We start from the raw sequence: 72089 nt of genomic DNA, 5'->3' as shown, positions 1-72089 counted from the left end.
ATACATGCCCCCCTTAGCTCCTAAGGCTTGTTCCTTATCCTGAATCGGTGGCACCCAGTTACGGTTTTGTTTCTTTTGGTTTTCTCCCCCCTTGGTTTGGTGTTTCTCTCAGTCACTAGTTGTAGTCCCTCTCCGCTGCTCTGTTTGTCCTAGTGTATTGTCTGATGTTTTCTCCTGTTTTGCTCCCAATCTCTGGTAGGCATGGGACTCCTGTATGTCGTGCTGGGTGCTTTAGCTGATGTGGCGGTGGGTAGGTTTCGCTTGAGTCTCAGTTTGTCTTTCCTTGTGGGTTCTCCTGTTTGTGGTGGTTTTTCCGGAGGGGGATTCTCCTGTGGCTTTCCCGCTGCGATCTAGTGGGGTGCGGTTGGCGCACGGCGCACGGCACATGGCAGGGGGTGATTTTCTTTCTGCTTTGCGGGTGGTGTATACCTAGGGGGCCCGCGAGTGGGTGGTGTATACCTAGGGGCTGCTTAGGGGTTAAAAAAGTCCTCTTGGATATGTGTTGATAAATAATACTTAACTTTTAATGTGTATAAATAAAAAGTGAGAACAAACATTTAAAACCACACCTCATGAGGTGACACTATTTTACTATTGGTCCCTACTATACACTAATTAGTCTACGCGCCACTGTTAGTCCCAATTTAAGGTATATGCCACTATATCAGTCCACTAAAGGCACGTCACTATGATAAACTCCAATTAAAGGTTTGGAGTGGACGTATAGTGGTGATAGCTTGTAGGTCTACCAAAGTAAATTTATTTTATGGCCAGCCTACCATTGGAGCCTGTGATGATTGACATCAACCACTGTTCAAGATAGAGAAAACCAACCACCCACCGCGCTGTGCACCGCGGGTGTGGGTTGGACGGTGGTGCTTAGGTAGGAATTAGTTATTTATGTGCATTTCACTCTTTAGGTCATGATGAGGTGCAAATTTAAAATAAAATGCTGTCACCCCGACATGTTTCGCCCCTCACAGGGCTTTATCAAGGAGACAACTGACAGCAATGAGTGTCTCAGTGCTTCTGAGCAATTTATACCATTTTTGGGAGGGTCTAGTGTAGACCTCACCAATCAGAAACCGTATATATCTCTGCCAATAGAAATTACACACAGCGCTTATTTCCAGCCAATCACCATACTATCTACTCTATTGTTAACTTACTAGCCAATGTATCACTTACACATCACACGCCACCGCACTTGTAGCCAATCAAGATATGTGAACGTCATCTCTATACACAACGAACATTTGCCCAATCGCAGCATTCCACAACCGACGAGCCTCCTCGCACCCTGATCCGGCTCCGCGATTGGTTTCGTTTTCATGCATCTGTGATTCTCACTGGGACTAAGATGCCTCCTACCAATCACGCTAGGGCTCCGCCGGTCTCCGCCCACAGTATCCTTCCAGCCAATCACGCCGGCATACTGCCGTTGTTTACTCACGTGATCCTGGCCATGTGGTACCTGGTCAGATGAGCTGCGCCTGTATCTAGAGTTTGTTTATCCGTTGGTATGGAAACATCACAGTGCAGGTATTGCCTACATACTGTGATAGGGCAAGACAGTGTGCTTACAAAAAGCTTATAAGCAAACAGGTAAGTAGATGTTCTATTTACATACAATCAATATGCGATGGGTGCGTGATCACAAAACCAACTATGGCCACCCATCCATTATATAGGTGCATATATCAAGTGTTAATATACTGAGGTGCATATATTAAATACTAAGGTGACCACAAGTCTAATTAGGGTCATCCATCTAATCATATAAGTACATATACTATAAGGTGTATCTATTACGTGCTAGGGTGCACACATATATATACATATATAAGTGTGAGTTAAATAATATTATTTATTAATAAAATGTAAAAATATTATGTTGGTAAGTTCATGATACAGTACCATATGGAATGTTGCAAAAAGGTACAGAATGTTATAGGATGCCACACGATTAATTCATAGTGGATCAGTGGGGAATATTAAGAACTGGTAGATCCGTGGGAAATATTAGAAACTGGTAAGTAAATTATGTTAGTAAGTATATGGTGATTCATAATTAAATGTCTGGTCCACTCTTTTGATCAGCATATGACCATTATATATGTGTCCGCTGTGGGTGGCCTTGCTGTCGGCGACCGTTTTTTTCCTATCGTTTTTGGGTCGCTTGGTGGCGGCTGCGGGTCGGGTTTTTGGTTGTCGTTTTGCGAAATTTTTTCTGATCCAAGATTTTGCGCTAGCTTTTTTCAGGGCTATGTGGATGGGGCACTTTCTCCTCGTCTCCTTCCATGGGACTTGGGTGTCCGTGTTTTTGGGTGCCTATTTTGTGCGTTTCATGGAAAAAGTTTTAAAAAAAAAAGGCACGTCGGTCCGAGACTGTTTAGGCGATCCGGGAGATGCAGCTCGTGCTCCATGAGGGTCCGTGAATGACTGTTTTGTGAGTTCGGGATTTGCTCTCTTTTTGTATCGGGGCCGGCGGAGGTGGCTGGGTTTCCGGAGAGGGTAGCGCTGCACGAGGGCCGCGGGCGATCTGCATGTTGTGTTGCTATTTTTGCCCAGTTTGATGTTTCCCATGTGTGTTTTTGTTTTGAGAGCGGCTTTCCGCAAGGTGGTGCGAGCGCTGCAGCACTCTTCGGTGTTTGGGCGAGTCTGAGAGATAAGTTCACACGGTTATTTAAAAAAATAAAAAATAAAAAAATGGTCCTGGTGGCAGGTACCTCGGATTTCCTGGAGAGGAAATGTGTTGAGCGGATTTCCTGGAGAGGAAATGTGTTGAGCGGATTTCCTGGAGAGGAAATGTGTTAGGTGTGCCGGGGGGCTGAGGTGGCCCCAGGTGTTGGCTATCCAGTATCTCTTGGGTGGGGGTCGGAGCCCAGTGTAGGGCTAACTGGTCTCCTCCGTGGCGGTAAGAAGACGGTGAAAGCGGGGTCAACCCGGGGTAGACCTCCACACAGTACGGTGTGGCAGCACCTCTCGGGTTGGTAAGAAGGCAATCGGTGTCTTTGTTACAGTTAAATTGTTATTTATATAAGTGATTTTATAAATAAAGCTGTGGCCGATTCCCATCCACGGAAAAGTTGAATTGTTGTTGTCAGTTATTATTTAAGTATGTATTGTAGTAAGGAGGAGGGGTAGTTATAGCTTGCTAGGAGCTAATTGGGTCTCAACAGTCTGGAGGGGCAAGCTGTGCATAACTAGCTTGCCCCCTGACTGGTGAGCAGTTAAGGGGTTAAGAAATATACAGGCAAGGTTTATTAGCCCCCTCCCCCGCCTGTAAAACTTGCCAGTGGCTACAGTGGTATGTGCCATGGGTGGAGGGGAAGGAGTGCACCAATCAGGGGTTTAATAGTTTCCCGGGCTTTCAGGGGCCCTCCCCTGGGTATTTATAGCTGTGGTGCCTCCCTTCCCCCTCAATCTGCCCAGGACCCGGAGTTTTGCCCTCCCTCCCTTTTTTTTTTTTTTTTTGTATCTCTGTTTATTGTAAGTCACAGCTTGGCGGTAAGAAGACGGTGAAAGCGGGGTCATCCCTAGGTAGACCTCCACACAGGACGGTGTGGCAGCACCTCTCGGGTTGGTAAGAAGCCAATCGGTGTCTTTGTTACAGTGAAATTGTTATTTATATAAGTAATTTTATAAATAAAGCTGTGGCCGATTCCCACCCACGGAAAAGTTGAATTGTTGTTGTGTCAGTTATTATTTAAGTATGTATTGTAGTAAGGGGGAGGGGTAGTTATAGCCTGCTAGGAGCTAATTGGGTCTCAACAGTCTGTCTGGTTAGGAGAAACAAATATAACACACCCACAGGGAGTGGCGCCATTTTAATAAAAATTTTCAAAAACCTTAGATAACAGTCATGCAGAATATATTAGAAAGCTTTTTTGATTTTCAGCCAATCAGAGAGCAGCACTACTGAAATAGAACACCCAGGAGGTAACAGCGTGTCACACATGTGATGTCATAACCATTGTCCACCAAAGAGCAGCACTGAGCAGAAATAACACAGCTCCTGCTCATTCTTCATCAGTGAGGGGCCGGTGCTGGACACTGTGTAGGGACGAGGGAATGCAAAGTCATACACATGACTGTGACTGGTAAGTGTTACATTGTTTTGTCCAAAAGGTCTTTATTGCAGTTCCATGTGCATTTCTATGATAAACATGTAAATAATTGATCTTTTTTTTCTTATCTTAGATGCACTATTTCCAGGACATGGAGTAGCATTTCCGGACCTACAGCAAGACGTTGGATGAAGGCATAGCCCCAGAAATAACACTGCTCATGTTCATCAGTGAGGGGCCGGTGCTGGACACTGTGTAGGGACACGGGAATGCAAAGTCATGCACATGACTGTGACTGGTAAGTGTTACATTGTTTTGTCCAAAAGGTCTTTATTGCAGTTCCATGTGCATTTCTACGATAAACATGTAAATAATTTATCTTTTTTTGTCCCCTATCTTAGATGCACTATTTCCAGGACATGGAGTAGCATTTCGGGACCTACAGCAAGACGTTGGATGAAGGCACAGGCCTAGGAATCATGCACATAGACAGAAACATTTGCCCAAATTATAGAGGTAACCTCCTTTAGTATGCCCAGAGGAAGGGCAATACAGTAGCCATGGATTCCCTACAGGTTTCCTCCCCTCTGGAGGTTTTTCCTGTCCTGAGTATTAGTTACTGTACGCTCTTTGTGAGTGATGGGAGGTTACAAAAAATCCCTTACACAAACATTTTAATAAATTATAAATAAATTTCCCCTTTTTTTAAACTGTTCTTTGACTTGTTCGACTCATTTATTTATTTCTGTGTGTGAAAATAGAGTTAGCAAAACATGGATGACCAAAGCTGCTCTCCTGCACGATCTGCATAATGCGGTGCAGAGAGAGGCAACTGGTGCTGGGTGGTGCAGTTTATGAGGCAGACGTAGAACACCCAGCAAGTTCCATGCACAAGCCTTTTTCTGATGAATGGGACTCATGCAGGGAACTTGCTAGGGGTCATACGGTTGCAAAGGATCAACTTTTGGGTACATGAACTGTCCCTTAAAGGGGTACTCCGCCTCTAGATATCTTATCCCCTATGTAAAGGATAGGGGATAAGATGTCTGATCAAGGGGATCCTGCTGCTGGGACCCCAGCAATCTCCATGCAGCAACCAAAATTCTAAATAGTATGTTTAGATCACTGGTTCCTGTGGTGGAATTCGTGACATCATGCCACACCTTCTTGTGACATCACACCACCTCCCATAGACATAAATGGAAAGGGCGTGGCGTGAGGTCACGACCCGCACCACGAGAACCCAGAGTTCTAAATATATTATTTGGAACGCCGGGTTCTGCATGAAGATCGCGGGGGTCCCAGTGATCAGTCATCTTTTGTCCTATGCTTAAGGTAAGGGATGAGATATCTAGGGGCGGAGTACCACTTTAAGGAATTAGAGAGTGTAGGCATGCCTTACAAGCAGGTAGAAAAAGAACAGCTGGGAGAAATGACAGGATACGAAGCAATGTTTGGCTGGGACCGATTTTGGGTGTGTTCTGGCCAGTTAAAGGAGAACTATGGCAAAAATTAACTTATCCCCTATCCATGGGTTATGGGATAAGTAGCTGATCGTGGGGGGTCCCCCTGCAATACCTGGGATGAGACCCGTCGCTCAGTGAGAAGCGCGCGCTGCAGACGTCAAATCTCATGACTAGGGGATATTATAACTGCTAAGGCCTACCTTTTCCCATACCACCACCAACCACTTCCCTCCATGACCCCTTACCTTAAAACATGACAAGACCAGGTGTTGGTGTAAACAGGCCACAGCAGCCCCTTTAACCCCTTAACGACGCAGGACGTATATTTACGTCCTGCGCCGGCTCCCGCGATATGAAGCGGGATCGCGTCGCGATCCCACATCATATCGCTTCGGTCCCGGCGGGTCCTCATCAACGGCCGGGACCCGCGGCTAATACCACACATTGCCGATCGCGGCGATGTGCGGTATTAACCCTTTAGAAGCGGCGTTCAAAGCTGACCGTCGCTTCTAAAGTGAAAGTGACCCGGATGCTCAGTCGGGCTGTTCGGGACCGCCGCGGTGAAATCGCGGCGTCTCGAACAGCTTACCAGACACCGGGAGGGCCCTTACCTGCCTCCTCTGTGTCCGATCGGCGAATGACTGCTCCGTGCCAGAGATCCAGGCAGGAGCAGTCAAGCGCCGATAACACTGATCACAGGGGTGTTAATACACGCCTGTGATCTGTGTAAAAGATCAGTGTGTGCAGTGTTATAGGTCCCTATGGGACCTATAACACTGCATAAATTTAAAAAAAATTTTTTAAAGTGTTAATAAAGGTCATTTAACCTCTTCCCTAATAAAAGTTTGAATCACCCCCTTTTTCCCATAAAAAAAATAAAACAGTGTAAAAAAAAAGAAAAATAAACATATGTGGTATCGCCACGTGCGTAAATGTCCGAACTATAAAAATATATAATTAATTAAACCGCACGGTTAATGGCGTACGCGCAAAAAAATTCCAAAGTCCAAAAAAGCGTATTTTGGTCACTTTTTATACCATTAAAAAATTTATAAAAAGTGATCAAAAAGTCTGATCAAAACAAAAATCAGATTGATAAAAACTTCAGATCACGGCGCAAAAAATGAGTCCTCATACCGCCCTGTACGTGGAAAAATAAAAAAGTTATAGGGGTCAGAAAATGACATTTTTAAACGTATAAAATTTCCTGCATGTAGTTATGATTTTTTCCAGAAGTGCGACAAAATCAAACCTATATAAGTAGGGTATCATTTTAACCGTATGGACCTACAGAATAATAAGGGGTAATTTTTACCGAAATATGCACTGCGTAGAAACGGAAGCCCCCAAAAGTTACAAAATGGCGTTTTTTCTTCGATTTTGTCGCACAATGATTTTTTTTTCCGTTTCGTCGTGCATTTTTGGGTAAAATGACTAATGTCACTGCAAAGTAGAATTGGTGACACAAAAAAAAGCCATCATATGGATTTTTAGGTGAAAAATTGAAAGGGTTATGATTTTTAAAAGGTAAGGAGGAAAAAACGAAAGTGCAAAAATGGAAAAACCCTGAGTCCTTAAGGGGTTAATAATTATCAACCAATTATAACATTGTGAACAACAATTGTATGAACGTCATACATAAACAATAAAACATTTAACCATATAAATGTCCCTATCACAGGAGGAGGACCTGAAGCAACTATTACCCAACTTCTTCTGGAGAGAGTGTGGAGGTGGGCTGGGAGCGGTTCCCAGCCCGATGGAGAAGTCATCAGGGGGACATGGGTCCCAGGACTGTTTGGGGGGCCTCACAAACGGTGACCCTGTGCAGGCGACTTGCGGCTAGGGGCAAGTGAGGCCCCCCAAACCGTCCTGGGACCCATGTCCCCCTGATGACGTCTCCATCGGGCTGGGAACCGCTCCCAGACCACCTCCACACTCTCTCCCATCTCCATCATGCCATACACAGGTGCCTCCAGGTCCTACTCCTGCCCCCGCTGCCATGACAAATTCAAGGCCGGGCGGGCACGTGTCCACTTCTTCTTCCCGACTGACCAAACCTCCTCTTCCTGTCCTATTCACCCTTTCTTAACTCCTCCCCTTCCTCTCTATCTTCTTCCTCCCTACACTTTAACCCCTGACACACTGTATAATCCCCCTGTCATGTGCCCCTCCAGTCCTATGCTATCCCTTCCAGGGCTTCCTTGACTAGGGGGTATTATAACTGCTAAGGCCTACCTTTTCCCATACAACCACCAACCCCTTCCCTCCATGACCCCTTACCTTAAAACATGACAAGACCAGGTGTTGGTGTAAACAGGCCACAGCAGCCCCTTTAATAAATATCAACCAATTATAACATTGTGAACAACAATTGTATGAACGTCATACAAAAACAATAAAACATTTAACCATATAAATGTCCCTATCACAGGAGGAGGACCTGAAGGCACTATTACCCAACTTCTTCTGGGGTCTCACTTGCCCCTAGCCGCAAGTCGCCTGCACAGGGTCACCGTTTGTGAGGCCCCCCAAACCGTCCTGGGACCCATGTCCCCCTGATGAATTCTCCATCGGACTGGGAACTGCTCCCAGCCCACCTCCACACTCTCTCCCATCTCCATCATGCCAAACACAGGTGCCTCCAGGTCCCACTCCTGCCCCCGCCACAACGGCGACAAGTGACCCCCCTCACTTGTCCCCGTTCCTCAACAAAACAAGGGCTCGGGCCACCGCCTCCTTAATCTCCAAAAGACACAAGTCCATGCCAAACACATTGAGAATGACACCATCCTGATCCATGAACTCAGGAGCACCCCCTTCCAGATCCCGGTGACGTACCACCAGGCCCCCATTACGCGCCACAAACTTGCTGACAACCTTATCAATCTTAATGTGAATACGGGTAGAAAAACAGACATGGTGCACATCTACAATCTTGTATAATGATCTGATTGCTTCTCAGCATAATATCAAAAACTAACAGGTTGTAAGTATACATTTTTGATCAAAAAGTACAAGCCCACTCGCCACGTCAAGGCCACCTATCCAGAGTGGGTCCCTAACGTCCCTAGCATAAAATGGCGCAGCACCGGGCGGCGACCACCACCGCCGCGACACCAATGCCCACGGGGGGAACGACCCACTGGCAGAGCGGCCCCAATGCCACTCAAACCAGTCTATGGGCCGCGCCCGCCCGCAGACACAGCGCCACGGCAGCAACGGACACCACACAGCACCACACCAGTGTGAACAAGGTGTAATAGCTTACTTACCATGCTCTCCCAGTCAGACTGGGAGGCTGCTAGGAAAGAAATGGCTCAGGTGTAGCTAACTACTACTTATATAGGTTTGGGCTGAGGGGGTGGGGAAGAGTGCAGCACATGTAAAAAAAAAGGAGGGGATAGAAATCACAGTGTGAATTCGGGTAGAAAAACAGACATGGTGCGCCATGTCTGTTTTCTACCTGAATTCACACTGTGATTTCTATCTTCCCCCTTTTTTTTGTTTGAACATGTGCTGCACTCTTCCTCACCTCCTCAGCCCAACCCTATATAGGTAGTAATTAGCTACATAAGGGCTATTTCATTCCTAGCAGCCTCCCAGTCTGACTGGGAGAGCATGGTAAGTGAGCCATTACACCTTGTTCACACTGGTGCTGGGCGGCGTCCGTTGCTGCCGTGGCGCTGTGTCTGCGGGCGGGTGCAGCCCATAGACTGGTTTGAGTGGCATTGGGGCCACTCTGCCGGTGGGTCGTTCCCCCCCGTGGGCACTGGTGTCGCGGCGGTGGTGGTCGCCGCCCAGTGCTACGCCATTTTATGCTAGGGACGTTAGGGACCCACTCTGAATAGGTGGCCTTGACGTGGCGAGTGGGCTTGTACTTTTTGATCAAAAATGTATACTAACAACCTGTTAGTTTTTGATATTATGCTGGGAAGCAATCAGATCTTTATACAAGATTGTAGATGTGCGCCATGTCTGTTTTCTAAATGAATTCACACTTATTAATCTTAATCCTGGCTCTGTTTAAGGCAACAACCGAGCGGGACTGCCGCCACTTGCGCCTCGCCACCATTTCCGACCAGACGACTACCAGGCCGGGGAAGGAGGACCACAACCTCAAAAGGTCTAATTTAACATCTCGAATCAAGTCCCGGGACCTCCGAGCCCCCAAATCATTACCCCCAAGATGAATCACTATTACATCGGGAGCCCTATCCAGCTGGACAAAAAATTGTACCCTCCCCAACAACTCGGCCCACCGCATCCCACTCTTTCCCAACCAATAAACCTGCCCTTCAGTGCCAGCTAACCCCAATTGGCGACCAGCCGGTCGCACACCAGCCCGCACCCCACCCCGCACCACATAAGAGTGCCTGATGATCCATATCAATCCCGGGCCGGCATCTGAAACGACAAAAATAAATACAATACAAGCAACAGCACAAAAACACATGCATCACACCAAATGAGGACGAACATACAATTGAAACCTTTCCGACTCCCACCTCCCAATCCGTCTAATAACCTCTGGACCCAGGCCCCACCGAGACGCCTCGGTGGCCGCTCCAATACGGAAGGAGTGAGAGCTGTATCCCTCCACTGCACACCCAACCGCCGCCAAACATTTCTGAAAAACCCCAATAAACTGAAAACGCGACAAAAAACTGCCGTCCGCATGTATCAAAAGAGGGCCCGCAACCCCCTCCCGCACCTCCAAAAATGCCGTATAAAAAAAAAAAACGCACACGTAGGCGAGCCCCTCAAGGCCGCCAAATGAATAGGCACCCCTCGACCAACCTGATCCGTCATTGAACGCCGCAAAAAAACACTGCAACACCCCATCGACAAGATAAAAGTCCGAAAAAAGTAGACCCCCAACACGCTTACAACTAGGAGCCACCAGCTCCGAGATCCGAAATGCACCGAAAAAGGCCAGCGCAAAAGCCAAACGAAACAAACGACATTCGTAGTCCAAAAAACAAATCCCCGCCAAAGCCGCCCCCCAACCGCCCCAAAAGCGGAAAAGTCACCGGGCGCCACACATCCCTGGCCACCGCCCCCCTCCGGAACCCCCGCAGCGCTTGTCTCGCCAAAAACTACTTAGTCACATAAGGCAGACCCCTAACCCAAAACCAAAAAGTCAGCGCCGACATCCGCCGATCAACACCCGATGGAGACACGCCCTCGCAAAACGCCCTACCAAAGTAAAACAACAGAGCCGCCTCCCAGTCAGAGGAGACACCCGCTATGGACAACTGCCCACCCAATTTTTCCAAATCCGTCCACCAGCGCCGGTATGACACCCAAGTTGCCTGGTTTACCGATCGACAGACTAAAGCAAGCGCCACTTCTAAACCAGTCACCACAGCCATTCCGGGCACGGAACGCCGGCCTCCTCTGCATCCGGCACCAGTTCCCGAAAGCGATCCCACTGTAGGCGAGAGAGAGAGTCAGCCACAGAATTATCCACCCCAGGCACATGCAATGCCACCACGTGGGAACTGAGTTCCAAGACCCTCAACACCAAGTGCCGCAGCAGCGTAACCACCGGCGGCGAATTCGCCGGCTGGTTGTTTATGGCCAAGACCACTCCCATGTTGTCGCAATGAAAGCACACTTTCCGATTGCGAAACAACTCGCCCCAAACCACCACCGCCACCACAATCAGAAACAGTTCCAAGAAAGTGAGATTCCTAGTCAAACCCAACTCCCGCCAAACCACCGGCCATTGACCCACACACCACTGACCCTGAAGGTAAGCCCCAAACCCACAGCTCCCCGCCGCATCAGTATATAAGTCCAAATCCACACTAGACACCGACCTCCCCATTACTACCGACCGACCGTTGTACCGACCCAAAAAATTGTGCCATACCCCCAAGTCAGCCCGCAAACCCGCTGACAACCTCACATAGTGGTTAGCTTTAGTGACACCAGCCGTAGCCGCCGCCAAGCGCCGGCAAAAAACCCTCCCCATGGGCATGATCCGGCAAGCAAAATTGAGACGGCCCAACAATGACTGGACCTCCCGCAGTTGTAACTTGCGCACCCGACACGCCCGCGCCACCAATTCCCTCAACTCAACCAACTTGTCCTCCGGCAACCGACACTCCATAGCCACAGTGTCAATAACTATGCCCAAGAACTTCACCGAAGTTGCAGGGCCCTCTGTTTTTTCCGGAGCCAACGGGACCCCAAACCAGCCCGCCAGCCGCTCCATTTCCTGCAACAAAATGGCACACACACGAGATCCAGCCGGACCCAGGAAAAGAAAGTCGTCCAGGTAGTAAAACACTGAGTCCAAACGGGACTCACTCCGCACTACCCACTCCAAAAAAACTAAACTGCTCAAAATACGCTCAGGAGATGGAGCAGCCCATGGGCAGACACAAGTCAACAAAAAACTGACCCCCCAAACAACACCCCAACAACTCAAAACTATCCGGGTGTACCGGCAACAGGCGGAAAGCCACCTCAATATCCGTTTTTGCCAATAAGGCCCCCTCGCCATACCTCCGGACCCTGTCTATTTGGGTAACTGGCGAGGAAAGGCTCCATCCTTGCCACCTGCACCGGGGTCGCCACACTTCGAGTCATCCTCTCCCTGCTTGCCCTTCCCCCTACGGAAGCAACGGGACAATCTGTGGCCACCCCCCCACAGCCGGAACACTCGTGCTTAAAACGGCACTCGGCTCCAAACTTGCAATTCCCTTCATTGAATTACCAACACACACCTTTACCTGCCCCAGCCGACCGTCCCTACCCCGACCCAACTCCCCCGGCACCCTCCTGAAAGGACTGCAACCCGGTCCCACTGCGTGGAGCCGCCATAAGTCGCATCCACAACCCAATGTCCTTATGGTCCCAACGCAAGTCAGGACGCACCGCCATCCGCTGACGGAACTGTTCATCGTACCGCAGCCAAGCCAATCCCCCATATACCCGATAAGCCTCCCCCACAGCATCCATATAGCAAAAGAGGCCGGAGCAGTGCTCAGGCTCCTTTTCCCCCCTACACTGGCCAAAATCGCAAAGGCCTGAAGCCAGTTCGAGAAGGACCGCGGAATCAGCCGATACCGCTGACGCTCCTCCTCCTCCACTTTCTCCAACCGCTTTGACTCGTCGGGTTGAACCTTGTCCAGATAAAATTTTTCAAGCGGGAGCAGCGAAAAAATATCCACATACTCCCACTTCCAAATTTTTTCCCTCACCTCCGCTTTCAGGTGCGCCCCCAAAGGGCCCTCAAAGCAAACATAGACCTCCCCCCTAGCCGCATCTGCCAACCAAACATCCCCACCAGCCCCGAAGCCGCGACCACCTGAGCAGACCCCCCCAGGCTATCTCCAGCTCCCCCCGCAGGCCCCGCAGCCACCGCAACCCCCGGCGTACCCTGCCCTGCTACCTTAGTCGCTGCGCCCCACACAGGAACTGGAGACTCCCCCACCCCCAAACCGCTACCCCGCAGCAGCGCATGCAAACCATCCAGAAAAAACTGCTGTCCAGTCCTATGCTATCCCTTCCAGGGCTTCCTATTTCCCTGGACCCCCCCCCCCCCCCTTCCTTCATGTCCACCACAGACGCCCCCAGACTGCTGTCTCTTACAGAGTTTTATGCCCAGAAATGGTTGGCTACTCACTTTGTCAGTAGATTCTCATCCTAAATATGAAGACAATCGGGGAAATGTACCTGTGGAGAGGAAATGTTGTCCAGTTGCTCTTAGGAACCAATCAGATCACTTCTTTTATTTTTCAGAGGTCTTCTCAAGAATGAAAGAAGCAATCTGATTGGTTGCTATGGGCAACCTGATGAAAACATCTTTTTTCTCTTTAACAACTACAGTACTACAACTCCCATTGTAGTGTGTCTGTTCAACCTGTGCCTCCTCCAACCCTGACCCTTAGGGGGGCACAGACGGACCACACTGGGGGTACCACACTGTAGTACTTTCATTTTTACAGTTCCCCTATAACTCTGCAGCTTCGGTAGAAGTATGAGGCTCAGCCTTAGAGTCAGTGTATCTGGCTGATCCGGTGTTCTTCTATTTTACAGCCTGGACCCTGTTCTCCTCCACACTGGTCCCTGTGGTCGGGTCAGATGGTTCTGGACTGGTGCTGAACGGTTGCTTGAGGGATTTAGTGGCAGATTTTTTTGGGACTTCAGTTGTTGGATGACCTCTCTCTTCAGTGGCTAGTGATATTCGTAGTGCAGAATTTACAGGTGTTACGTAAAAGGGGTACTCCGGGGGAAATTTTTTTTTTTTTAAATCAACTGGTGCCAGAAAGTTAAACAGATTTGTAAATTACTTCCTAAAAATCTTAATCCTTACAGTACTTATCAGCTACCGTATGCTACAGAGGAAGTTGTATAGTTCTTTTCGGTCTGACTACAGTGCTCTCTGGGAGTAGGAGCAAATCTCCATAGTAAACTTCTCCTACTCCGGACAGTTCCTGACATGGACAGAGGTGTCAGCAGAGAGCACTGTGGTCAGACTGGAAAAAATCCAAAAAGAAAATAATTTCCTCTGTAGAATACAGCAGCTGATAAGTATTGGACGGATTAAGATTTTTAAATAGAAATAATTTACAAATCTAACAAATTTCCCCAACCTCAAGGTTAGTGTTTAACCACTTAAGGACCTAGGGCGTATGGATATGCTTTGATGTCCTGGTACTTAAGGACCCAGGGCGTATCCATACGCCCGTGGGAATTTCGGTCCCCGCCGCGTGCCGGGCGGGGACCGGGCCGGGGTGACTGCTGATATCAATCAGCAGGCACCCCGCGCAAATGCCCAGGGGGGTCATCAGACCCCCCCCCCCATCGGCGATTGGCGCAAATGGCAAGTGAAATCACACTTGCGATTTGCGCCGATTCCGGGTCATACGGGTCTATTGTGACCCGGAATAGAAGGGGGATCGCTGTTGTCTAAGACACCCATGATCCCCCCTGTAGGCATAGGAGTGAGGTGACAGGGTTGCCAACCCTCCTATCCCTGCTATTGGTCTGCTATTGATCGTCAGAGGCAACGCCCAATAGCAGACCGGGGGCGGGGGGGGTTAACTTTCGTTTTCCCCGTCCTGCCCACCCACAATAGGCGGGGCAGAACGGGGAACCGAAGGGGACCGGGCGCCGACGTCCACTTACCCGTCTGGAGGCTGCGGCGACGTTGATCGGCGGGCGGCGTCACGTGCTTCTGAAGAGGACGGCTCCCGGGATCCTACGGAAGCCGGTTAGTTGATCTGGAGGGCTACAGTCTGAGACTGTGGTCTCTAACTCTAGCTCTCCAGATGTTGCAAAATCACAACTCCCAGCATGCCCAGACAGCTGTTTGGGCATGCTGGAATATGTAGTTTTGCAACAGCTGGAGGGCTTCAGTTTGAGACCACTATACAGTGGTCTCTAAACTATATCCCTCCAGATCTTGCAAAACTACAACTCCTAGCATGCCCACATAGCTGTTTGTTGTTTGGGCATGCTGGGAGTTGTAGTTTTGCAACATCTGGAGGTCCACAGTTTGGAGATAACTGTGCAGTGGTCTAAAAACTGTAGCTCTCCAGATGTTGCAAAACTGCAATTCCCAGCATGCCCAGAAAGCAAACAGCTGTCTCGGCATGCTGGGAATTGTAGTTGGGTACCTCCAGCTGTTGCATAACTACATCTCCCAGCATGCCCTTCGGTGATTAGTACATGCTGGGAGTTGTAGTTTTGCAACAGCTGGAGGCACACTGGTTGGAAAGTACTGAGTTAGGTAACAGAACCTAACTGAAGGTTTTCCAACCAGTGTGCCTCCAACTGTTGCAAAAGTACAATTCCCAGCATGCATGGTCTGTCAGTACATGCTGGGAGTTGTAGTTTTGAAATAGCTGGAGGTTTGCCCCCCCCATGTGAATGTACAGGGTACATTCACACGGACAGGTTTACAGTAAATTTCCTGCTTCAAGTTTCGGCTGTGGCAAATTTTTCGCCGCAGCGCAAACTCCTAGCGGGAAATTCACCGTAACACGCCAGTGTGAATGTACCCTAAAAACACTACACTACACTAACACATAATAAAGGGTTAAACACTACATATACACCCCCTTACACTGTCCCCCCCCCCCCATAAAAATTTAAAAACGTCTTGTACGGCAGGGTTTCCAAAACGGAGCCTCCAGCTGTTGCAAAACAACAGCTCTCAGCATTTCTGGACAGCCACTGACTGACCAGGCATGCTGGGAGTTTAGCAACAGCTGGAGGCACCCTGTTTGGGAATCACTGGGGTAGAATACCCCTATGTCCACCCCTGTGCAATCCCTAATTTAGTCCTCAAATGCGCATGGCGCTCTCTCACTTCGGAGCCCTGTCATATTTCAAGGAAACAGTTTAGGGCCACATATGGGGTATCTCCGTATTCGGAAGAAATTGCACTACAAATTTTGGGGGTCTTTTTTTCCTTTTACCGCTTGTGAAAAGGAAAAGTTGGGGGCTACACCAGCCTGTTAGTGTAAAAAAATAAAAATTTGTACACTAACATGCTGGTGTTGCCCCATACTTTTTATTTCCACAAGCGGTAAAAGGAAAAAAAGACCCCCAAAAATTGTAACGCAATTTCTCCTGAGTACGGAAATACCCCAGATGTGAGCGTAAAATGCTCTGTGGGCTCACAACAAGGCTCAGGAATGAGAGCGCACCATGTACATTTGAGGCCTAAATTGGTGATTTGCACAGGGGTGGCTGATTGTACAGCGGTTCTGACAAACGCAAAAAAAAAAAATACCCACATGTGACCCCATTTTGGAAACTACACCCCTCACCGAACGTAACAAGGGGTATAATGAGCCTGAACACCCCGCAGGTGTTTGACGAATTTTTATTAAAGATGGATGGGAAAATGAAAAAATATATATTTTTTCACTAAAATGCTGGTGTTACCCTAAATTTTTCATTTTCACAAGGGAAAATAGAAAAAAAGCCCCCCCCCAAATTTGTAACCCCATTTCTTCTGAGTAAGAACATACCCCATATGTGAATTTAAAGTTCTCTGCGGGCGAACTACAATGCTCAGAAGAGAAGGAGCGCCATTGGGATTTTGTAGAGAAAATTTGTCCGGAATTGAAGGCCACATGTGTTTACAAAGCCCCCATAGTGCCAGAACAATGAACCCCTGACACATGTGACCCCATTTTGAAAACTACACCCCTCACGTAATGTAATAAGGGGTAAATTGAGAATTTACGCCCCACATGTGTCTGACAGATTTTTGGAACAGTGGTCCGTAAAAATGAAAAATTTAATTTTTCATTTGCACAGCCCACTGTTCCAAAGATCTGTGGGGTGTAAATACTCACTGCACCCCTTATTAAATTCTGTGAGGGGTGTAGTTTCCAAAATGGGGTCACATGTGGGGGGGTCCACTGTTCTGGCACCACGGGGGGCTTTGTAAACGCACATGGCCCTGACCATTCCAAACTAATTCTCTTTCCAAAAGCTCAATGGCGCTCCTCCTCTTCTGAGCATTGTAGTTCGCCAGAACTTTCACAGAAAGAAAGCCGTTCACTGCGGCATCTTGGTCATTAGATCGGTCAGCCTGGTCCCAGCCGGAGTGGTTGTGGTGCAAAACTATGCAGCTAGGAAAAAACCACCAGTAAGTGCCCGCTGCATTCACCAGCACAGAAAGCCATGTATGCCAGCGGAAAGCCGCCACATAAATGCTGCACGTGCTGTATGCCGCAACTATGCAAATATATCTAGCACAGCCTGCAGCCTGTTCACACCTATTGTGAAAACATTCATTTCAGCTGGGATTACACTTGGCGTGTTTGTCATAAAAAACACCATGCTCGCTGCGGGCACATGTTAGGTTGGAATCAATAGGGTAATATGAAACACCAGACACTAATGGGGGTTTCTTCATCCTTTTATGGTGTTTTTAGGCTATCAAATCTGTGGGATGCCGAGAGCATGTTTTATTTTTTTTTTTTGGGGGGGGGGGGGTATTTTCTCACTATTTTTTTTATAGAAATCCTTCAGTCAAATGATGAAAGAATCACATGACTTGTAATGAGAAAAGCCAGAGGGGGGAAAAAAAAACACCAAAGAAAAAACACTTCATATAATAATAATAATAATGATGATGATGATGATGATGATGATGATGATGATGATGATGATAATAATCAGGGCCGGATTAAGCGCATCATGGGCCTGGTGCTGAAGATTTTGATGCGCCTTTTTGAAGAAATATATAAAATGAAAACTCAACACAAAGCAATTTTCTTTAACTCAAATAAATTGCATTTGTCACATGTTTTAAGCACATTAAATTACCAGGATAAATGAGTATATGATAGTGTATGGAAACTTTCAATATCTTTATAGAATCTGTTCTTCAGCTATAAAAAATAAAAATCACTTTTTTGGGGGCCCATATAAGCAGATATGCCATTCAGGAGCATGAAAAAGCTAGGTGAGAAATTATCACCTAGCTTTTCTGGGCTCCTGAATGGCATATCTGCTTTTCATAGCTCAGCTATTATAGACAGATTTGACTAAAAGTTATAGGTAAATCTATTTATAATAGCTGAGTTATGATAAGCAGATATGCCATTCAGGAGAATGAAATAAGCTAGGTTAGAAATTGTCACCTACCTTTTCTGGGCTTCTGAATGGTATATAGCTCAGCTATTATAAGCAGACATGCCATTCAGGAACATGGAAAATCTAGGTGAGAAATGGTCACCTAGTTTTTCTGCGTACCTGAATGGCAAGTAAGTTCATGCCTGGTGGACTGGTGATACCTTTGGGGACACTACAGAGGCAGAGACCGCCGGCGGGACCTCAGGCAAGCAGCAGAAACTGCTAATACTTCAATCTTAGCTGAACTAAAATGCAGCACATACGCTGCTTTTTCTAGAAATGGGGAGGAGCCTCCTATGCTACCCTGATGTCACGTGGGGCACGCGGGTCAATAGGTTAAGCAGCCTGCTGTCCACCTAACCACCCAGGGCCGTAGGTAAGGAAACAGGACTGGCCTGGGACATCACATGGCCGCAGAGGCGGCTCTAGACTTTGTGAGGCCTTAGGTGAAATGAGAACATGAGGCCCCACATCATTTTCAGCAGTCCTCCCATGGTGATCCGATCCTGCACTCAGGGACCGGAGCAGGACACCGGAGGCCCCATAGGAGCGCTGGAGGTGAGTACAGGTTTATTTTTTATATATACTAGATATGGGCATACTTCTGAAAATAAAACCCTTTAGCCATATAGCCCCTTTAAAAGTGTATTGTGACATCACTGTGCATATTAACCCTGTACTGGCATGTCACGGTATATATTAACCCTGTATTTTGATGTCACTGTGCATATTAACCCTGTACTATAAGTCCCAGTATAGGGTTAACATGCACAGCACCATCACAGTACATGGTTAATATACACAGTAATATCACAGTATAGGGGAGGCCATGCTGCAAAGTACAGGGTTAAGCAGTGATGTCACAGTACAGCGTCAGTGTGGCACTGCACATAGTAGTAGGGAGGGCATATAGCATGATGGGTATCATGGGTCTGCCAGGGCATGGTCAGTGTTATCATGACTGTAATGTTTTTGTAGCCGGCTGCTACAGAGTAGTGGAGCTGGTGGTGGGGGCAAAGGCACAGGAGGCTGCGGCATGCCTTCACTGCGGCTGCGCTGCCAAACACTGTCTGTGTTTACATACTGTGGTGCAGGGGTGCACTGACAACTCATGGGGCCACCATGCATCCATCCATGTGCAACACAAAACATTTATATTTTAACTCCTTTGGGACACAACCCCTTTTGGCCTTGAGCCAAGATAGATAGATAGATAGATAGATAGATAGATAGATAGATAGATAGATAGATAGATCATTGTTTCCCAACCAGGGGGGCTTTATCTGTTGCAAAACTACAACTCCCAGTATGCCCATACAGCCAAAGGCTCTTTAGGCATGCTGGGAGTTGTAGTTTTGCAGTAGCTGGAGGCACCCTGGTTAGGAAACACAGATAGATAGATAGATAGATAGATAGATAGATAGATAGATATGAGATAGATTGATAGATATGAGATAAATAGATATGAGATAGATAGATAGATACCGTAGATAGATAGATATGAGATATAATAGATAGATATGAGATAGGTGATAGATAGATAGATAGATAGATAGATAAATAGATAGATATGAGATAGATAGATATGAGATATATAGATAGATAGATAAATAGATATGAGATAGATAGATGGATAGATATGAGATAGATAGATAGATATGAGATAGATATATACAGATACAGATAGATAGATATGAGATAAATAGATATGAGATAGATTGATAGATATGAGATAGATAGATATGAAATAGATATATACAGATAGATAGATATGAGATAGATATATACAGATACAGATAGATATATATGAGATAGATAGATATGAGATAGATAGATATGAGATAGATAGATAGCTATGAGATATATAGATAGATAGATAGATAGATAGATATGATATAGATAGATAGATAGATATGAGATAGATAGTTAGATAGATATGAGATAGATAGATAGATAAGAGATAGATAGATAGATATGAGATAGATAGATATGAGATAGATAGATATGAGATAGATAGATAGATATGAGATAGATAGATAGATAGATAGATATGAGATAGATAGATATCAGATATATAGATAGATATGAGATAGATAAATATGAGATAGATAGATAGATATGAGATAGATAGATAGATATGAGATAGATATATACAGATACAGATAGATAGATATGAGATAAATAGATATGAGATAGATTGATAGATATGAGATAGATAGATATGAAATAGATATATACAGATAGATAGATATGAGATAGATATATACAGATACAGATAGATATATATGAGATAGATAGATATGAGATAGATAGATATGAGATAGATAGATAGCTATGAGATATATAGATAGATAGATAGATAGATAGATATGATATAGATAGATAGATAGATATGAGATAGATAGTTAGATAGATATGAGATAGATAGATAAGAGATAGATAGATAGATATGAGATAGATAGATATGAGATAGATAGATAGATATGAGATAGATAGATAGATAGATAGATAGATATGAGATAGATAGATATCAGATATATAGATAGATATGAGATAGATAAATATGAGATAGATAGATAGATATGAGATAGATAGATAGATAGATAGATATGAGATAGATATATACAGATACAGGTAGATAGATGAGATAGATGATAGATAGATATGAGATAGATAGATATGAGATAGATAGATAGATAGATAGATAGATAGGTGCTAGATAGAGAAATAGATCAGTGTTTCCAACCCGAGGTGTCTCCAGCTGTTGCAAAACTACAACTCAGTTGTCCGGACATACTGAGAGTTGTAGTTTTGCAGCAGCTGGAGGCAGACTGTTGGGAAGCATAGAAAGATAGATAATCACATATCCATCTATCATTTCATATCTCTCTCATATCTATCTATCTATTTCATATCTATCTATATCTATCTATTTCATATCTAACTATCTCATATCTATCTATCTATTTCATATCTATCTATATCTATCTCATATCTATATATATCTATCTCATATCTATCTATCTCATATCTATCTCTCTCTCTATCTATCTATCTATCTATCTATCTATCTCATATCTATCTATATGCATTTTCCAAACAGGGTGTCTCCAGTTGTTGCAAAACTACAACTCCCAACATGCCCAGACAGCCGTTGGGAGCATGGTGGGAGTCGTAGTTTTGCAACAGCTGGAGGCTCACTGTTTTGAAAACACTGGGGGATTACCACCGGACAAAATGAGAACCCATTAAGGCATCCTTACCTCAACAGGACTACTAACTGCACAACAGATGACCTCCACCCCCCGCTGGTACAGTTCTTCTTATCTTCTACGCAGGCAGGTCTCAGGGGAATGAAGACAAGAACTTTTCAGAGCAGGGAGGCGCGAACTTCTCCTTGCTCCCCGTGCTGGGGGGGTGGCGGGGGTTTCAAGGTCACTGAGGGGGCACCTGAATCAGGCAACAGGCAGCCACGGACGTGATGGTGCTGAGGGTCGGCGCTCTTTTCTCCCGCGCCACTTCATTCTCCCGTGCTCCGGGGCGGGGACATAGGGGACGTGTCTGCGCGCGGCACACTCAGCAGCCCCAGGAGCCACCTGGAAGCGGCTCTTCCATTAGACCACTTAGGGCTTGAGCTTTGGTCGGGAGTCAGAGCGAGGCCTTAAGCGGTGGCCCCATGAAAGAGCCTCCTCTACATGGCCGGCCCTCTTTTTCTGTAAATATAGCTGTCGCGGGCCGCCCGTGCTATTCGCTGGGCCTATTTTAACGTAGGGGCCTGGAGCGGTAGCTCCATCCGTCCCTACGTTAATCCGGCCCTGATAATAATAATAATAATACACATTGGGACAGATGTATGAAAACCTGTGCAGAGGTCAAGTGGACCAGTTGCCCATAGCAACCAATCAGATCGCTTCTTTCACTTTTCAGAGGCCTTTTTAAAAAGGAAAGAAACTACCTGATTGGTTGCTATGGACAACTGGTCCACGTTCCCTCTTCCCTGGTTTTGATAAATCTCTAAGACCCTCCCCAGTGCTTTAAGCAAAAATAACACAAAGATAGCTGAGAAAAGAAATAAGGGGGAAGATTTTGATGTTTGTTTGTTTTTTGCAAAAAAAAAAAAAAACATCAAACAAGAATTGTGTTTGTTCCTAGGCTTAGGCTGTAATTAAAAACAACATATAAATGGTGTTTTTCAAAGCCCACATTGCTTTATTTCTGGTGCTTTTTCCCCCCTTTCGACAGACGTCTGTCCAGCTATTGCAAAGCTACAACTCCCAGCATGCCCTGACAGCCGAAGGCTGAGAGTTGTAGTTTTGCAACAGGTGGGCAGCCACAGGGGATCGGTGTTGCAGTATGTCAATCTAGGGCCATGGTGTCTGATCTTGAACTGGCAGCAGGAGCCACGACCACTTTAAATCAATGGCTGCTGGGACGTCTGACTAGGGACATCCTTCGCTCCAGACTGCAACGTCAGGGACGTCACTCGTCAGACGTCCCGGCGGCCAGCGCTGCTCATTGAGCCTACCGGAGTAGCATTGATCTATGTAAGAAACCTATGGGCCCAGGCTGTTGGGGCAACCAAATGATATTACATATACAGAATGTCTGGTTAGGAGAAACAAATATAACGCACCCACAGGGAGTGGCGCCATTTTAATAAAAATTGTCAAAAACCTTAGATAACAGTCATACAGAATATATTAGAAAGCTTTTTTGATTTTCAGCCAATCAGAGAGCAGCACTACTGAAATAGAACTCCCAGGAGGTAACAGCGTGTCACACATGTGATGTCATAACCATTGTCCACCAAAGAGCAGCACTGAGCAGAAATAACACTGCTCCTGTTCATTCTTCATCAGTGAGGGGCCGGTGCTGGACACTGTGTAGGGACGAGGGAATGCAAAGTCATACACATGACTGTGACTGGTAAGTGTTACATTGTTGTATCCAAAAGATCTTTATTGCAGTTCCATGTGTATTTCTATGATAAACATGTAAATAATTTATCTTTTTTTTCTTATCTTAGATGCACTATTTCCAGGACATGGAGTAGCATTTCCGGACCTACAGCAAGACGTTGGATGAAGGCATAGCCCCAGAAATAACACTGCTCATGTTCATCAGTGAGGGGCCGGTGCTGGACACTGTGTAGGGACACGGGAATGCAAAGTCATGCACATGACTGTGACTGGTAAGTGTTACATTGTTTTGTCCAAAAGGTCTTTATTGCAGTTCCATGTGCATTTCTATGATAAACATGTAAATAATCTATCTTTTTTTGTCCCCTATCTTAGATGCACTATTTCCAGGACATGGAGTAGCATTTCGGGACCTACAGCAAGACGTTGGATGAAGGCACAGGCCTAGGAATCATGCACATACACAGAAACATTTGCCCAAATTATAGAGGTAACCTCCTTTAGTATGCCCAGAGGAAGGGCAATACAGTAGCCATGGATTCCCTACAGGTTTCCTCCCCTCTGGAGGTTTTTCCTGTCCTGAGTATTAGTTACTGTACGCTCTTTGTGAGTGATGGGAGGTTACAAAAAATCCCCTACACAAACATTTTAATAAATTATAAATAAAGTTCCCCTTTTTTTAAACTGTTCTTTGACTTGTTTGACTCTTTTATTTATTTCTGTGTGTGAAAATAGAGTTAGCAAAACATGGATGACCAAAGCTGCTCTCCTGCACGATCTGCATAATGCGGTGCAGAGAGAGGCAACTGGTGCTGGGTGGTGCAGTTTATGAGGCAAACGTAGAACACCCAGCAAGTTCCATGCACAAGCCTTTTTCTGATGAATGGGATTCATGCAGGGAACTTGCTAGGGGTCATACGGTTGCAAAGGATCAACTTTTGGGTACATGAACTGTCCCTTAAAGGGGTACTCTGCCTCTAGATATCTTATCCCCTATGTAAAGGATAGGGGATAAAATGTCTGATCAAGGGGATCCTGCTGCTGGGACCCCAGCAATCTCCATGCAGCAACCAAAATTCTAAATAGTATGTTTAGATCACTGGTTCCTGTGGCAGGATTCGTGACATCATGCCACACCTTCTTGTGACATCACACCACCTCCCATAGACATAAATGGAAAGGGCGTGGCGTGAGGTCACGACCCGCACCACGAGAACCCAGAGTTCTAAATATATTATTTGGAACGCCGTGTGCTGCATGAAGATCGCGGGGGTCCCAGTGATCAGTCATCTTTTGTCCTATCCTTAAGGTAGGGGATAAGATATCTAGGGGCGGAGTACCACTTTAAGCAATTAGAGAGTGTAGGCATGCCTTACAAGCAGGTAGAAAAAGAACAGCTGGGAGAAATGACAGGAAACGAAGCAATGTTTGGCTGGGCCCGATTTTGGGTGTGTTCTGGCCAATTAAAGGAGAACTATGGCAAAACTTAACTTATCCCCTATCCATGGGTTATAGGATAAGTAGCTGATCCTGCAATACCTGGGATGAGACCCATTGCTCAGTGAGAAGCGCGCGCTGCAGACGTCAAATCTCAATTTCCCTGGACCCCCCCCCCCCTTCCTTCATGTCCACCACAGATGCCCCCAGACTGCTGTCTCTTACAGAAATGGTTGGCTACTCACTTTGTCAGTAGATTCTCATCCTAAATATGAAGACAATCGGGGAAATGTACCTGTGGAGAGGAAATGTTGTCCAGTTGCTCTTAGCAACCAATCAGATCACTTCTTTTATTTTTCAGAGGTCTTCTAAGGAATGAAAGAAGCAATCTGATTGGTTGCTATGGGCAACCTGATGAAAACATCATTTTTTTCTTTAACAACTACAGTACTACAACTCCCATTGTAGTGTGTCTGTTCAACCTGTGCCTCCTCCAACCCTGACCCTTAGGGGGGCACAGACGGACCACACTGGGGGTACCACACTGTAGTACTTTCATCTTTACAGTTCCCCTATAACTCTGCAGCTTCGGTAGAATCATGAGGCTCAGCCTTAGAGTCAGTGTATCTGGCTGCTCCGGTGTTCTTCTATTTTACAGCTTGGACCCTGTTCTCCTCCACACTTGTCCCTGTGGTCGGGTCAGATGGTTCTGGACTGGGGCTGAACGGTTGCTTGAGGGATTTAGTGGCAGATTTTTTTGGGACTACAGTTGTTGGATGACCTCTCTCTTCAGTGGCTGGTGATATTCGTAGTGCAGAATTTACAGGTGTTACGTAAAAGGGGTACACCGGGGGAAAACATTATTATTATTTTTTATCAGCTGCCGTATGCTACAGAGGAAGTTGTATAGTTCTTTTCGGTCTGACTACAGTGCTCTCTGTGAGTAGGAGCAAATCTCCATAGTAAACTTCTCCTACTCCGGACAGTTCCTGACATGGACAGAGGTGTCAGCAGAGAGCACTTCCTGTGGAACACAGCAGCTGTTGGGTGTGTCTGACTTCCAGAGTTTTCCAGAGAGAGAGGATTGAAGCAGTGTTTCCTACAGCCTTTTCCCCAGGAGGGTGGCAGCTTCCTTGGGAGAGCCTCCTGCTATGGAGCCCCAGACTTCCACCCCTCGAACTAGGCCGGCGGGGGGTGGGAGTGAGAAAGCTACGGCCGATTCCCAGGACAGGGTGAGAAGATCCAGCAGGCTCCGCAGTAATGTGGAGCCCACTCCCCCGTCCGTCGCTGGAAACCGCAAGGCGTCCGGTAAGAAGCTTATGGTCATGTCTACGGGGACTGTGTCTGATATTATGGAACCCCAGCAATGGGGGGTGAAGGGTCCCAGGGAGTCGCTAGCTACTTTCGGTTCCCGCATGCAGGCAAATCAAGTAGAATATGAGCAGCTGGGAAAAAAGCTGAAAATCATAAGGGAAGACCTGAAGTTTGCTCGCTACCAAACAGATAACTCTGCCAAGGCTATGAGGGCTAAGTTTGCTGCCAGGGTGTGTGAGCTGAAGGCAGAGGAGCAGGAGGTGGTGAGAGCCTGAATGCTGATTGTAGAGGGAGCGGGCATATTTAAAGAAAACTTAAAGAATGAAGACCGCTATAAAACCATGCGGACCCCTGTGAAGGAGGAAGAGGATAGTCAGGGGAAGGAAGAACACCTGTGTGATACAGAGGAGAAGATGGAGGAAGGTGGTGAGGGAGATGGCGGCAGTGAGGGTGATGAGAGTGAGGGGGATGTGTGTGATACCCTGTGTACCCCTAAGACCTCTGTCACCCCGAGTGCGGATTACATCAACCCTGCTCAAGTCGCCTGACCAGTCACCTCTGAGGAAAGTGACAGTAGTGATGGCGGTGACAGTGGACTGGTCTGTGGGGGGCTCCTGCGGGCCAAAGTGATGCAGGAGTTACCCACCCGTCTGGAAAATTTCAGTTTTGGCCAGGACCTGGGCCCTGAGGAGAGGAAGAGGAAGAAAAAGAAGAAGAAGAAAAAGGCTGAGGAGCAGACTATATTTGTTTTCTCTCCTATCCAGCAGTCTGGGCCACCTGAAAAGTTGATTCAGGCTGCTGGGCCCCCCACCCTGCCAGATCCCGCTTCTGCTGTGGAACGGGACCAGCACGGGGGGTACAGTGCTGCATCCAAAATGGCCGCGGGTGCTACAGTCACGCGTCCTGCTGGTAGGGAAGAGCAGGACGGGCTAATGGTGGGCAATAGTTATGCGGCAGTTTGCAAGGGGAGCGGTTCCCCGAGTATTGTGGGCAATGTTACTAGCCCTGCGGGGCACTTCCCTGAGAGGGGGTGGGAGTTTCCAGGCGCCTGAGGTGTGTGGTGAGATCTTCTGCTCGGGGGGGCGGTCCCCTGGGCGCTGATAGTAGTGTCGGTGCTGCGGGGCACTCCCCTGAGAGGGGGGGTAGCGTCCAGGTGTCAGAACCTGCTGCTGAGCCTGTGCGGTGGGCGCAGTGTGTGGCGTGGGTAACTGTATGGATCTCCCCTGTGAGAGAGGGGAGTCCCTGCACATCAGTGGCAGGAGGAGGGGTGAAGGTGCGCCCGGAGGGGCAGCCTCAGCTTCGGGAGGTGATGTCGGCGGTAACATCATGAATGGAGGAGGAGTCAGCGTCGCCGACAATGGCAGCCGCCGGTGACCTGAGAATGTACAAAAAGGCCAAGCTAAAGCATGTCCAGGCCAGCCCAGAGGTAGTGGGTGAAGCAGCTGCTGATCCCAAAAATACTGTCAATAAAAGCAATGTTAATACAAGGTGTGTGAAAGATGGGAGTGGTAGTGCTGTGGATGAGAGGGGTGTATGTGGCAGTGGTAGTGGTGCAAATGGGAGGAGTGGTAGTGGTGTAGATGGGAGCAGTGGTAGTGGTGTAGATGGGAGCAGTGGTAGTGGTGTAGATGGGAGGAGTGGTAGTGGTGTGAATGAGAGTGGTGATAGTGGAGTGAATGAGAGGAGTGGTAGTGGTGCAGATGGGAGGAGTGGTAGTGGAGTGATCGGGAGGAGTGGCAGTGAAGTGAATAAGAGTGGTGATAGTGGAGTGAATAGGAGGGGTGGTAGTGGTGTAAATGAGAGGAGTGGTAGTGGTGCAGATAAGAGGAGTAGTGGTGTGAATGAGAGTAGTAGTAGTGGTGTGGATGGTAGGAATAAGAGTGGCTTTTGTGGCAGTACAGGTGGCCTAGGCGGGGATGTAGGGACTGTGTCTGGTCCGGCTGCCCCCCCGGTCGTCAGGAGTTATGCAAGTGTCGCAGTTGGGGGTTCAGTAGGATCTTTACCTCCTGCATCTGGTGAAGGTCAGTTGCAACGGCGCCTCCTGGAGGCACTAAAGAGAGGAGAAAAGAAGCTCCAGGTAGAGGGAAAGGAGATGGACCTGTCTTTTTGGGTGAAGAGACATGGTCTGGGAGCATTCCGAGAAAGGAATGGGGAGACCGTATGGTCCCTCCAGACACCCAGGCAGGAGGTAGGTCGCAGGAATGTGGCCCGTTTGGTCTGGAAAGGTGAAGATGTGTGCCCCCAAAGGGGCAAGGTGGTGGAGCTTCTTTTCCAGATGGGTTTCAGGGCTGGGGACATCTTTGCCCTGATTCCCCCCTTCGGCTCCTCCGAGTTTGACGTCAGCTTTGTTAGGCCGGAAGGACTAGATATCTTTTGGTCTAATTATGAGCTGATGAAAAACGAGCCCGGATGGCGAGATTTCGCTGTAAAAGCGGTATCTCGCCAGAGTATGGTAAAGAAAGTGACCGTTTTGACCCGTAACGAGTCACTTTCTTGTTATGACATTATGACCTGGCTGGGCAGGTACGGGAGGTGACGGACGTCCCCCGGAAGAACTTTGACGAGCACAATATATGGTCTGGGGCCTGGACGTTTTCCGTTCGTCTCAGGCGTTCAGGGAACACGGTCAACCACATCCCTTCGGCCGCCTTTCTGGGACGCGCCAGGATTCAGATCTTCCACCAGGGGCAGCCGAAGCTGTGTCACAGGTGTGGTGACCCAAACCACTTTAGTGCCAACTGCACTCAGCAGATATGCACCCTCTGCTGTGGGGAGGGTCATCTGGCGGCCACCTGTGGGCAGATTCGGTGTAACTTGTGTGGTGACTCAGGTCCCCCGTTCAGCCTGTGTCCACGCTCGTTCTCTAACACTCTGACCGCCCCGGCTGGGGAGAGCCTAACGGTTGCCCCAGCGGCGGAGGGGACTAGTGGAGGAGAGGGGGCACCAAAGCCAGTGAAGGAAAAACATAAGACCCCCTCTATGCGGAGGCGAGAGGAGAAGCGCAGGTTGGAGAGGGCCCTTGAGAATGCCCAGGTGCCAGGGGTGGCACGGGGTCCCACTCCAGACACTGGCTCAGAAGGAGGTCAGAATAACTCTGAGGCTTTGGGTGGGGCCGAACTGGATGAGGAGATAGGGAGACTGCGTAGGGAAGAAGGTCAAGATGCTCCTTCCTCCAGTCATGCCTCTGAATCCGAAACTGTGGATGAGGAGGAGAAGGAGGGGCAGACAGTAAATGGTGGCCAGGAAAAGAAGAAGAGGAGGAAGAAGGGTAAGAGTAAGGCAGTGCCGTCCTCCTCTTTAGTTGTAGCCTCAGACCATAGAAGGAACAACTCAGTCTCTGACCCTCTGATTGTCCTTTCAAATCGATATTAGACCCTTGGGGATACAATCTCCCCTCCTCTTCTCGAGGGTCCGGAGGCAGTGCGGCCTCCAGGAGGTGCCGAGCCTCCTTCCTCGGGGGCAGTTTCCTCAGGGGCTGAGGTAACACCAGATGCTGGAGGTAAAGATCCTGGGATGGATATATCCCTGAGTTTAAAAAGAGGCAAAGGGTCTTCCTCTGATTCAGATGGGGGTGGAGGGAAGGAGAGGAAGAAGGTTTAAGGGGTGAGGCCATCTTACTCAATCACCCAGGATGGCGGCACTCACCCCACTGACGTTGGCATCCATTAACTGTGCCAGCATAAAATCAGATACGGCTAGATACGCAGCCTTTGATTTTCTCGGCCGTGTTGAAGCCGACATTTTCTTTTTACAAGAGACCAGGTTGTCAGATCTAGCCTCTCTGGTAAAAGCCAGAAAAGAGTGGAGGCGCGGTCCCTCCCACTGGTCTCTTGCGGCTGAGCCGTATAGTGGGGTGGTGGTCCTTTTTACCGCTCCTGTTGAATGCAGACGGGTTATTGAGTTAGAAATGGGGAGGTGCCTGATCTTAGATGTCTTCATGAAGGGACAAGAGCTCCAGCTCATTAACATCTACGCCCCGCAAACTAAGCGGGGCCGTAAAGATCTCTTTATGAGGATTAAGCCCTTTCTTTTTACGAGTCGGCAAGTGATCTTTGGAGGGGACTTCAATAATGTCACGAGGTCCCAAGATAGGAGAGGCTCCAATGGTCCGCTGACTTGCGATAGTGTGGCACTGATTAGCATAGCTAGAGAAGCTTGCCTAGAGGACGCCCACATCCGGAGCCCCTCAGGCCACACGGGTTTCACCTATCATCAAGGTAGTCGCAGGTCTAGGATAGATAGGTTTTATTTAAAGGAGGAAGCCGTCTCTTCCGCAGTGTCCGTGGTTGAGGTGGAGTTCTCCGACCACTGTATGATTTTGTTTTCCCTGAATGTTTCAGAGACCCCCTAGATCGGAAAAGGTTATTGGAAGCTGAATTCGTCCCTCCTGGAGGAAGCGGAGATAAGACAGTCCTTTGAGGATTTTCTTCAGAGTCAGGTACCTTTACTGGGCCTATGTAGTAGTAAGTCAGAGTGGTGGGAGATATTCAAGAAGCGGGTTGCGGGGTTCTTCCGCCAGCTCTTGAGCCTCAGGTCCCTGAACAGGTATCGCCTGTATCAGGGTCTGAGGAGGAAACTCGAGCTTCTTTTCTCCACTGGGGGTAGCCGTGAGGATATCTCCAAAGTGAAATCCTTGCTGATGGGGAGTCAGTACAATAGGCATGCATCTTTGGTTTTTGAGAGGGATTTCGGAAAGTACTGCTCGCCTGACCCTTACAGAAATTGTAAGATGTCAGTGAGTAGTAAAGTCATTTCAGGACTGATTGATAGTACAGGATCTCTGAATCGGTCCAGATCAGGGATCTTGGAGGTCGTCAGATCCTTCTACTCGCACCTCTTGGGGAGGAAGGATCTAGATCGAGACAAGATGTTGACTTTCCTGGCTGAAACCATTCCTGAGCCAGGGGTAGACCCCTCTCTTGCTGTTTTGGCAGAAGAAATCAGGGAAGAGGAAGTGAGACTGGCGATCGAGGGGCTCGCCCCTAAGAAGTCGCCAGGTCCGGATGGCTTAACATCTGAGTGGTACAGGACCTTTAAGGAGTCTTTAGCTCCCCTCTTGACTGAGGTATTTAATGAGTGTCTCTCCTCGGGCACTCTGCCGAATTCAATGAGGAGGTCAGCCCTGATTGTTCTGTCAAAGGGTAAAGATCCCAGCCGTATTGAGAATTGGATTCCCATAGCTCTTCTCAATACGGACAGGAAGCTTCTGGCTAAGATACTGTTTAATCGGCTGGTGAAGTTTGCACCCCGGCTCCTTTCGGGAGCTCAGCATTGCTCTGTTCCAGGCCGAAGCACCTTAAGTGCGGTCCTTAGTGTGCAGTGGAGTGGAGTAGTGCAGGTTTCTGGAAGGGGTACTTGCTGTCCCTGGATCAGGCCAAAGCGTTTGATCGGGTGAACCACGAGTACCTCTGGTCCGTCCTCCTGAGATATGGCTTACCGAGTACTTTTGTTAATTGGCTTAAGATCTTGTATGCAGGGGCAGAGAGTTTCCCACTGGTGAACAGTTGGTCTGGCCGCTCTTTTGAGGTGGGGTCCGGAGTCGGTCAGGGTTGTCCTTTGAGCCCGCTTTTATACGTGTTCGCAATCGATCCCTTCGTCCGGAGAGTAGATTGTGGGCCGTTGGCGGGATTTGGGATGAGTCTGGCGGAGCTGGATGTCGCCCAGAGAGTGGTGGCGTACGCTGACGATGTCACCATTTTCGTGTCCTCACGAGAGGAGGTCGATGTGGTGATGTTGGAAGTGGACCACTACTCGGAGGCATCCGGGTCTAAGATCAACTGGGATAAGTGTGAGAGTCTCTGGCTGGGAGGGGGAGATCCCACGTTTGATCTCCCGGACAACCTTCCAGGGCCCCAAGAGTCAGCAAAAGTTTTGGGCATCATATTCGGCCAGGATGATTATTCCACCAAAAACTGGGATGGTAAGCTCCAGGATGCCGCTCAGAAGGTGGACCAATGGAAGGGTTGGTCTATGACCCTCAGGGAAAGGGTACACCTGATCAAATCGTACCTGCTCCCCTTGTTTATCTATCTGGGCAGTGTATGTATCTTGCCAGAAGCTTACTACACTAGGATCTACAGCCTGTTTTTCCAACTGTTATGGGGAAACAGGATGAACCTAGTCAAGAGGGAGGTTACATACCGCACGAGGAGACTAGGGGGTTTATCTATGGTAAACCCTGTGGTGTTCTTAACCAACACCTTCTTGAAAGCTAACCTCTCAAACCTCTGGTCAGAGAGGGCTCCTCCGTGGGTACTCTCCTGCAGGGAATGGTTTCGGCCTTTCTTCCAGGAATGGGAGAAGGACCTCCGTAAGCCCCATGGATATCTTCCAGCTTATGCTACCCCGACTCTGAAGGCGATACATCGGTGGGGTCTGGGAGTGTGGGAGATCAGGACCCAGTCAAGGCAGTTCCTTGACAAACGGGTTCTGTTGACCCACTTCCAGAAGCCTCTGGCACTCAGAGACTGCCCAGATCGGGATCTGAGGCTGGGGTTGTACCTTTTAAACATGAAAAGGATCCCCCAGAAGTTTTGGGACTTGGCCTGGCGCTGCTTTCAGGGGAAGCTATATGTGAGGGACAATTTGAAGTGTAGGAACTCTGATTACCGGGGATGTCCCCGAGAAGAGTGCGGGGACACGCTGGAAAGCATGGACCATTTCCTGCTTCATTGTCCCTTTAATATAGGGGTTTACAACAGGGTGGGTGCTTCCATCGGCTGGAGTCAACTTGCCGGCCTTACCTATCAGGAGTGGGCTTATGGGGCATTCAGGAACCTGGGTGGCCGAGATCAGGGCACTTTATTCTTAGTTAGTTTAGTGGTTAGGTACTACACGTGGAATGCACGGTGTTTAGTGTCGACCCAACAGAAAATCCTCTCCGAGGTGGAGGTCTGTAGGAACATCACCGGTGACCTCGGGAAGATCAGGTCTTTGGAGTATGGCAGTCTTGGTAACAGTAGGGCTTCTCTCCTATGGAGAGGATTTTATTTTGATGTGCCCTAGGTACTAGACCTTTTAGTACCTTTATTTTGGTTAGGGACAGTGTTATAGGGATAGAGATAGGATGAGAACAGGGTTAGTTTGAATGGAGGGATAGGATTAGGGAGAATTGTAGGGGGAGTTAGGGAAAGAGTGTAAAATTATTTTGAATGTATCAAGTCTGCCATCCTTCTCCCTGGTGGTGGGCTAATGCATGTGCACGCTAGCTTTTTGTTTTGTTTTTAAGCTGATATGGTATGAAAGGCTTACAGGCGACCAAACTTGGGCCTAAAGTGGGTTGTGGTTCAGTGTGTATAAGTTTGTGTATAAGTTGGTTGAGGAGTGCTAGGTGGGGAGGGTGTGCTTGTGGGTGGTGGTGTTCATCTTTGGGGGACCTGACATGGGTCAGTTAACCCCTTAAGGACGCAGGACGTAAATGCACGTCCTGATGAGGTGGTACTTAACGCACCAGGACGTACATTTACGTTCTATGCATAACCGCGGGCATCGGAGCGATGCCCGTGTCATGCGCAGCTGATCCCGGCTGCTGATTGCAGTCAGGGACCCGCCGGCAATGGCCGACGCCCGCGATCTCGCGGGCGTCCGCCATTAACCCCTCAGGTGCCGGGATCAATACAGATCCCGGCATCTGCGGCAGTGCGCGATTTGAATGAATGATCGGATCGCCCGCAGCGCTGCTGCGGGGATCCGATCATTGATAACGCCGCACGGAGGTCCCCTCTCCTGCCTCCATCCGGCTCCTGGCGTCTCCTGCTCTGGTCTGTGATCGAGCAGACCAGAGCAGAAAATCACCTAAAACACTGATCTGTTCTATGTCCTATACATAGAACAGATCAGTATTAGCAATCATGGTATTGCTATGAATAGTCCCCTATGGGGACTATTCAAGTGTAAAAAAAATTTTTTAAAAATGTAAAAGTAAAAGTAAAAAAAAGTGAAAAATCCCCTCCCCCAATAAAAAAATAAAACGTCCGTTTTTTCCTATTTTACCCCCAAAAAGCGTAAAAAAACTTTTTTCATAGACATATTTGGTATCGCCGCGTGCGTAAATGTCCGATCTATTAAAATAATATGTTAATGATCCCGTACGGTGAACGGCGTGAACGAAAAAAAAAAAGTCCAAAATTCCTACTTTTTTAATACATTTTATTAAAAAAATATATAAAAAATGTATTAAAAGTTTTTTATACGCAAATGTGGTATCAAATAAAAGTACAAATCATGGCGCAAATAATGAGCCCCCATACCGCCGCTTATACGGAAAAATAAAAAAGTTAGAGGTCATCAAAATAAAGGGATTATAAACGTACTAATTTGGTTAAAAAGTTTGTGATTTTTTTTATGCGCAACAATAATATAAAAGTATGTAATAATGGGTATCATTTTAATCGTATTGACCCTCAGAATAAAGAACACATGTCATTTTTACCATAAATTGTATGGCGTGAAAATGAAACCTTCCAAAATTAGCAAAATTGCGTTTTTCGTTTTAATTTCCCCACAAAAATAGTGTTTTTTGGTTGCGCCATACATTTTATGATATAATGAGTGATGTCATTACAAAGGAAAACTGATCGCGCAAAAAACAAGCCCCCATACTAGTCTGTGGATGAAAATATAAAAGAGTTATGATTTTTAGAAGGCGAGGAGGAAAAAATGAAAACATAAAAATTTAATTGTCTGAGTCCTTAAGGCCAAAATGGGCTGAGTCCTTAAGGGGTTAAGGACTGGACTTTGTGAACTGTAAGAACGGTATGGACTCTGACCCATGTACAGGAGGGGTGGTGTGGGTGAGGGTACAGTTTTAGTGTAGGGTTTTTCCTAGGGTTTTCTATTGATTTTGTAGGTGTTTTCTGTAGTGCATATATTTTGTTTATATTATATTTTATTTATATAGTATATTTAGTAATTTTGTACCTATATTGTGTTATATCTATATTGTTTCATATTGTTTCATGTTATAGCGTTATGGTAGCCGGACCAGTTGTTGTGTTGATATGTGGTTTATTTCGTTTATTTCAGTTATTTGGTCTGTTTTATGTTTTCTTTGGTATTTTCATTAGTCCCGGATAGAGGATCCAGTTCATTTGGACGTTTTGTAAGTGAATGTATGTGTGATATGATTATTTTGATTATTATTATTATTATTACTATTTTTTTTTATTTATTTATTTATTTTTTATTTATATAAAATATATATATATATATATATATATATATATATATATATGTATAGGATCCAACAATAACGCAGCACTCCAAAGAACGGTGAAAAAAGTGTTGATTTATTCCTGTCACATCAGTACAAGCAACGTTTCTGCTCCTATGGAGCCATTTTCAAGCTTGAAAATGGCTTCATAGGAGCAGAAACGTTGCTTGTACTGATGTGACAGGAATAAATCAACACTTTTTTCACCGTTCTTTGGAGTGCTGCGTTATTGTTGGATCTTATTTAAACTGAGGACTTTTGGTCAAGAAGTTTTTTGGACGCTGGCACCCACACATCGAGTAGTGCTGCAATACTTTTTTGGCTTATATATATATATATATATATATATATATATATATATATATAAAGATTAAAAATATGAAAAATTGAAAAAAAATATTAAAAAAATATTTAATTTTTTTTTTTTAAAAACATATATATATTTTTTTTGAGGTGTGCTTGCTACGTTTCTGTTTAGTTTTCTTGTTGCGTGTTCCCAAGTATGGATGGTTTTGAGTTATAGTCGGGTAATGATAACTTTTATGTTTATATTTTGACAAGCCAAGTTGTGCGATTTTATTTATTTATTTTTCTTTTTTTGTATTCAAAAAATTTTTATTGAACAAATATGGGAGAACAAACAACATCCACCGCAAGTAGGGTGGTAATAAATCTCCAACTACAACACTCACAGAGTTGACAATCACTGGCGAGATCAGATAACAATGGTAATAAGAGAAATCTTACACAGTCTAATGCATTAGTATAGCTGAGGAACTATCAGGAGAAATTACACAGCGAGGTAAAAAAGACAGGATTCAATCCCATAAACCAGCAAATGATTATGAAGGAACCCATTAAGAACGAAAACAAAAAAAAAATACAAAATACAAAAACCCGGGGGTTAAACTGAAACAGGAGGTACACACAGAAGGTAAGGGTAAAACGAGGAGGAAGGGGGGAGGAAAAAAATAAAATATAAAAAAAAAAAGAAACAAAGAGGAGGGGGGGGAACTATAGGGAGGGGGGAGGAGTGGGGGAAGAAAAAGCGGTAAAGAGGACGGAGGGTAGAGAAGAGGAGAGGCTCAGTAAAGCCGATAGGCGGGGGGAGTAGGATTAAGAAAAATATATATAAAATAAAATAAAATTTAAAAAAAGGGGTGTAACAAGAAAGAAAGTCGAGCAGCAGGGAGTAGAGAGATAGGTAGGTTCGTCAAGTATCACCCAGCACTTCAGCTTCACTCAAGGATAGGGATGAGGGGGATAGCCTGAAACTCAGGGGAGGACAGAAAGGCCGCCCAAGGCGACCATCTCTGCACAAAACGATCCGGTGAATGCACCAGATCCGCCCTACACTCCTCCAACCCGTAGATAGTCTGAACCTCCTGAACTCAGTCAGCTAGCGACGGGGGCTGTACTGATTTCCATCTGCGGGGGACCACCCTCCTAGCAGCTGAAAGATTCCAACCAGGCCCTTCTTTAGGGATTTCACCTGGCCCGGCAGCATGGACAGCAGGGCAGCCTGAGGGGACCTCGGAACAGCAAAGCCCACAATCCTGGAGACTGCGTCTAGGACTCCCGACCAAAAGGGCGTAATAAGAGGGCAATCGTATCAGATATGTACCATGGTCCCAGGGGCAGAGCCACACCTCCAACACGTGTCAGGGACTGACGGGTAGCATCGGTGAAGCAAAGACCGGCACACGGTACCACCTCGACAGGATTTTGAAATTTGTTTCCTAAATTTTAACAGACAAGGAGGATTTATGGCACAAGGTACACGCCTTTTCCCAGTCCTGAGGGGCAAAGGTGCGGCCCAACTCCCGGGACCATCCCTCCCTATGGGCCGGAGCCGACTGCAGAAGGGCATAGAGCACCGAAATAGGATGACCTGGAGAGTTGTCAGCTATACACAAGGATTCAAAGGGAAGAGGAAGCCTGTGGAGGTCTAAGGAGAGCCTCCAGGTTGCGTAGAAGTGTGTCAGTTGGGTGTACTGCCAACGCATGGAGGGGGTTAGGGATTCCCCCTGTAGGACCTCCGCTAGAGACTTCAGGGACCCAGAGTGAAGGACATGGACAATAGTGTTGAGCGGCATAGGCCATATTCGAATTCGCGAATATTCGCGAATATATGGACGAATATTCGTCATATATTCACAAATATTCGCATATTCGTTATATTCTCGTTTTATTTTCGCATATGCGAAAATTAGCGTATGCGAAAATTAACATATGTGAATATTAGCATGTACAAATTAGCATACGCTAAAATTCGCATATGTGAAAATTTGCATATGCAAATTTTCACACGCCAGTCTCACACAGTAGTATTACAGCCTTCTTTACACCACACAAGCTGGAAGCAGAGAGGGGTGATCACTGTGATGTGTACTGTGAAAAAAAAACAAAAAAACGAATATTCGTAATTACGAATATATAGCGCTATATTCGCGGAATTCGCGAATTCGCGAAATTCGCGAATAATATTCGAATTGCGAATATTCGTGAGCAACACTAATGGACAAACTGGAAGACTGTCCCACGCGGCCTTGTCAGGAAAGAGCTAGAGAGTCTCCCCGGGGGGAAGTCAGGGTTGCCACATATCGGTGTCAAAGGGCCATTGGGGCGTAGGAGGCCCGCCCCACCCAAGTAATGGAGGCACATCCGGAGCACTGAACGCGCCACTAGCGGGAGACCCGTCAAGTGAGCAGCAGACCAATAGGACGCTCGCATCCAAGGAAGGGACGTCAGTGGGAGCGGGGAAAGGAGGGCCTCCAAACGCACCCAAAGCTTACGGTCTTGATGGTGGAACCAGTCCATAATCCTAGTGGCAACCGAGGCCAGGTAATATAAATAGGGGTCGGGAAGGGCCAGTCCCCCGTCCGTCTTCGGTCGAGTCAGACCCCGTCGGGCCATACGGTGACCATGTGAGCCCCAGACATAGCGGGTTAACAGTCTGTTGAGAGTCTGGAAGAAGGAGCGGGGGAGGAAGATAGGAAGAGTCTGGAAGAGATACAGGAGTCTGGGCAACAGATTCATCTTAATGATATTCACTCGTCCCAACCAGGAGATGTCACGTCTGTCCCATTTCGTCAGATCTGAAGTAAAGGAGGAAAGGAGGGGGCCAAAGTTCAGGTCGAAGATACGTGTCAAGTCACCCGGTACCTGAATCCCCAAATATGTGAAAGAGGAGGACGCCCAACGAAAGGCGAATCGCCCCTTGAGCACCGAAACAGCCTGCGGGCCCAGGGAGACATCGAGGGCAACACTCTTAGAAACATTTAACTTATAATTGCTTAAGGCGGCATATTCAACCAAAAGTGAGAGGAGAGCAGGGAGGCTCTCATCAGGGGCAGAAAGGTATAACAATAAATCATCGGCAAATGCCGCGCATTTGACCACTTCATGCTTTATCGGGACCCCCCTGATCGCTTCACATTGTCTAATAGCCTGGAGGAGATGTTCCATCACTAGAACAAAGAGTAAGGGGAAAAGGAGGCAACCCTGTCTGGTGCCATTACGGATGGTGATAGGGGAGCATAAGGACCCATTGACCCTGACCCTAGCTTGCGGATTGGCATAGAGAGCAAAAATACACTGGAGCATTAGGGGGCCTAAACCCAGTTGCGTGAGAGCACCCCTCAGGAACCCCCACGCCACCCTATCGAAGGCCTTTTCGGCATCCAGGGATAACAGGATGCACGGCAGCCGAGCAGTCTGGGCGTAGTGCATGACAGAGAAGGTTTTCAAGGTGTTGTCTCGAGCCTCTCTGGCGGGGACAAATCCCACTTGGTCAGGGTGGATGAGGGCACCCAAGAGCGGGCTCAATTACAGCCCAAGCATTTTGGCGTATAATTTGGCATCCACATTAATAAGGGAAATCGGTTTATAGCTTTGACACAGGTTGGGGTCCTTACCCTCTTTGGGGATAACTGTGATAAATGCCTGAAGGAAGGAGTTAGGGAACGGGGAGCTATCGGACACTGAATTAAAGGAGTCCAAAAGGAGCCGGGCAAGATCAGAGCTGAGGAGCCTATAAAATTTAGCGGTATATCCGTCCGGGCCAGGAGCCTTCCCGGAGGGCAAAAGTTTGATGGCAGCGGAGATCTCCTCCTCAGTGAAGGGTCGCTCCCAGTCCTCCAGCACTTGAGCCGGCAAAGAGGGTAGCTTTGTTTTCTGTAGATAATCCGTCAGGATGGTGGATACAGTGGGGCCTCCCCCCTGCTGAGTCTCCAAACTATAAAGGGTCTCATAATAGGCTCTGAAGCTTTCCAGAATTTGGGATGTCAAGTGTACCACTGGGCCCGCAGGTGATTTAATAGAGGGAACATGCATGGCTGCTCTTCGATCCCTAAGTGCCCTGGCTAGTTGTCGTCCCGCCCTGTTGTCCCACTCGTAAGATACGCTGGCACATATCTGTCTATATCTATTGTATTTTCTGTCTATACGAACCTGGACGTCTCTCCTCACCTCCATGAGGTCCCTGAGGACCTCCTCCGTTTGAGCGGATTTGTGCTGAGACTCAAGAACATGAAGGCGGGCCAATTGGTCCATTAGCTTCTGAGAAGACTCTCGCTTAATCCGAGCGCCATGTTTGATTAGAATTCCACGGAGCACAAACTTCAGCGCCTCCCATTTAATTTGGGGGGAGGTTTGGTCGCCGGCGTGGTCCAGAGCAAAGTTAGCTAAAGCGGACTTCAAGTCAGCCATACATAAGGTATAAAGCAACGATTCATTGATTCTCCACACAAAGTCACCTCTTTGGTTCTGGGGGAGAGACAGGTCACAAAAAATCGGGGCATGGTCAGAGAACACCATCGTTTCTATTGCTGTTGAGAGTACCTGGGGGAGGAGGCAATGACTAACAAAAATATAGTCCAGTCTAGTGTAAACCTGTCGTGCATGAGAGTAGAAAGTATAGTCACGTGTGTCCGGGTGAGAGAGTCTCCAGGCGTCTGACAGCTGCATCCCTTGTAGAAGCCTGCGGATCTTATTCAACTTGGAAAAGGAGAGAGCGGAGGTCCCAGAGGAGCAATCTAGGGAGGGAAATAAAGACATATTGAGGTCACCACAAACCAACAGAACACCCTGGGAGAAGGACATGAGTTCATCAAGAACCGTATGCAGGAAAGAGACCTGGCCGTGGTTCGGTGCGTAAATATTAGCTACCGTGTACGTCTTACCCTGGAGAAAGCAAGTCACAAAGACATATCGGCCCTCCACGTCCACTTTAGAATCAAGAACCTGTACAGGGAGGGATTTATGAAACCATATAGAAACCCCCTTCACCTTCTGGGAGGGGTCACAACTATGGAAACTAGAGGGGTAATATCTGCTGCGAATCACCGAAGCATGATCCCGCAGCAGATGCGTCTCCTGCAGACAAAGGATGGAGACACGCTGCTTATGCATGGAGTACAAGACTTTAGCCCTTTTCTCAGGGACATTGAATCCCTGAACATTCAGAGAAGCTATTTTCACCGACATACCTGAGTATATATAAAGAAGACCAAGAAAAGGGAGGAGGAGAGGAGCAGTCCCCAGAGAAGACTGCGAGAGAAAAAAAAATAAATAAAAAAAGGAGGGGGAAAAAGGAGAAAGAAGGCAGAGGGGGAAGAAGGTAAGATCAGGGTCCAAGGAGGGGGAAGGACACAAAGGGGGGGGAAAGAGAGGTCAGGGGAACAACAAAAGGGCTGTTACGCCGAGCGCTCCGGGTCCCCGCTCCTCCCCGGAGCGCTCGCTACTCTTCCCTCACTGCAGCGCCCCGGTCGGTTCCACGGACCCGGGGCGCTGCGTTACCACCTCCGGCCGGGATGCGATTCGCGATGCGGGTAGCGCCCGCTCGCGATGCGCACCCCGGCTCCCGTACCTTACTCGCTCCCCGTCAGTTCTGTCCCGGCGCGCGCGGCCCCGCTCCCTAGGGCGCGCGCGCGCCGGGTCTTTGCGATTTAAAGGGCCACTGCACCGCTGATTGGTGCAGTGGTTCCAATTAGTGTTTACACCTGTGCACTTCCCTATATCACCTCACTTCCCCTTCACTCCCTCGCCGGATCTTGTTGCCCTAGTGCCAGTGAAAGCGTTCCTTGTGTGTTCCTTGCCTGTGATTCCAGACCTTCTGCCGTTGCCCCTGACTACGATCCTTGCTGCCTGCCCCGACCTTCTGCTACGTCCGACCTTGCTTCTGTCTACTCCCTTGTACCGCGCCTATCTTCAGCAGCCAGAGAGGTTGAGCCGTTGCTAGGGGATACGACCTGGTCACTACCGCCGCAGCAAGACCATCCCGCTTTGCGGCGGGCTCTGGTGAAAACCAGTAGTGACTTAGAACCGATCCTCTAGCACGGTCCACGCCAATCCCTCTCTGGCACAGAGGATCCACTACCTGCCAGCCGGCATCGTGACAGTAGATCCGGCCATGGATCCCGCTGAAGTTCCTCTGCCAGTTGTCGCTGACCTCACCACGGTGGTCGCCCAGCAGTCACAACAGATTGCGCAACAAGGCCAACAGCTGTCTCAACTGACTGTTATGCTACAACAGTTACTACCACAGCTCCAGCAATCATCTCCTCCGCCAGCTCCTGTACCTCCTCCGCAGCGAGTGGCCGCTTCTGGAATACGACTATCCTTGCCGGATAAATTTGATGGGGACTCTAAGTTTTGCCGTGGCTTTCTTTCCCAATGTTCATTACACTTGGAGATGATGTCGGACCAGTTCCCCACTGAAAGGTCTAAGGTGGCTTTCGTAGTCAGCCTGCTGTCTGGAAAAGCCCTGGCTTGGGCCACACCGCTCTGGGACCGCAATGACCCCGTCACTGCCTCTGTACACTCCTTCTTCTCGGAAATTCGAAGTGTCTTTGAGGAACCTGCCCGAGCCTCTTCTGCTGAGACTGTCCTGTTGAACCTGGTCCAGGGTAATTCTTCCGTTGGCGAGTATGCCGTACAGTTCCGTACCCTTGCTTCAGAATTATCCTGGAATAATGAGGCACTCTGCGCGACCTTTAAAAAAGGCCTATCCAGCAACATTAAAGATGTTCTGGCCGCACGAGAAATCCCTGCTAACCTACATGAACTCATCCATCTTGCCACTCGCATTGACATGCGTTTTTCCGAACGGCGTCAGGAGCTCCGCCAGGATATGGACTCTGTTCGCACGAGGCGTTTCTTCTCCCCGGCTCCTCTCTCCTCTGGTCCCCTGCAATCTGTTCCTGTGCCTCCCGCCGTGGAGGCTATGCAGGTCGACCGGTCTCGCCTGACACCCCAAGAGAGGACACGACGCCGCATGGAGAATCTCTGCCTGTACTGTGCTAGTACCGAACACTTCCTGAAGGATTGTCCTATCCGTCCTCCCCGCCTGGAAAGACGTCCGCTGACTCCGCACAAAGGTGAGACAGTCCTTGATGTCTACTCTGCTTCTCCACGTCTTACTGTGCCTGTGCGGATGTCTGCCTCTGCCTTCTCCTTCTCTGCTGTGGCCTTCTTGGACTCTGGATCTGCAGGAAATTTCATCTTAGCCTCTCTCGTCAACAGGTTCAACATCCCGGTGACCAGTCTCGCCAGACCCCTCTACATCAATTGTGTAAACAATGAAAGATTGGACTGTACTATACGTTTCCGCACGGAGCCCCTTCTAATGTGCATCGGATCTCATCACGAGAGGATTGAACTGTTGGTCCTCCCCAATTGCACTTCTGAAATCCTTCTTGGACTTCCCTGGCTTCAACTCCATTCCCCAATCCTGGATTGGTCCACTGGGGAGATCAAGAGTTGGGGGCCCTCTTGTTCCAAGGACTGCTTAAAACCGGTTCCCAGTAAACCTTGCCGTGTCCCTGTGCTTCCTCATGTAACCGGTCTCCCTAAGGCCTATATGGACTTTGCGGACGTTTTTTGCAAAAAACAAGCTGAGACTCTACCTCCTCACAGGCCTTATGATTGTCCCATTGACCTCCTCCCGGGCACTACTCCACCCCGGGGCAGAATCTATCCTCTGTCCGTCCCAGAGACTCTTGCCATGTCTGAATACGTCCAAGAAAATTTAAAAAAGGGCTTTATCCGTAAATCCTCCTCTCCTGCCGGAGCCGGATTTTTCTTTGTGTCCAAAAAAGATGGCTCTCTACGTCCTTGCATTGACTACCGCGGTCTTAATAAAATCACGGTTAAGAACCGCTACCCCCTACCCCTCATCTCTGAACTCTTTGATCGTCTCCAAGGTGCCCATATTTTTACCAAACTGGACTTAAGAGGTGCTTATAATCTCATCCGCATCAGAGAGGGGGATGAATGGAAAACGGCATTTAACACCAGAGATGGACACTTTGAGTATCTGGTCATGCCCTTTGGTCTATGCAACGCCCCTGCCGTCTTCCAAGACTTTGTTAATGAAATTTTTCGTGATCTACTATACTCCTGTGTTGTTGTATATCTGGACGATATCCTGATTTTTTCTGCCAATCTTGAAGAACACCGCCAGCATGTCCGTATGGTTCTTCAGAGACTTCGTGATAATCAACTCTATGCCAAAATAGAGAAATGTCTGTTTGAATGCCAATCTCTTCCTTTTCTAGGATACTTGGTCTCTGGCCAGGGACTACAAATGGACCCAGATAAACTCTCTGCCGTCTTAGATTGGCCACGCCCCTCCGGACTCCGTGCCATCCAACGTTTTTTGGGGTTCGCCAATTATTACAGGCAATTTATTCCACATTTTTCTACCATTGTGGCTCCTATTGTGGCTTTAACAAAAAAAATGCCGATCCCAAGTCTTGGCCTCCTCAAGCGGAAGACGCCTTTAAACGACTCAAGTCTGCCTTTTCTTCGGCTCCCGTGCTCTCCAGACCTGACCCATCTCGCAGGTCATGCGGGCATCAAGAAATCTGTGCAACTCATCTCTCGCTTCTATTGGTGGCCGACTCTAGAGACTGATGTGGTGGACTTTGTGCGAGCCTGCACTATCTGTGCCCGGGATAAGACTCCTCGCCAGAAGCCCGCTGGTTTTCTTCATCCTCTACCTGTCCCCGAACAACCTTGGTCTCTGATTGGTATGGATTTTATTACTGACTTACCCCCATCCCATGGCAACACTGTTATTTGGGTGGTCGTTGATCGATTCTCCAAAATGGCACATTTCATCCCTCTTCCTGGTCTTCCTTCAGCGCCTCAGTTGGCTAAACAATTTTTTGTACACATTTTTCGTCTTCACGGGTTGCCTACACAGATCGTCTCGGATAGAGGCGTCCAATTTGTGTCTAAATTCTGGAGGGCTCTCTGTAAACAACTCAAGATTAAATTAAATTTTTCTTCTGCATACCATCCTCAATCCAATGGACAAGTAGAGAGAATTAACCAGATCTTGGGTGACTATTTACGACATTTTGTTTCCTCCCGCCAGGATGACTGGGCAGATCTTCTACCTTGGGCCGAATTCTCGTATAATTTCAGAATCTCTGAATCTTCCTCCAAATCTCCGTTTTTCGTGGTGTACGGCCGTCACCCTCTTCCCCCCCTCCCTACCCCCTTGCCCTCTGGTCTGCCCGCTGTGGATGAAATTTCTCGTGATCTTTCCACCATATGGAAAGAGACCCAAAATTCTCTCTTACAGGCTTCTTCTCGCATGAAGAGATTCGCAGATAAGAAAAGAAGAGCTCCTCCCATTTTTTCCCCTGGAGACAAGGTATGGCTCTCCGCTAAATATGTCCGTTTCCGTGTCCCGAGCTATAAGTTGGGACCACGCTATCTTGGTCCTTTTAAAGTTTTGTGTCAAATTAATCCTGTCTCTTACAAACTTCTTCTTCCTCCTTCTCTTCGTATCCCTAATGCCTTTCACGTCTCTCTTCTTAAACCTCTCATCCTCAACCGTTTTTCTCCTAAATCTGTTCCTCCCACTCCTGTTTCCGGCTCCTCGGACATCTTCTCTGTCAAAGAGATTTTGGCCTCTAAAAAGGTCAGGGGAAGAACTTTTTTTTTAGTGGATTGGGAGGGTTGTGGTCCAGAAGAGAGGTCCTGGGAACCTGAGGACAATATCCTGGACAAAAGTCTGATCCTCAGGTTCTCAGGCCCCAAGAAGAGGGGGAGACCCAAGGGGGGGGGTACTGTTACGCCGAGCGCTCCGGGTCCCCGCTCCTCCCCGGAGCGCTCGCTACTCTTCCCTCACTGCAGCGCCCCGGTCGGTTCCACGGACCCGGGGCGCTGCGTTACCACCTCCGGCCGGGATGCGATTCGCGATGCGGGTAGCGCCCGCTCGCGATGCGCACCCCGGCTCCCGTACCTTACTCGCTCCCCGTCAGTTCTGTCCCGGCGCGCGCGGCCCCGCTCCCTAGGGCGCGCGCGCGCCGGGTCTTTGCGATTTAAAGGGCCACTGCACCGCTGATTGGTGCAGTGGTTCCAATTAGTGTTTACACCTGTGCACTTCCCTATATCACCTCACTTCCCCTTCACTCCCTCGCCGGATCTTGTTGCCCTAGTGCCAGTGAAAGCGTTCCTTGTGTGTTCCTTGCCTGTGATTCCAGACCTTCTGCCGTTGCCCCTGACTACGATCCTTGCTGCCTGCCCCGACCTTCTGCTACGTCCGACCTTGCTTCTGTCTACTCCCTTGTACCGCGCCTATCTTCAGCAGCCAGAGAGGTTGAGCCGTTGCTAGGGGATACGACCTGGTCACTACCGCCGCAGCAAGACCATCCCGCTTTGCGGCGGGCTCTGGTGAAAACCAGTAGTGACTTAGAACCGATCCTCTAGCACGGTCCACGCCAATCCCTCTCTGGCACAGAGGATCCACTACCTGCCAGCCGGCATCGTGACAAGGGCTAGACACTAGACAGACAGGGGAATACAACTCTGACAAGGGGACAATCAGCAGAACAAAAAGAACGTCTGCAAACAACACAACTAAGTATAGCTCAAGCTATATTCGGACAGGAACAAACCTGTCTCTACCTATGGGGGGCAGGTCGGTCAAATAGCACTGAGGAAGAGAAAAAAATAAAAAAATCAAGAAAAGAGACAAAGGAAGAAAAGTAGCGGAAGAAGAGAGGCCGAGACCTCACAGCCGTCCCGGGGAGGACAAAAGAAGACAGATTAAAAGAGGACACCCCTCATGGGAGAAGAGGCATGAGAGAAGGAGAGAGGACCGAGGGACAGCCAAGGAAGGAGGAAAGGGTAGGAGAAAACATAAGATGTCATAAAAAATATAGAATATTTATATAAAAGTAAACATGGCAATCACTGTATCAGCCCAAAGTCACGGTCAGATCAACAGGCCCATCAATCAGACACCTCAGCGCTCCCCAGGGCCACCAGGCCCATCAGTGGATCCAGAGAGACTTCGGGGACGACGACGGGAGCGCTGAGGACGAGGGGAAGGCCGGTCCGGTTGAGGTCGGCGCGGTCGGGCTGGGAGCGACAGTGTACTGGAGAAGGGATTCTCCAGCAGCTGCACCCATTCTCGCAGATCTACATTGGGGAGATCAAATGAACTCAGGAACGCGGGCAAATCCTCCGGAGTGCGCAAGGTGGCATAAGTCTCCTGGTGGCGGGCATAGAGGGCAAATGGGAATCCCCACCGGTATAGAATCCGACGGGACTGGAGTTCCGCCAGCAGAGGTTTTAGGGTAGCACGGAGCCTCAGGGTATGGCGGGAGAGATCAGGAAACAATTGCAGCTTAGCTCCATCAAAATCAATGTCCTTGATCTGTCTGGCTGTCCGCATTATCTCCTCCTTCTCTGAATAGTAATGTATGTGGCATATCACATCCCTGGGGTTATTAGGGTCAGAGCTGGGGGGCCGCAGGGCTCTATGGGCTCTGTCAATGGCGAGTGGAGTTTGGGCCGGGCGACCCAGCAGAGAGTTAAAGATATCAGTCACTGCGGGGAGAAGCTTATCTGCCCTCGTTTATTTATTTTTCTTATGTTCATTTTCGGTAGGCGTGTGAGAGTTTGATTAGATATTTTGGGCATATTTTAATATCTTAGTATTTTAGTATCTTAGTAAAGCTGGGCTGGCCGGTTAGGCAGGGTTTTGTTTATGAGGTTTTGTTTTTGGTTCTAGAGTATTTCTTATTTATGATATAGCTGGTTAAGCTTGCTTTGTGTTTTGTATTTGATAAATTTTGTATTTTTCTAATAAAAAGAGTGTCAGCAGAGAGCACTGTGGTCAGACTGGAAAAAAATCCAAAAAGAAAATAACTTCCTCTGTAGAATACAGCAGCTGATAAGTATTGGAAGGATTAAGATTTTTAAATAGAAATAATTTACAAATCTGGCAAATTTCTCCAACCTCAAGGTTAGTGTTTAACCACTTAAGGACCTAGGGCGTATGGATACGCTTTGACGTCCTGGTACTTAAGGACCCAGGGCGTATCCATACGCTCATAAGAATTTCGGTCCCCGCCGCACGCCGGGCGGGGGCCAGGCCGGGTTGACTGCTGATATCAATCAGCAGGCACCCCGCAAAAATGTCTAGGGGGGTCATCAGACCCCCCCCATTGGCGATCGGCGCAAATCACAAGTGAATTCACACTTGCGATTTGCGCCGATTTCGGGTCATACGGGTCTATTGTGACCCGTTGACCCGGAATAGAAGGGGGATCGCGGTTGATCCCCCTGTAGGCATAGGAGTGAGGTGGCAGGGTTGCCACCCCTCCTATCCCTGCTATTGGTCTGATATGGATCGTCAGAGGCGACGACCAATAGCAGACCGGGGGCGGGGGGGGTTATCTTTTGTTTTCCCCATCCTGCCCACCCACAATAAGCGGGGCAGAATGGGGAACCGAAGGGGACCGGGCGCCGACGTCCACTTAATCGTCCGGAGGCTGCGGCGACGTTGATCGGCGGGCGGCGTCACGTGCTTCTGAGGAGGACGGCTCCCGGGATCCTACGGAAGCCGGTAAGTTGATCTGGAGGGCTACAGTCTGAGACTGTGGTCTCTAACTCTAGCTCTCCAGATGTTGCAAAACTACAACTCCCAGCATGCCCAGACAGCTGTTTGGGCATGCTGGAATATGTAGTTTGGCAACAGCTGGAGGGCTGCAGTTTGAGACCACTATACAGTGGTCTCTAAACTATATCCCTCCAGATCTTGCAAAACTACAACTCCTAGCATGCCCACATAGCTGTTACATTCACACGGACAGGTTTACAGTAAATTTCCTGCTTCAAGTTTGGGCTGGGGCAAATTTTTCGCCGCAGTGCAAACTCCTAGCGGGAAATTCATTGTAACACGCCAGTGTGAATGTACCCTAAAAACACTACACTAACACATAATAAAGGGTAAAACACTACATATACACCCCCTTACACTGTCCCCCCCCCCCAATAAAAAAATTAAAAACGTCTTGTACGGCAGGGTTTCCAAAAAGGAGCCTCCAGCTGTTGCAAAACAACAACTCCCAGCATTTCTGGACAGCCACTGACTGTCCAGGCATGCTGGGAGTTTAGCAACAGCTGGAGGGACCCTGTTTGGGAATCACTGGCGTAGAATACCCCTATGTCCACCCCTGTGCAATCCCTAATTTAGTCCTCAAATGCGCATGGCGCTCTCTCACTTCGGAGCCCTGTCGTATTTCAAGGAAACAGTTTAGGGCCACATATGGGGTATCTCCGTACTCGGGAGAAATTGCACTACAAATTTTGTGGGTCTTTTTTTCCTTTTACCGCTTGTGAAAAGGAAAAGTTGGGGGCTACACCAGCCTGTTAGTGTAAAAAAATAAAAAATTTTACACTAACATGCTGGTGTTGCCCCATACTTTTTATTTCCACAAGCGGTAAAAGGAAAAAAAGACCCCCAAAATTTGTAACGCAATTTCTCCTGAGTAAGGAAATACCCCAGATGTGAGCGTAAAATGGTCTGCGGGCTCACAACAAGGCTCAGGAATGAGAGCGCACCATGTACATTTGAGGCCTAAATTGGTGATTTGCACAGGGGTGGCTGATTGTACAGCGGTTCTGACAAACGCAAAAAAAAAAATACCCACATGTGACCCCATTTTGGAAACTACACCCCTCACAGAACGTGACAAGGGGTATAATGAGCCTGAACACCCCACAGGTGTTTGACGAATTTTCATTAAAGTTGGATGGGAAAATGAAAAAAGATATTTTTTTTCACTAAAATGCTGGTGTTACCCTAAATTTTTCATTTTCGCAAGGGAAAATAGGAAAAAAGCCCTCCCAAATTTTTAACCCCATTTCTTCTGAGTAAGAACATACCCCATATGTGAATTTAAAGTGCTCTGCGGGCGAACTACAATGCTCAGAAGAGAAGGAGCGCCATTGGGATTTTGTAGAGAAAATTTGTCGGGAATTGAAGGCCACATGTGTTTACAAAGCCCCCATAGTGCCAGAACAATGGACCCCCGATACATGTGACCCCATTTTGGAAGCTACACCCCTTACGTAATGTAATAAGGGGTACATTGAGAATTTACGCCCCACAGGTGTCTGACACCTTTTGGAACAGTGGTCTGTAAAAATGAAAAATAAAAATTTTTATTTGCACAGCCCACTGTTCCAAAGATCTGTGGGGTGTAAATACTCACTGCACCCCTTATTAAAATCTGTGAGGGGTGTAATTTCCAAAATGGGGTCACATGTGGGGGGGTCCACTGTTCTGGCACCACGGGGGGCTTTGTAAACACACATGGCCCTGACCATTCCAAACTAATTCTCTTTCCAAAAGCTCAACGGCGCTCCTCCTCTTCTGAGCATTGTAGTTCGCCAGAACTTTCACAGAAAGAAAGCCGTTCACTGCGGCATCTTGGTCATTAGATCGGTCAGCCTGGTCCCAGCCAGAGTGGTTGTGGTGCAAAACTGTGCAGCTAGGAAAAAAACCACCAGTAAGTGCCTGCTGCATTCACCAGCACAGAAAGCCATATATGCCAGCGGAAAGCCGCCACATAAATGCTGCACGTGCTGTATGCCGTAACTATGCAAATATATCTAGCACAGCCTGTTCACACCTATTGTGAAAACATTCATTTCAGCTGGGATTACACTTGGCGTGTTTGTCATATAAAACACCATGCTCGCTGTGGGCACATGTTAGGTTGGAATCAATAGGGTAATATGAAACACCAGACACTAATGGGGGTTTCTTCATCCTTTTATGGTGTTTTTAGGCTATCAAATCTGTGGGATGCCGAGAGCATGTTTTTTTTTTTTTTTGGGGGGGGGGGGGGTATTTTCTCACTATTTTTTTTTTTAATAGAAATCCTTCAGTCAAATGATGAAATAATCACATAACTTGTATGAGAAAAGCCAGAGGGGAAAAAAACCACCAAAGAAAAAACACTTCCTATAATAATAACAATAATGATGATGATGATGATGATTGATGATAATAATAATAATAATACACATTGGGACAGATGTATGAAAACCTGTGCAGAGGTCAAGTGGACCAGTTGCCCATAGCAACAAATCAGATCGCTTCTTTCACTTTTCAGAGGCCTTTTTAAAAATGAAAGAAACTACCTGATTGGTTGCTATGGGCTACTGGTCCACTTTCCCTCTTCCCTGGGGAAGAACAAGAATTGTGTTTGTTCCTAGGCTTAGGCTGTGATTAAAAACAACATAAAAATGGTGTTTTTCAAAGCCCACATTGCTTTATTTCTGGTGCTTTTTCCCCCTTTTCGACAGACGTCTGTCCAGCTATTGCAAAGCTACAACTCCCAGCATGCCCTGACAGCCGAAGGCTGAGAGTTGTAGTTTTGCAACAGGTGGGCAGCCACAGGGGATCGGTGTTGCAGTATGTCAATCTAGGGCCATGGTGTCTGATCTTGAACTGGCAGCAGGAGCCACGACCACTTTAAATCAATGGCTGCTGGGACGTCTGACTAGTGACATCCTTCGCTCCAGACCGCAACGTCAGGGACGTCACTCGTCAGACGTCCCGGCGGCCAGCGCTGCTCATTGAGCCTACCGGAGTAGCATTGATCTATGTAAGAAACCTAGGGGCCCAGGCTGTTGAGGCCACCAAATGATATTACATATACAGAATGTCTGGTTAGGAGAAACAAATATAACGCACCCACAGGGAGTGGCGCCATTTTAATAAAAATTGTCAAAAACCTTAGATAACAGTCATACAGAATATATTAGAAAGCTTTTTTGATTTTCAGCCAATCAGAGAGCAGCACTACTGAAATAGAACTCCCAGGAGGTAACAGCGTGTCACACATGTGATGTCATAACCATTGTCCACCAAAGAGCAGCACTGAGCAGAAATAACACTGCTCCTGTTCATTCTTCATCAGAAAGGGGCCGGTGCTGGACACTGTGTAGGGACGAGGGAATGCAAAGTCATACACATGACTGTGACTGGTAAGTGTTACATTGTTGTGTCCATAAGATCTTTAGTGCAGTTCCATGTGTATTTCTATGATAAACATGTAAATAATTTATCTTTTTTTTCTTATCTTAGATGCACTATTTCCAGGACATGGAGTAGCATTTCCGGACCTACAGCAAGACGTTGGATGAAGGCATAGCCCCAGAAATAACACTGCTCCTGTTCATCAGTGAGGGGCCGGTGCTGGACACTGTGTAGGGACACGGGAATGCAAAGTCATGCACATGACTGTGACTGGTAAGTGTTACATTGTTTTGTCCAAAAGGTCTTTATTGCAGTTCCATGTGCATTTCTATGATAAACATGTAAATAATCTATCTTTTTTTGTCCCCTATCTTAGATGCACTATTTCCAGGACATGGAGTAGCATTTCGGGACCTACAGCAAGACGTTGGATGAAGGCACAGGCCTAGGAATCATGCACATACACAGAAACATTTGCCCAAATTATAGAAGTAACCTCCTTTAGTATGCCCAGAGGAAGGGCAATACAGTAGCCATGGATTCCCTACAGGTTTCCTCCCCTCTGGAGGTTTTTCCTGTCCTGAGTATTAGTTACTGTACGCTCTTTGTGAGTGATGGGAGGTTACAAAAAATCCCCTACACAAATATTTTAATAAATTATAAATAAAGTTCCCCCTTTTTTAAACTGTTCTTTGACTTGTTCGACTCATTTATTTATTTCTGTGTGTGAAAATAGAGTTAGCAAAACATGGATGACCAAAGCTGCTCTCCTGCACGATCTGCATAATGCGGCGCAGAGAGAGGCAACTGGTGCTGGGTGGTGCAGTTTATGAGGCAAATGTAGAACACCCAGCAAGTTCCATGCACAAGCCTTTTTCTGATGAATGGGACTCATGCAGGGAACTTGCTAGGGGTCATACGGTTGCAAAGGATCAACTTTTGGGTACATGAACTGTCCCTTAAAGGGGGACTCCGCCTCTAGATATCTTATCCCCTATGTAAAGGATAGGGGATAAGATGTCTGATCAAGGGGATCCTGCTGCTGGGACCCCAGCAATCTCCATGCAGCAACCAAAATTCTAAATAGTCTGTTTAGATCACTGGTTCCTGTGGTGGGATTAGTGACATCACACCACCTCCCATAGACATAAATGGAAAGGGCGTGGCGTGAGGTCACGACCCGCACCACGAGAACTCAGAGTTCTAAATATTATATATTATTTGGAACGCCGGGTGCTGCATGAAGATCGCGGGGGTCCCAGTTATCAGTCATCATTTGTCCTATCCTTAAGGTAGGGGATAAGATATCTAGGGGCGGAGTACCACTTTAAGGAATTAGAGAGTGTAGGCATGCCTTACAAGCAGGTAGAAAAAGAACAGCTGGGAGAAATGACAGGATACGAAGCAATGTTTGGCTGGGACCGATTTTGGGTGTGTTCTGGCCAATTAAAGGAGAACTATGGCAAAAATTAACTTATCCCCTATCCATGGGTTATGGGATAAGTAGCTGATCGTGGGGGGTCCCCCTGCAATACCTGGGATGAGACCCGTCGCTCAGTGAGAAGCGCGCGCTGCAGACGTCAAATCTCAATTTCCCTGGACCCCCCCACCTTCCTTCATGTCCACCACAGACGCCCCCAGACTGCTGTCTCTTACAGAGTTTTATGCCCAGAAATGGTTGGCTACTCACTTTGTCAGTAGATTCTCATCCTAAATATGAAGACAATCGGGGAAATGTACCTGTGGAGAGGAAATGTTGTCCAGTTGCTCTTAACAACCAATCAGATCACTTCTTTTATTTTTCAGAGGTCTTCTCAAGAATGAAAGAAGCAATCTGATTGGTTGCTATGGGCAACCTGATGAAAACATATTTTTTTTCTTTATCAACTACAGTACTACAACTCCCATTGTAGTGTGTCTGTTCAACCTGTGCCTCCTCCAACCCTGACCCTTAGGGGGGGCACAGATGGACCACACTGGGGGTACCACACTGTAGTACTTTCATTTTTACAGTTCCCGTATAACTCTGCAGCTTCGGTAGAAGTATGAGGCTCAGCCTTAGAGTCAGTGTATCTGGCTGCTCCGGTGTTCTTCTATTTTACAGCCTGGACCCTGTTCTCCTCCACACTGGTCCCTGTGGTCGGGTCAGATGGTTCTGGACTGGGGCTGAACGGTTGCTTGAGGGATTTAGTGGCAGATTTTTTTGGGACTTCAGTTGTTGGATGACCTCTCTCTTCAGTGGCTGGTGATATTCGTAGTGCAGAATTTACAGGTGTTATGTAAAAGATGTACTCCGGGGGAAAACATTTTTTATTTTATTTTTTTAAATCAACTGGTGCCAGAAAGTTAAACAGATTTGTAAATTACTTCTTAAAAATCTTAATCCTTACAGTACTTATCAGCTGCCGTATGCTAAAGAGGAAGTTGTATAGTTCTTTTCGGTCTGACTACAGTGCTCTCTGTGAGTATGAGCAAATCTCCATAGCAAACTTCTCCTACTCCGGACAGTTCCTGACATGGACAGAGAGCACTTCCTGTAGTCCAGAGAAGTTCAGTGTGTGCAGTGAGCGGGTGTGTCCCTTTCTGAGCTCCTCCAGACATCCAGAGGCAAAGCAGCAGGTGTTACATCAGCCTTTCCCAGGAGCGTGGCAGGCTCCTCAGGAGAGCCTCCCTGCATGGAGTCTCAGGTCTCCACTCCTCGTTCTTCCAGGCTGGCGGGGAGTGGAGAGAAAACTGCAACAGCCAATGTTCCGGCCGGAGGAAGAAGATCTAGCAGAGTCTGCAGCAATGCAGGCTCTGCTCCTCCGGCAACGGATGCCAGCCAGAGATCTGGTGGAAAGAAGGTGAGGAGGAAAAGTGAGGAGTTGTGGGCTGAGAGAGGTCCAGCGAGACCAACTGCTCTCGCATGGCCGCAAGGTTTGCGGAGTACGACCAGTGCGGCAAGGAGCTGAAGATGGCCAGAGAGGATCTACGGGTGTCTCAGAATCTGGCAAATACGGGGTCTAAAAAGAACCGTCCAGAACTAAAGAAAAGGATCTCAGCGCTGAAAAGCGAAATTGTGAAATTAGAGATGCGGAGGGCAGAGATCATTGAAGGGAACGGCCTCTTCCGGGAGAAGCTGATCAACGAGGATAGGTTTGCCACCACGAAATCCCCAGGTAAGGTGGAGGTGGATGATGGGGAGAGTAGTGGCGGTGAAGAATGTGAGGATGGTGGTGAGGAAGAGGAGAAGGTGGTGGAAAGTGCAGTTGTGGAGAAAGATGCTGTGCCTGTAGCCCATACCACCCAGGACAGCTACATTGAGCCGGCACAGGTGGCACTTCCACTTACTGATAGCGATGAGGATGATGCGGAGAGTGAGGCTGGGGGATTGCTGAGGGCTATAGTGTTACAGGAGTCCCCAGCCCACCTCCAGAATTTCACTTTTGGAGAAGACCCATGTGAGGATGTGGCAGTTAAGCATAAAGCTAAGAAACATAAGATGCAGGAAACTGTGCAGTATGTCTTTGTTCCTTTCCAGCAGTCTGGGCCAGCTGTAAAGCTGGTTCAGGCTGCTGGGCCCCCCAGACTGCCAGACCCCGTTTCTGTGGTGGAGCGGGGCCAGCACGGGGAGTACAGTAAGGCGTCAGGAGAGGTTAAGGGCGCAATAGTTGTGAAGCCCACCCATCCTGTCGGTAGGGAAGGGCAGGATGGGCTCATGCCGGGCAGCTCTGGCACTGCAGGACCGCCCCAGGGTGGCAGGGGGCGTGTCCAAGTGCCAGAGACAAGTTACGCTGCCGTGTGCTCGGGGGGCGGTTCCCCGAGTACTGTGGGCACCACTGGCGCCGCGGGGCACTCCCCTGTGAGGGGGGGGAGTGTCCGGGCGCCAGAGAGCGTTGAGTCGGTGTGCTCGGGGGGCGGTCCCCCGAGTACAGTTTGTTCTGCGGGCACTGCAGGGAACTCCCCTGTGAGGGGGGGGGAGTGTCCCGGTGCCGGGATCATTGCCCAGTCAGGAGGAGCCATCGTCAGCAGCAGCCAAGCCGGAAAAAAAGACTGTAATTAAGCCAGCTGTACTACAAATCCCAGCCAGCCCAGAATCAGTTAGACAGGGTATGAGTGAGAATGCTGAGTGTAGTAGTGTTGTGGATGAGAGTAGTGTCAGTGGAGTGAATGTTGGTGGGAGTAGTGGTATGAATGGAAAAAAGGATGATGTGAGTGGTGGTGTGAGTGAAGGTGTGAATGGTGGTTCTGGGTCTGCGTCTGGGTCTGGCCCGGCTGCCCCCCCCGGCAGTGACTGCTCCTAGGAGCTATGCTAATGTCGCTGCAGGGGGTCCAGGGGGTCCCCGTCTCCGTCCGTCCCCGGGGGTTACTTGCAACAGCGCCTCCTGGAGGCTCTGCGTAGGGGAGACAGGTCGATCCAGGTAGAGGGAAGGGGTGAGGTCGACCTGTCTTTCTGGATAGAGAGGCACGGTTTGGGGGCTTTCCGAGAGCAGAATGGGGAGGTGGTCTGGTCCCTCCCAACAACCGGGCAGGACAATAACCGCAGGAATGTGGTCCGTCTGATTTGGAGGGGTGAGGATGCGTGCCCACCTCGCGCTAAAGTGGTTGAGCTCCTCCTCCAGATGGAATTCAGGGCGAGTGACATCTTTGCCCTGATCCACCCCTACGGTATGTCCGAGTTTGATGTCAGTTTCGTTCGGCCAGAGGGTCTCGAACTCTTCTGGTCAAACTACGAGGTGGCGAAGAACGAGCCCGGCTGGCGGATTTTGCCGTAAAGGCAATTTCCCGTCAGAACTCGGTCAAGAAGGTGACCGTTTTGACCCGTAACGAGTCACTTTCTTGTTACGACATCATGACCTGGCTCGGTCGGTATGGGGATGTGACGGACATGCCCAAGAAAAACATTGATGAGCACGGGATCTGGTCCGGGGCCTGGATGTTTTCCGTCAAACTCAAGCGTTCAGGGAGTACGGTTGCCCACATTAAGTCAGCCGCCTTCCTTGGACGTGACAGGATCCAGGTCTTCTACCAGGGGCAGCCTAAGGTCTGTCACAGGTGCGGTAGCCCTACCAATTTTGGGGCAGCCTGTACTGTACAGGTCTGCGCTTTGTGTGGTGGGGTGGGTCATCTGGCCGCATCCTGTAGGCAGATCCGCTGCCATCTGTGTGGTGTCCTCGGGCACCCTTTCAGCCGTTGTCCTAGCGCCTTCACCCGTGTGGCGGCCGCTCCGGCTGAGGAGAGCTGTGAAGTTGCCTCGGCTGGGGAGGGTACGGGCAGGGATGGTGGCGCAACAGGGCTAGTGAGGAGGAAAAAGGGCCCTGCCAAACTAAGGCGGGAGGAAAATCGTAGAAGGAGTAGGGAGCTGGAGAGTGCCCAGGTGGTGGGGGTAGCTTCAGCCCCTGCTCCTGAAGCTGGCCCTGTAACTGCTGAAGCCCTGGAGGAGAACGTGCTAGATGAGGAGATCAGGAGACTGCGCAAAGAGGATGGCAATATGGCCGACCCTTCTGATTCCTCACACTATGAAAGTGTGGATGAGGATAGTGGGGAGAGGCCTAAAAAGAAAGACAAGGGCAAAAGGAAAGGGAGAAAGAAGAGGTCCAAGCCCTCTCTCCCTCGTACTGCGGGCCGGGTCCAAAGCGGAAGCCTGACTGCCCCCCCTCTGATTGACCTGTCAAACCGGTACCTCGTCCTCGATACCATCTCCTCCACCTCCTTGGAGGGGGAAGGTGAGGGCGAGGTGCCTAGGAAGAAAGAGCCTCTGGGGGGAACTGGGCCCTGTCCTGTCGGGACACCTTCCTCGGAGGGCAGGGCTAGACCGGGGCCGGATGGAGACGGGGACCATATGGACCAGAGTGAGTCCAAAAAAAGGGGTAAAAGCGGTCCTGCCCTTTCTTCTTCTGGGGATGAGGGGACGAAGAAGAAGGGGAAGAAAAAATAAAGGTGAGGCCGTCTAACTCAATCACTCATGATGGCGGCACTCACCCCATTGACGCTGGCATCCATTAACTGTGCCAGCATAAAGTCGGATACGGCTAGATTCGCAGCCTTTGATTTTATCGGCCGTGTTGAAGCCGACATTTTCTTTTTACAAGAGACCAGGTTGTCAGATCTAGCCTCTCTGGTAAAAGCCAGAAGAGAGTGGAGGCGCGGTCCCTCCCACTGGTCTCTTGCGGCTGAGCCGTATAGTGGGGTAGCGGTCCTTTTTACCGCTCCTGTTGAATGCCGACGGGTTATTGAGTTAGAAATGGGGAGGTGCCTGATCTTAGATAAGACAGTCCTTTGAGGATTTTCTTCAGAGTCAGGTACCTTTACTGGACTTTTGTAGTAGTAAGTCAGAGTGGTGGGAGATATTCAAGAAGCGGGTTGCGGGGTTCTTCCGCCAGCTCTCGAGCCTCAGGTCCCTGAATAGGTACCGCCTGTATCAGGGTCTGAGGAGGAAACTCGAGCTCCTTGTCTCGACTGGAGGTAGCCGGGAGGATATCTCCAGAGTGAAATCCTTGCTGATGGGGTGTCAGTACGATAGGCACGCATCTTTGGTTTTTGAGAGGGATTACGGGAGGTACCGCTCGCCCGACCCTTACAAGAACTGTAAGATGTCAGTGAGTAGTAAAGTGGTCTCAGGACTGATTGATAGTACTGGATCTCTGAATCGGTCCAGATCAGGGATCCTGGAGGTCGTCAGATCCTTCTACTCGCACCTCTTGGGAAGGAAGGATCTAGATCGAGACGGGATGTCGGCTTTCCTGGCTGAAACTATTCCTGAGCCAGGGGTAGACCCCTCTCTTGATGTTTTGGCAGAAGAAATCAGGGAAGAGGAAGTGAGACTGGCGATCGAGGGGCTCGCCCCCAAGAAGTCGCCAGGTCCGGATGGCTGAACATCCGAGTGGTACAGGACCTTTAAGGAGTCTTTAGCTCCCCTCTTGACTGAGGTATTCAATGAGTGTCTCTCCTCGGGCACTCTACCAAAGTCAATGAGGAGGTCAGCCCTGATTCTTCTGTCAAAGGGTAAAGATCCTAGCCGGATTGAGAATTGGAGGCCCATAGCTCTTCTCAATACGGACAGGAAGCTTCTGGCCAAGATACTGTTTAATCGGTTGGTGAAGTTTGCACCCCGGCTCCTTTCGGGGGCCCAGCACTGCTCTGTTCCAGGCCGAAGCACCTTAAGTGCTGTCCTCAGTGTCAGGGAGGCAGTGGAGTGGAGTAGTGCGGGTCTCTGGAAGGGGTACATGCTGTCCTTGGATCAGGCCAAAGCATTTGATCGGGTGAACCACGAGTACCTCTGGTCCGTCCTCCTGAGATATGGCTTACCGAGTACTTTTGTGAATTGGCTTGTCACCTTATATGCAGGGGCAGAGAGTTTCCCGCTGGTGAACGGTTGGTCTGGCCGCTCTTTTGAGGTGGGGTCCGGAGTCCGTCAGGGTTGTCCTTTGAGCCCGCTGTTATACGTGTTCGCAATCGATCCCTTCGTCCGGAGGGTAGATTGTGGGCTGTTGGCGGGAGTCGGGATGACTCTGGCGGAGCCGGATGTCGCCCAGAGAGTGGTGGCGTACGCTGATGATGTCACTATTTTCGTCTCCTCACGGGAGGAGGTCGATGTGGTGATGTCAGAGGTGGACCGCTACTCGGAGGCATCCGGGTCCAAGATCAACCGGGATAAGTGTGAAAGTCTCTGGCTGGGAGGGGGAGATCCCACGTTTGATCTCCCGGACACCCTTCCAGGGCTCTAAGATTCAGCAAAAATTCCTGGCATCACATTCGGCCAGGATGATTATCCCACCAAAAACTGGGACGGTAAGCTCCAGGATGCGACTCAGAGGGTGAACCAGTGGAAGGGTTGGTCTATGACCCTCAGGGAAAGGGTACACCTGATAAAATCGTACCTGCTCCCCTTGTTTATCTATCTGGGCAGCGTATGTATCTTGCCAGAGGCTTACTATACTAGGGTCTACAGCCTGTTTTTCCAATTGTTATGGGGGAACAGGTTGAACCTAGTCAAGAGGGAGGTTACGTACCACACGAGGAGACTAGGGGGTTTATCTATGGTAAACCCTGTGGTGTTCTTAACGAACACCTTCTTGAAAGCCAACATTGCAAACCTCTGGTCAGAGAGGGCTCCTCCGTGGGTACTCTCCTGCAGGGAATGGTTTCGGCCTTTCTTCCAGGAATGGGAGACAGGAGGGCAAGTGAAGGACCTCCGTACACCCCATGGATATCTTCCGGCTTACGCTACCCCGACTCTGAAGGCGATACGTCGGTGGGGTCTGGGAGTGTGGGAGATCAGGACCCAGTCAAGGCAGTTCCTTGACAAACGGGTTCTGTTGACCCACTTCCAGAAGCCTCTGGCGCTCAGGAACTGCCCAGGTCGGGATCTGAGGGTGGGGTTGTATCTTTTAAACATGAAAAGGATCCCCCAGAAGTTTTGGGACTTGGCCTGGCGCTGCTTTCAGGGGAAGCTATGTGTAAAGGACAACCTGAAGTACAGGAACTCTGATGACCGGGGATGTCCCCGAGAAGAGTGCGGGGACACGCTGGAAAGCAATGACCACTTCCTGCTTCATTGTCCCTTTAACATAGGGGTCTACAACAGGGTGGGCGCTTCCATCGGCTGGAGTCAACTTGCCGGCCTTGCCTATCCGGAGTGGGCTTATGGGGCATTCAGAAACCTGGGTGGCCGAGATCGGGGCACTTTTTTCTTAGTCAGTTTAGTGGTTAGGTACTACACGTGGAACGCACGGTGCTTAGTGTCGACCCAACAGAAAATCCTCTCCGAGGTGGAGGTATGTAGGAACATCACCGGTGACCTCGGGAAGATCAGGTCTCTGGAGTATGGCAGTCTTGGTACCAGTAGGGCTTCTCTCCTGTGGAGAGGTTTCTCATTTCATGTGCCCTAGGTATTAAACCTTTTGGGTAGAGTACCTTTTATTTTTGGTTAGGGGCAGTGTTATAGGGGTAGAGATAGGGTGAGGGCAGGGTCAGATTTATTGTAGGGATAGAATTAGGGAGAATTGTAGGGGGAGTTAGGGAAAGAGTATAAAATGATTTATGTATCAGATCTGCCATCCTTCTCCCTGGTGGTGGACTGATGCATGTTCACATTAGCTTTTTGTTTTGTTTTCAATTTACATGGTGTGAAGGGCTTACAGGCAACCAAACTTGGGCCAAAAAGGGGTTGTGGTTAAGAGTGTATAAGTTTGTATATAAGTTGGTTGGGAGGAGTGTTAGGTGGGGAGCAGGGGCGGACACAGACAGCAGAGGGCCCTTGTGCAAGGAATGTGCCTGGGCAAGGAATGTACCCCGCGTGTGTAGTGTCGCCACTTGCCTTGTCCAGTACAGGTGGATGGAACGGCTCCTGAGGTGGGCTCCGGGTGGCCCCTGTCCCTCTCAGTGTGCGGCCCAGGCCCCGTGAGTACTCCCCCAGGTCAGCCTGACCCGTATCTAGCTGGGATGCAGAGGGCAGTGCTCCCCTTTACATTCGCACCCCTGGACTTAGCACGACACCCCTTGGCACCCCCTGGTTCCTTGGCTTCTTATCCTTAGTGATAGAAGTGACTTACAGGCAGGGCCAGACTGGGACCAAAAATAGGCCCAGGCATTTTAAAATAAACAGCCCATTTTTATGGTGGGGGTCTGACTCATGGGACCCCCACCAATCACCTTGGTTCAAGTGGCTCCCCAGATGTTGGAAAGCTGCAACTCCCATCATGTCTGAAGTGACTACAGCTGATGGGACAGTCAGGAGACTACACAATGATATCAGTGACTACAACTCTGATGGGACAGTTAGGAAAATACACAATGATATCACTGACCTGAGTGACGTCTTCTCTGTTGTCTTTACTTTTCTTCATCTGGTCCAGACACCAGGATTTCTTCCATCTTCTCTGCAGAGTCTGACACCTGGACATCATTGGTTCCTTAATTTGTCAGTAGATCCTCATCCTCTGTATGATGACAATAATCATTATAACCTTGCCAAATACTGTACCCCTGAATATAATACTGCCAACCACTGTACCCCTGAATATAATACTGCCAAATACTGTACCCTGAATATAATACTACCAACCACTGTACCCCCTGAATACTGCCAACCACTGTACCCCTGAATATAATACTGCCAAATACTGTACCCCTGAATATAATACTGCCAACCACTGTACTTCATGAATATAATACTGCCAACCACTGTACTTCATGAATATAATACTGCCAACCACTGTACCCTGACTATAATACTGCCAACCACTGTACCCTGACTATAATACTGCCAACCACTGTACCCTGACTATAATACTGCCAACCACTGTACCCTGACTATAATACTGCCAACCACTGTACCCTGAATATAATACTGCCAACCACTGTACTCCATGAATATAATACTGCCAACCACTGTACCCTGACTATAATACTGCCAACCACTGTACCCTGAATATAATACTGCCAACCACTGTACTCCATGAATATAATACTGCCAACCACTGTACTCCATGAATATAATACTGCCAACCACTGTACTCCATGAATATAATACTGCCAACCACTGTACCCTGAATATAATACTGCCAACCACTGTATTCTATTAATTTAATACTGCCAACCACTATACACCACTGAATCACCCCATACACCCCACGCACTCCATCCTCAGTCTCCTCATCACCCCATACACCCCACGCAACCCATCCTCAGTCTCCTTATCTCCCCCATACACCCCACGCACCCCATCCTCAGTCTCATCCCCCCATACACCCCACGCACCCCATCCTCAGTCTCATCACCCCATACACCCCACACACTCCATCCTCAGTCTCCTCATCACCCCATACACCCCACACACTCCATCCTCAGTCTCCTCATCACCCCCATATACCCCAACCTCAGTCTCCTCATCACCCCATACACCCCACGCACCCCATCTTCAGTCTCATCACCCCATACACCCCGCACAACCCATCCTCAGTCTCCTCATCACCCCATACACCCCATCCTCAGTCTCCTCATCACCCCATACACCCCACGCACCCCATCCTCAGTCTCCTCATCACCCCATACACCCCACGCACCCCATCCTCAGTCTCCTCATCACCCCATGCACTCTATCCTCAGTCTCCTCATCACCCCATACACCCCATCCTCAGTCTCCTCATCACCCCATACACCCCACGCACCCCATCCTCAGTCTCCTCATCACCCCATACACCCCATGCACTCCATCCTTAGTCTCCTCATCACCCCATGCACTCCATCCTCAGTCTCCTCATCACCCCATACACTCCATCCTCAGTCTCCTCATCACCCCATACACCCCATGCACTCCATCCTCAGACTCCTCATCACCCCATGCACTCCATCCTCAGTCTCCTCATCACCCCATACACCCCATGCACTCCATCCTCAGTCTCCTCATCACCCCATGCACCCCATGCACTCCATCCTCAGTCTCCTCATCACCCCATACACCCCATGCACTCCATCCTCAGTCTCCTCATCACCTCATACACCCCATGCACTCCATCCTTAGTCTCCTCATCACCCCATACACCCCATGCACTCCATCCTTAGTCTCCTCATCACCCCATACACCCCATGCACTCCATCCTCAGTCTCCTCATCACCTCATACACCCCATGCACTCCATCCTCAGTCTCCTCATCACCCCATACACCCCATGCACTCCATCCTCAGTCTCCTCATCACCCCCATACACCCCATGCACTCCATCCTTAGTCTCCTCATCACCCCATACACCCCATGCACTCCATCCTCAGTCTCCTCATCACCTCATACACCCCATGCACTCCATCCTCAGTCTCCTCATCACCCCCATACACCCCATGCACTCCATCCTCAGTCTCCTCATCACCCCATGCACTCCATCCTTAGTCTCCTCATCACCCCATGCACTCCATCCTCAGTCTCCTCATCACCCCTATACACCCCATGCACTCCATCCTCAGTCTCCTCATCACCCCCATACACCCCATGCACTCCATCCTTAGTCTCCTCATCACCCCATGCACTCCATCCTCAGTCTCCTCATCTCCCCATATACCTTAAGCACCTCATCAGTATTACACAGCTGACACCCCCCACCCCAGTCCTTCTCATCAACATTGAACCCCCTAATCACTACACCCCTGACCCCCCTTCTGGTCCTCCTTATCAACACTACGTTCTCCCAGACCCCCAATCCTTCTTATCATTACACCACCAACCTCTTCAACACCCCTCCTGTCCTCTTCATCATCATTACAATCCCCTCCCCCCCGCACAGCCCTGCACCCGACCGTCGCTCTCCTCACCTTATCTGTTCAGTGATGCGGCTGTGAGGCGGGAGGGTTTGCTGCTCCTGTCGCTTCTGCCGGGGTCAGAGGCCATGACACGTGACATCAGGGGCTTGGAACAGACGTGCGTGCCTGCGCGGGGCATGTCTGTTCCCATCAGCCCCTGTCCTGTCCGTCTCGCCCGGCCGGTTTAAAGGTAAATTACTGCTGTCAGCGGCAGGTCCGGGACCTGGTGCTGCAGCATTTAGTATGAAGTACTGGAAGGGGGCCCTGCAGGGGCCCAGATTGTGAGGCCCAAGATGTGACCTGGGCTACTAGGGGGGCCCCCTAACACTCTGGGCCCCTGTGCAGCCGAACCGGCTGAACAAGTGATATGTCCGCCCCTGGTGGGGAGGGTGTATTTGTGGGTGGTGGTTTTTTTTTTGAGAGGTGTTTTGGGGACCTGACATGGGTCAGTTAAGGACTGGACTTTGAGAACTGTATGGACGGTATGGACTCTGACCCATGTACAGGAGGGGTGGTGTGGGTGAGGGGACAGTTTTAGTGTAGGTGTTTTCCGTTATTTTCTGTAGTATATTTTTGTGTATTTTCAGTGATTTTTGTATATATTGTGTTTTGTATTTATTGGGTTTTGTATTTATATTGTTTTATATTGTTTTATATTATATAGTGTATAGTGGCAGTCGGGTCAGTAGTTAAGTGGTGTCATATGTGTTTATGTGTATATATATGTGTGTGTTTTATGTGTATATACATGTGTATGTATGTATATATATATATATGTATGTGTATGTGTATGCTTGCGTATATGCATGTATACATGTTTGTGTATAAAATTTTATATTTTATTTTTTCCTCCTTGGGGGGGCTGCTCCCCTCCGGTGTCTCTGCTCTCCTCGCCTCCGGCTTCGCGGTCTCGCTTTTCGGCGGTGTTGTCCTCTTTTTCGGTTCTGGCTTGCTCTTTTTGGGTCCGGCGCTCGCCGGTTTCTGGGCCGCGCGCGGATCCTCTCTGGCCATCCTCGGCTCCTTGCCGTGCTGGGCGTGCTTCGCCGGGGGCGGTGCGTGGGGCTGGGCTCTTTGGGCCCTCTCTCCGGCCGCATCTCTGCGCTGCTTTTCCCTGCCCTTCTTTCACCGGTGGATCTCTGGCTGGGAGGCAGAGTGTTATTTAGTAGCAAGTTGTGCTGAATTTTTTTTTTTTTTTTTTTTTTTTTAATTAATTTATTTATTATTTTTTATTTTTTATTTTTTTTTTTTTCCCTGGGTAAGGGTAATTTTTGAGTTACAGCCAAGTTGTGCTACTTTTATGTTCCTTTTCTTTTGTTTTATAGCCAAGTCGTGCTTTATTTTATGTTTTATATATTTTTATAAGCCAAGTTGGGCTATTTTTATGTTCTTTTTTTTGGAAAGCGTGTTTGTGTGAGTTATTTTGTCTTTTTGGTATGGGAAAAAAGTAAAAGTATATTTTAGTAAATTTGGGCTGGCCGGTTAGGCAGATTTTGTTTTTGGAATTTTATTTATGTTATGTTTGTTATAGCTGGTTAAGCTTGTTTTTGTTTTATGTTTGTATCAGATTTGTTTTTCATTTTTATAATAAAAAGAGTTACAGCATGGCGTCAGTAAAGGCTGTGGACGCAATAGAAGTGAAGCCCACCCATCCTGTCGGTAGGGAGGGGCAGGATGGGCTCATGGTGGGCAGCTCTGGCACTGCAGGACCGCCCCAGGGTGGATCAATCTGAATCCAAAAAAAGGTCTAAGTGTGGTCCTGCCCTCTCGTCTTCTTCAGGGGATGAGGGGGCGAAAAAGAAAGGGTAGCTCCCGGATGGGAAAAGGTTTTTGGAAGCTGAATTCGTCCCTCCTGGAGGAAGCGGAGATAAGACAGTCCTTCGAGGATTTTCTTCAGAGTCAGGTACCTTTACTGGATCTTTGTAGTAATAAGCTGGAGTGGTGGGAGATATTCAAGAAGCGGGTTGCGGGGTTCTTCCGCCAGTTCTCGAGCCTCAGGTCTCTGAACAGGTATCGCCTGTATCAGGGTCTGAGGAGGAAACTCGAACTTCTCGTCTCGACTGGAGGTAGCCGAGAGGATATCTCCAGAGTGAAGTCCTTGCTGATGAGGTGTCAGTACGATAGGCACGCATCTTTGGTTTTTGAGAGGGATTACGGGAAGTACCGCTCACCCGACCCTTACAGAAACTGCAAGATGTCAGTGAGTAGTAAAGTCATTTCAGGACTGATTGATAGTACAGGATCTCTCAATCGGTCCAGATCAGGGATCTTGGAGGTCGTCAGATCCTTCTACTCGCACCTCTTGGGGAGGAAAGATCTGGATCGGGATGTGATGTCGGGTTTCCTGGCTGAAACCATTCCTGAGCCAGGGGTAGGCCCCTCTCTTGGCGTTTTGGCAGAAGAGATCATGGAAGAGGAAGTGAGACTGGCGATCGAGGGGCTTGCCCCTAAGAAGTCGCCAGGTCCGGATGGCTTAACATCCGAGTGGTACAGGACCTTTAAGGAGTCTTTAGCTCCCCTCTTGACTGAGGTATTCAATGAGTGTCTCTCCTCGGGCACTCTGCCGAAGTCAATGAGGAGGTCAGCCCTGATTCTTCTGTCAAAGGGTAAAGATCCCAGCCGTATTGAGAATTGGAGGCCCATAGCTCTTCTCAATACGGACAGGAAGCTTCTGGCCAAGATACTGTTTAATCGGTTGGTGAAGTTTGCACCCCGGCTCCTTTCGGGGGCACAGCACTGCTCTGTTCCAGGCCGAAGCACCTTAAGTGCTGTCCTTAGTGTCAGGGAGGCAGTGGAGCGGAGTAGTGCAGGTCTCTGGAAGGGGTACTTGCTGTCCTTGGATCAGGCCAAAGCATTTGATCGGGTGAACCACGAGTACCTCTGGTCCGTCCTCCTGAGATATGGCTTACCGAGTACTTTTGTTAATTGGCTTAAGATCTTGTATGCAGGGGCATAGAGTTTCCCGCTGGTGAACGGGTGGTCTGGCCGCTCTTTTGAGGTGGGATCCGGAGTCCGTCAGGGTTGTCCTTTGAGCCCGCTCTTATATGTGCTCGCGATCGATCCCTTTCTTAGGAGGGTGAGTCGCGGACCATTGGCGGGAGTCAGGATGAGTCTGGCGGAGCTGGCTGTCACCCAGAGAGTGGTGGCGTACGCTGACGATGTCACTATTTTCGTCTCCTCGAGAGAGGAGGTCGATGTGGTGATGTCGGAGGTGGACCGCTACTTGGAGGCATCCGGGTCTAAGATCAACCGGGATAAGTGTGACAGTCTCTGGCTGGGAGGGGGGGATCCCACGTTTGATCTCCCGGACACCCTTCCAGGGCCCCAAGAATCAGCAAAAGTCTTAGGCATCACATTCGGCCAGGATGATTATCCCACCAAAAACTGGGATGGTAAGCTCCAGGATGCTGCTCAGAAGGTGGACCAGTGGAAGGGTTGGTCTATGACCCTCAGGGAAAGGGTACACTTGATCAAATTGTACCTGCTCCCCTTGTTTATCTATCTGGGCAGCGTGTGTATTTTGCCAGAGGCTTACTATACTAGGATCTACAGCCTGTTTTTCCAACTGTTATGGGGGAACAGGATGAACCTAGTCAAGAGGGAGGTTACGTACCGCACGAGGAGACTAGGGGGTTTATCTATGGTAAACCCTGTGGTGTTCTTAACGAACACCTTCTTGAAAGCAAACATTGCAAACCTCTGGTCAGAGAGGGCTCCTCCGTGGGTACTCTCCTGCAGGGAATGGTTTCGGCCTTTCTTCTAGGAATGGGAGAGAGGAGGGCGAGTGAAGGACCTCCGTACGCCCCATGGATATCTTCCGGCTTATGCTACCCCGACTCTGAAGGCGATACGTCGGTGGGGTCTGGGAGTGTGGGAGATCAGGACCCAGTCAAGGCAGTTCCTTGACAAACGGGTTCTGTTGACCCACTTCCAGAAGCCTCTGGCGCTCAGGGACTGCCCAGGTCGGGATCTGAGGGTGGGGTTGTATCTTTTGAACATGAAAAGGATCCCTCAGAAGTTTTGGGACTTGGCCTGGCGCTGCTTTCAGGGGAAGCTATATGTGAGGGACAATTTGAAGTGTAGGAACTCTGATGATCGGGGATGTCCCCGAGAAGAGTGTGGGGACACGCTGGAAAGCATGGACCACTTCCTGCTTCATTGTCCCTTTAAAGGACAACTGTAGTGGTCAAAAATCCCTGCCCAAATGTTCCCCAAACAAAAGTTATACAATTCAGTCAATTAGTCCTATTTACCTATATGCAGCCGTTTCTGAGATATTAGAGTTGCCAGCATAGCCCAGTAGTCCTGCGTCCGTCCCCTATTCATTACATTGCAGCCGCCATCTTGGGGACGGAGATCTCTTCCTCCCAGCAGTGTTTGTGCTCCCCCTAGCCTCCGTCAGGTCCTCCCTGCTTATGCATATGCATGAGCGGGTGCTTTCTGAGGCAGCCATAGGCTCATCCTCAGAAACGCCCCTATCTGTAAGATTCAAGCAGGGGGAGAATGAGGACGTCCACAGCTCCTCCCCCCTCCCCTGCTCTGTCTACATAGGACCTCACTTATCACGGGGAGGTTTCAAGTTTTCATGGGGGAAAACACAGAGCAAACCACAGAGCAGGGAGGGGAGGGGAGGACATGTGTGTGAAGGAGACATATTACACTGCACGGGCTGGTGGTGTATAGACTACAGGGAATAAATATCATACTGATTCTGTGTGTGAGAGGGGGGGAGGGGGACTACTGAATGACACATGCTGGGAGTTGTAGTCCCTGTTATGTGTGTGTGTATGCCAGTGTTTCCCAACCAGGGAATGCTGGGAGTAGTAGTTTTGCAACATCTGGAGGCACCCTGGTTGGGAAACACTGGTGTATGAACTACAACTCCCAGGAGATTACAGAGATACAATACAGGTGTTGGTGAACTACAACTCCCAGCCAGGAGACTACAGAGATACAATATAGGTGTTGGTGAACTACAACTCCCAGGAGACTACAGAGATACAATAGAGGTGTTGGTGAACTACAACTCCCAGGAGACTACAGAGATACAATATAGGTGTTGATGAACTACAACCCCCAGGAGACTACAGAGATACAATATAGGTGTTGGTGAACTACAACACCCAGGAGACTACAGAGATACAATAGAGGTGTTGGTGAACTACAACTCCCAGGAGACTCCTGATACAATAGAGGTGTTGGTGAACTACAACACCCAGGAGACTACAGAGGTACAATAGAGGTGTTGGTGAACTACAACTCCCAGGAGACTACAGAGATACAATAGAGGTGTTGGTGAACTACAACTCCCAGGAGTCTCCTGATACAGTAGAGGTGTTGGTGAGCTACAACTCCTTTATACACTCAAACAGCAGAAAGCTGACACGGCATGCTTGGATGTATAGTCTTACAACAGCTGGAGTCACCTCTGCAACTCCAAGCATGCACATACAGCAGAAAGCTGACAGGGCATGCTGGGATTTGTAGTCTTGCAACAGCTGGAGGCACCACTGGAATTCCCAGCATGCCCGAACAGCATATAAAATAACTGGCCATGCTTGGAGTTGTAGTTGTGAAAAAGATGGAGGGACCCCTATCAGGACAGTTTTATAGACAAACAATTATGTTTTTTTTACCATTTTTACTTTCACTCTCCACTCTCCAGTGCCCACACTACAGTGAGCACGGAGGCAGCCTGTTTCATCACTGGACAGGAGCCAGCATGGGGAGGGGGAGATGAGCAGAAGGGGAGGGTGTATGCATAGGGAAGGGAGATGTGGGCGTTACAATATAATAATTTGCTCGGGGGGGATAGAACAGGGGGAGGGCAGCAGCTTACAGGAAGTAAGCACAAGGCATGATGGGAGATGTAGTTTTATTTTCACTTCTCCTCCGTAATTCGTGTGCTGATAACGGGAGAAAGACTGGGCCAATTTTGATGGGGGAGACATCGTTGGAAAGGTCTTTCAAAGACCTATTAAATGAGGTAAAAAAAAGTTTTTTTGCCCAGCACTGCAGATGTCCTTTAATATAGGGGTCTACAACCGGGTGGGTGCTTCCATCGGCTGGAGTCAACTTGCCGGCCTTACCTATTCGGAGTGGGCTTATGGGGCATTTAGGAACCTGGGTGGCCGTGATCGGGGCACTTAATTCTTAGTTAGCTTAGTGGTTAGGTACTACAAGTGGAACGCACAGTGTTTAGTGTCGACCCAACAGAAAATCCTCTCCGAGGTGGAGGTCTGTAGAAATATCACTGGTGACCTCGGGAAGATCAGGTCTTTGGAGTATGGCAGTCTTGGTACCAGTAGGGCTTCTCTCCTGTGTAGAGGTTTTTCTTTTAAGGTGCCCTAGGTACTAGACCTTTTAGGTAGAGTACCTTTATTTTGGTTAGGGGCAGTGCTATAGGGATAGTGATAAGGTAAGAGCAGGGTCAGTTTTATTGGAGGGATATAATTAGGAAAATTGTAGGGGGGAGTTAGGGAAAGAGTTTAAAATTATTTTGATGTATCAAGTCTGCCATCCTTCTCCCTGGTGGTGGGCTAATGCATGTGCACGCTAGCTTTTTGTTTTGTTTTGTTTTAAGCTGATATGGTAAGAAGGGCTTACGGGCGACCAAACTTGGGCCTAAGATGTTTTTTGTTCAGTGTGTATATGTTAGTATGTATAAGTTTGTAAGCTGGTTGGGAGGAGTTCTAGGTGGGGAGGGTGTATTTGTGGGTGGTGGTGTTTTGCTTTTCTTTTGGGGACCTGACATGGGTCAGTTAGGGACAGGACTTTGTGTATGAACGGTATGGACTCTGACCCATGTGCAGGAGGGGTGGTGTGGGAGAGGGTACAGTTTTAGTGTAGGGATTTTGATAGGGTGTTCTATTGTTTTTGTAGGTTTTCTGTAGTGTATACCGTATTTATCGGGGTATACCACGCACCGGCCTATAACACGCACCCTCATTTTACCAAGGATATTTGGGTAAAAAAAGTTTTTTAACCAAATATCCATGGTAAAATGAGGGTGCGTGTGTGCGCGTGTATACCCCGATATACCCCCAGGAAAGGCAGGGGGAGAGAGGCCATCGCTGCCTGCTTCTCTCCCTCTGCCTTTCCTGGGGTCTAGAGCCCTGCTGCCGGCCCTTCTCTCCCCCTAGCTATCGGCGCCGGGGGGAGAGAAGGGGGAGAGAAGCGGCGCCGACAGCCAGGGGGAGAGAAGGGGCAGCGGCACCCATTGCCGGCGCTGCTGCCCCGTTGCCTCCCCACATCCCCGGTGGCATAATTACCTGGGTCGGGTCCGCGCTGCTGCAGGCCTCCGGCGTGCGTCCCCTGCGTCGTTGCTATGCGCTGCACAGCGCGGCGCATGACGTCAGTGCGCAGCGCCGTGCATAGCAATGACGCAGGGGACGCACGCCTGAGGCCTGCAGCAGCACGGACCCGACCCAGGTAATTATGCCACCGGGGATGGGGGGAGGCAACGGGGCAGCGGCGCAGGCAATGGGTGCCGCTGCCTCTTCTCTCCCCCTGGCTGTCGGCGCCGCTTCTCTCCCCCTGGCTATCGGCGCCGGCAGTGGGGCGCCGGCACCGATAGTCAGGGGGACAGAACGGGCAGCGGCGCCGATAGCTAGGGGGAGAGAAGGGCCAGCAGCAGGGCTCTAGACCCCAGGAAAGGCAGAGGGAGAGAAGCGGGCAGCAACAGCCTCTCTCCCCCTGCCTTTCCTGGGGGTGTATCGGCGTATAACACGCACATAGACTTTAGGCAAAAAATTTTAGCCTAAAAAGTGCGTGTTATTCGCCGATAAATATGGTATATTTATTTTTAGTTAAATACTATATTATTATGTTCATGTGATTTTGTATGTATATTGTTTATATATTGTTTTTTTTTTTTTTATATATTATAGCATTACAGTAGTTATGGCAGTCGGACCAGTTATTATGTTGTTACGTGGTTTATTTGGTATGGTGTATGTGTTTTAAATTAGTAATTTTATTTTTATTTTTTTTATTTAAGTTTTTTTTTGTAGCCAGGAAGTGCTAAATTCTATGTTTATATTGCTAAGCCAAGTTGTGCTTTTATATTTTATTTTATTTTTTATTTTTATTTTTTTGTAGCGGTGTGCTTGTTATATTTTCTGTTCTGTTTTCGCGTTGTGTTTCCCGAGTATGGATGGTTTTGAGTTGTAGCCAGGTAGTGCTAAATTTTATTTTCATATTTTGATAAGCCAAGTTATGCTATTTTTATGTTCATTTTTGGTATGTGTGTGAGTGTGTTGTTTGGTTCAGTTAGGTGGGCTGGCATATTTTATATTTTTTTATTTTTTTGTAAAGCTGGGCTGGCCAGTTAGGCAGGGTTTTGTTTTTGTGTTTTGGTACCAGTTTATTTCTTATTTATGTTATAGCTGTTTAAGCTTGTTTTGTGTTTTTGTATAAGTTTTGTACTTTTATAATAAAAAAGAGTGTCAGCAGAAAGCACTTCCTGTGGAACACAGCAACTGTTGGGTGT

General features: G+C 48.5%; 3 long non-coding RNA genes across 3 annotated transcripts; all 3 read left to right on the top strand.

The window, feature by feature from the left end:
* The first annotated feature begins 3895 nt into the window (after positions 1-3895).
* Positions 3896-4779, top strand: LOC130282446 (uncharacterized). The gene is made up of 3 exons (XR_008846385.1): positions 3896-4103; positions 4204-4368; positions 4472-4779. It is a non-coding gene; the product is annotated as an uncharacterized LOC130282446 (long non-coding RNA).
* Positions 4780-22878: 18099 nt separating this feature from the next.
* LOC130282291 (uncharacterized) lies at positions 22879-23751 on the top strand. The gene is made up of 3 exons (XR_008846323.1): positions 22879-23077; positions 23178-23342; positions 23446-23751. It is a non-coding gene; the product is annotated as an uncharacterized LOC130282291 (long non-coding RNA).
* A 27481-nt stretch (positions 23752-51232) lies between these two features.
* Positions 51233-51999, top strand: LOC130282494 (uncharacterized). The gene is made up of 3 exons (XR_008846422.1): positions 51233-51337; positions 51438-51602; positions 51706-51999. It is a non-coding gene; the product is annotated as an uncharacterized LOC130282494 (long non-coding RNA).
* Positions 52000-72089: the final 20090 nt, after the last annotated feature.

The sequence above is a fragment of the Hyla sarda genome, chromosome 7 (genome assembly GCF_029499605.1).
Source record: "Hyla sarda isolate aHylSar1 chromosome 7, aHylSar1.hap1, whole genome shotgun sequence".
Taxonomy (NCBI): domain Eukaryota; kingdom Metazoa; phylum Chordata; class Amphibia; order Anura; family Hylidae; genus Hyla; species Hyla sarda.
The sequence above is the reverse complement of the archived record's forward strand: the minus strand, read 5'-3'. Positions and strand labels throughout refer to the sequence as shown.